A 50,774-nucleotide genomic window follows, 5' to 3' on the forward strand; every position below is an offset into this window, starting at 1 on the left:
TAAACTATCCATTTCTCTCTTCCCACGATTGTATGAGCCCCTTTTCTACTCCATAATGGTGCCTCCAACCAATTCCCTAACTGCAGCTATATTGATCTTTCCAAATACAAGTATAATCCTTTTATCTTCCACTTAAAACATTCCACTAGTCCTTGATTACTTTAAGGAAGTAGCTCTCAAACCTTAGATTGCAGCATGATTACCCATACATACATCTTGGTAAAAGACTACTGGGCCAAATTCCCAGTTTCTGATTCAGTTGGTGTGTTGTATTTCTAAGTTCCCAGGTGATGTTGCTGGTCAAGGGACCATAGTTTGTGAACCACTGCTTTAAGAAAAATAAAGCTTTTGGGGCACCTGGGTGGCTCAGTTGGTTAAGCGACTGCCTTCGGCTTGGGTCATGATCCTGGAGTCCCGGGATCGAGTCCCGCATCAGGCTCCCTGCTCGGCAGGGAGTCTGCTTCTCCCTCTGACCCTCCTCCCTCTCATGCTCTCTGTCTCTCATTCTCTCTGTCTCAAATAAATAAATAAAATCTTTAAAAAAAAAAAAAAAAGAAAAATAAAGCTTTAAAGACCCATCAAGATCTGGTCCTAGCTTGTTTGCCTAGCTCCCGACCGAATCATACATCATAGTTCTGATTTGATTTTACAACTGTTTTTGCAATTCCTTAGCTGGTATGCCCGACTCTTTCTGCCCGACCGTAAGCTTCTTGGTGGGAGTGTGTCTCCCGCTTTATTCTTATCCTTGGGCACCCATTTATATTATAATGGGTGCTCAAACAGTATTAAATGAATAAACAGAACCTGTGGTAGATTCCTAGCTCTCAGTTTCAACCACTATCACCTTGAATAACTCTTAACATGCCTGAGCTACACCAGCTCATCTGCAAAGTTGTAATGGTAATTCCTAATTGTATAACCTTTGTGAGGGTTCAAAGATGTTTCAGTTGGCCAGGAGGTGTAGGCAATGAGTAGTGGGTTCTCCAACGGTGGCTACCACTCCATTCTCTTCCCACCTATCCTCCCTCCTCTCTTCCACCAAACACAGACAGTAATCTTTGGCGATCACCTAGCAATTCCACAATTCTCGTTCAAACCAAAATCTTCTTGAGAATTTAATTAACGCAGGCCCACCACTCCCATTCTGTATCCCACAGGTCTGAGACTAAGAAGCTGTAGTGTTCACAAGATCCTCACCGCAGATAAGGAGACCCAGTCTTGGACCAGCTGCGACCCCGAGGTCTGGCGCCCGGTAGACGCTGAGGAAGCCCCTGCTCAGCTGAGCCTCACGACACCCCACTCGGCTTACCTGGACCCGATGCCTCACTCAGCCCCTCTCGGGCCAGGAACGCTGTGTCCCCGGAGCCTGACTCAGGGAAGAACCGAGACGCCCACGTCGCAGAGCGGCGGGCTCTCGCCAGAAGCGCAGCCGTGGCCCTTGCGGCGATTGGCTGTCCCTCCGGAAGTGGGTGGGTGATCGCCTGCACATGCTCAGTGACCCCGAGGGGCCGGGGAGACGCGGGGGCGCTCCGGAGCGTAGCCGCGGCTGTTTCCTTCCTTCGGTCACCAAGCCGCTGTTGTCATCAACTGACCTTGTCGCGGTGGCAACCTTTTACGTAGTCTTACAGTTGTTACTCCTACGCGCAGTTTGAGGATCAAAGTAAGATTGCAGGTTGGGTTTAAAAAGAACACCTTCCTCCTCTCAGACACTGAGGGAAGGGAGCGTCCTGGGTCACTTTGGGATCTAGGTGAGGAGATAGGAAGCTTTGGAAATGAACGAGAAACGGTCACCGCGATGGATCAATTTGCATCTCAGTGGGTTAGTGGGTGGGTCTGCCCCACCCGGTAGAACTATGCCCCGGCTCAACTCGGGCTCACCCGAGGCTCCTCTGTTATGGTGAAATTCAAGGGATGAATTTGAGTTCCTTGGACCAGTCTTTAAGTCTGAAGGAAGAGCCAGTGAGAAGGCTGGTAATTCTAAAGAACCTGGTAAAGGAAGGATCAGCCACCCTTGGCTGGCACCTCAAGGGGAAGTAGGAAGGGGTAATCCCCACGCGCAACGTGGGCCTTGAACTCCTGGCCCAGAGATGCTCTACGGACTGAACCACCCAGGCACCCCTGCCAATGAAGCATTTCAAACCCCTAACATGACATAATAAAATTTGAATTTTAAAAGGATGGTTGGCTACGATTCAGGGACTTAAGAGATCTGGGAAGTGGTGAGTCAACGGTGGGAAGTAAAATACAGGTGTGAATTAGAGATTCCTCACCAGATATTGTTAGTTGTGCTTCCCAAGTCTTTTGAATTGCTGGTGGCAACAGCTTCCCCTCTTTTCCTTTGTTCTTTTACTGTGGGGTGAGTGTATGGTTTTAATTTAAATACCGTGAGATACAAAATTTGTCATTTCCTATCACAGTTCATGACATAAAAAATTACTTATGACAGGAAACCCCATCAGTATGACACTGAAATCCTGAAAGGCTGGCCATGCTTTGTAGGGTGCATCATAATCCAACCAGATGGGGTCAGCCTACCTGCTGTAGGCTAATTAAGGAGTTGACTGTTACGCATTGGATTCTTCTTCTGAACTCATTGCTTTTAAGAATTATTACCATTTGACATCCAACAAGACTAGTTCAGAAGCCGTCTGGCCTTCACCTTAGTCCTCTTGTGTAACAACTGAAACTCTTCCTAGTTTATCAGTGATCTAGTTTCTCAGCCAAGGATTATTTTTCATGTTTGTTACTCTCTGAGATGCTTTGTAATCCTGGTCTCTGGCTGCTCTATCTTGTTTTAGCAAGTTGCTGTTCCTCTCCCTGCCCTTTATGCAAATAAGTAAAGGCCTGCAAGGGCACATGGCAAAGTTTTCATATGTAGTATGAAACATATATATATGTATGTGCATATGTATGGGTACACACACGTGTATTTATGTGCTTCTGCATGTAGAGAGGAAAAAGAGTGATGGTTAAGGTCTGGCTTTGGAACCAGGCTCCCAGGAATTGAAAACCAAGCACTGCTCTGTAAACCTTTGGCAGGTTATCTTTTTGTACCTGGTTTTCATCTAGTAAACAGAAAAAGGGGGTGGGGCAGTAACAATATGTAGAGAAGAAGATGGAGTCACTCATGTCAAGTAGGGGCCTGTGTCAAGCAATGACACAAACAGTTAGGGGTACTGCAGCTACCAGATATCACTGAGACCAGCAGCAGTTGATGACACCCCAGAACTGGTAAGCAGAAGCAAAGGAGGTCTGCAGGGGCCCAAGACTAAATTCCTTCCAAGGGGAGGATTTGGGCAGCAAACTGGTAAACTCTTCAGACATGACCCCTCTCTGTCTGACCACTGAAAAAAGGCAGCTGCCACCAAAGTCTCCGCCCGGCTGATCTTGGAACAGAACTGAGATCCTTCGCTGCTTGAAGAAGCAGTTAAGTGCCCAGAGCTGACTGGGACCAGACCCAGGCCTTACCTCAACTGCGTGCCCACAGACTGACGTCCTGTGTGGTTTGTTAACTTCCTACCTTCTGTGTTATCTTGTTTGTTGTGTGACTTGTGTACAGCTTTGTGTGCCGTGTAAGTAGACAAGTTAATCACATGGTGAAATGTCATTGAGTTTGGAATCCTGAGCCTGCTTTATAATTATGTTAACCCTGCTTTATGACTGAATAAAGCAGACATTATGGAAAGACACAGCTCACGTGTGCGCCTTCACAGCGTGATCATGACACAGTACAACTTGTTGGGAGTACTACACGAGATTTTATGAGCTAAAGCACTGGGGTCTGACCTGGCAAATGTGGTGTTCAAACACACACACGCTAGCTATAAATTCATCTGAAAAGGCTTATTTCTGTTTCCCTGAGAGCAGAAATGAGACTTGGGGGCAGCAGGTATAAGTGGTCCATTTTGTTTTCTATCATTTGTAAAGCTTTTTTTTTTCTTTGACTGAACTAAATGGCTTTATTGGGGAAAGCCTGGATTACAATGCACTTCAGAGTTGGCATTGGCGCCCTTCGTCTTGCCAAAGGTGGCCCCAACATTGACAAAGTGCCAGTCGTACTGCATCCGCCGCTTTGCTTGGCCTGTCTTCTTTTTCTCCTGCTTGGCCACCTTGGGAGTCTGCCCTCTTACTTTCCCAGCATGGGCCACAACTGTGGACTTTACCTCCAAGTGTGGGACTGGCTACTTCCAGGGTGGTCAGAGCCTCCACTCCACACTGACCGAGGGTAGCCTCAGCCTCTAGGGACAGGCCTGCCAGGAGATCGATTTGATCTTCTGGAGTGATACCCTCCAGAGAGGCTACATGAGCCTTAATCTGGGCGACAGTCTCCTGGCCAGTCACCTCCAGGGTGTGTCGCTCTTGGGCGCGGAAAGAGCTGCACGTCCACATGACTGAACTGCGTCAGCCGCAGCCGCTACCTTGAAGATGGAGTTGAGAAAGAGCTGTATCATTTGTAAAGCTTAAAAAACAAAAACAAAAACAAAAAAAACCAAAACAAAACCCCAAACTAAACTAAAATCTATGGGCCTTTTTCCTTTCTAAAGAGAAAAAGCCAAGCCCCTTTGATACAATTAGTTTTAGAATAGTTTGAAATATTCTGCTTAAAGATAAAAGGAAGAATTTTTTTATGCAGGTGCTCTTTTTCCCTTTAAAAAATAGTTAAAGCAAAGAGAGTGATTTCCAAGTTTCCTTAAAAGGAGAGAAGGGAAGTTGAGAAGGAATTAATCCAAACTGTTGAATTAAGTATGAATCACACATACAGACACACAGGCTACGGAAGCTGAAGTAGTAATCACTACAGAGGCGGCAAAAATCTACACACCAGAAAATTTGCTCCAATTTTCAGCTGCAGGTCAGAAAACTATTTTGTATTCCATGTTATTACAAAATATGTGGCTTTGATCATTTAAAACTCCTCTTATATCCTAATACTTAAGAGCACATTTTGGAAGACACTTGGATTTGTATTCCAACTGTATCAGTTTACTAGCTGTGTGATTTTAGTTTACTCTCATTTTCTAAGTTTCAGTTTCCTCATCTAAAAATGGGTGGGCGCCTGTGTGGCTCAGTTAGTTGTCTCCCTTCGGCTCAGATCTCTCCTGCTTGTGCTTTCTCTCTCTGTCACATAAAGAGATAGATAGATAGATGATAGATAGATAAAAATGGGCAAAATAATGCTTAATTCAATAGGTTTATACGGAAACTACTTTGCAAAAGGCTGGGCCCCTTCTTTTCTCCCTCCCTCCCTCCACTCCCTTCCTTTTTAGCAAGTGCACTTTTATTTTTAATTTTTTTAAGGATTTATTTATTTTTAGAGAGAGAAAACGTGCATCAGAGGGGTGGGGCAGAGGAAGAGGGACGGAGAGAGAAGCTTAAATAGATTCCTCACCAAGAGGGGAGCCTGATGGCAGGGCTCAATCCACAATCCTGAGATCACTTCCTGAGCTGAAATCATCAAGAGTCCAATGCTTAACTGACTGAGCCACTGTGGTGCCCCTCAAGTGTACTTTTTAAATTAAACAGTAAACCTAAGTAATATATATATTTTTTTCTTTAGAGAGAGGGGAGGCAAGTAGGAGGTAGAGAGAGAGGGAATCTTATGCAGGCTTCAGGCCCACTGCAGAGCTTGATCTCACGACCCTGAGATCATGACCTGAGCTGAAATCAAGAGTCGTATGCTTAACCAACTGAGCCACCCAGTCGCCCCCCCCAAATAATAATTTTTAAAAAGAGGCTCAGGCACACTAAAAACAGAACTCCAAAAATCACAACATGGACAATAACAATCATCCACAATCTCATTAGAGGGAAGGGTATTTTAACAGAAAACATCCTGCTTTTTTTTTCTTTTAATCATATTGCAAGTTTGGACCTCTTTTATTTTTCAAGACTAATATTATTAAAAGTTCTTACCAAATGCTAAAGAATTAGAAATATTTTTGTTTTGGTTTACTTGTTGTATTTGAACTTTCCATGATACTTATGCCTCAGTTTATACAAGTCATACTTAGTTAAGCATAACTATTTTGAGTTATGAAACACAAAAATTTTATTATCACCTCACTGGAAGAAAAAATAGTATGGAAATTAACATATTAACACATGCTCCTACGCCATGTTACATTAAAAATAGAAAAATTGAGAAATGGATGGGCGCCTGGGTGGCTCAGTTGGTTAAGCGACTGCCTTCGGCTCAGGTCATGATCCCGGAGTCCCGGGATCGAGTCCCGCCTCGGGCTCCCTGCTCGGCGGGGAGTCTGCTTCTCCCTCTGACCCTCCCCCCTCTCGTGTGCTCTCTCTCTCTCATTCTCTCTTTCTCAAATAAATAAATAAAATCTTAAAAAAAAAAAAGAAAAACTGAGAAATGGATACATCCCAAAATAGTCTTTGCTTTTACCCATTACCAAGTTAAAAACTTTTGAGAACATTCTATAGCCACTTACTACATAGCAAGTAACACAAAACAGTTGATACAAGGTATTATGAGAACTTGCAAAAACTTAGTTTTGTAATACTCCCAAACGTGTGGTGAGGAGTGGCATAGGTAGTTCTTGTGGATTCTCAGTGTACAATCAAATAACAAACTTCCAAAAAAAAAAAAACAAAAAAAAAACCCAAACTTCCAGATGAGGTTGAGGATTTTTCAGAACCTCAAATCAACCTCACCACCACTTACCAAGACTCCTTGGAATCCAATTATGATTTTATAGTAGGATGAGAGCTTAGATGTAAGAAGATGCCAAGGCCAGATCCAGTGTTCTTTCCATGAACATTCTGGCCGGGTGGAAGCCAAGAGTGGAAAATGGGATACAGACCTAAAGTTTACAGAGTGAGGTCATTTTGGGAAGTGAGAACAAAGGGAAGACACAAAGCCTGGAACTCAAGACTCCAATATGCTAAAATAAGGTTCTTCTTACTGAACTAGAATTACTCACTGTTTCCCTTTGCTTCAGGCTGTAACATGGCTCAGTTGATCCTGTCTTTATTTAAAAATGTGATATCTTGTTCATCATGCATTTTTGGGTGTTTTTATTTTTCTCAAAAATGGTATTGAACTATTATCTTGTTTAGTGAGGTTTTGAGCACACCCTTAAATTTGGTGTCCACATATTCTAGTCCTGGCCCTGGGAAGGAGTAAAAACAGTGCAGGAATGGACCAAAGACTGCACTGATTTCAGAGTTTGGAACGAACTGAGCCAAGAGACAAGGATCAACACTTACAACTCTTATTTGGTCCACCACTCGCTGTCTGCTCCACTTCACTGACTCACCTCTTGGCCCCAAATTGGGGTGGCACCATTACTTCTGATCCCCTCAACCATCTTGATTAAACTATGTAAAATCTATTTTCCTTTGTGTTCTGAAAATGTTAGAAATTACAAAGAACTTTTAGTAGAAACTTTTATAGAAAAATAATAAAACAAACTCCAAATCACAGGGAAAGTAAAGTTTAAAGTGTTTACAGTACACGTATTTGACACTCCTCTGGTCTCCGCCTCCATTATCATCAGTGAATAAATTCGGCTCCATTGTCACGGATTTGTTCTGGTATGCCACTTTCAGTGTACACGTGACTAGTTGTTGAGCTTTTATAGATTTTGAGAGAATCTTTGCCCTTACTCTGAAAATCCTGAATTAAGTAAAAATCTGCAGTGGCAGGGTATAAACAAAGGATGTATAGTCTTAAATGCCTCAATTAAAAGGAACAAAAAATGAAAATAAAGACAAGTATCAGAAGTGTTTTTACCATGCTGTGCTCAACACTTTGAACATTTCTTTCTTTCTTTTTTTTTTTAAGATTTTATTTATTCATTTGAGACACAGAGATAGAGAGAAAGAGAGCATGAGCAGGGGGAGAGGCAGAGGCAGAGGGAGAAGCAGGCTCCCCGCTGAGCCAGGAGCCCAATGTGGGGCTCGATCCCAGGACCCTGGGATCATGACCCGAGCCGAAGGCAGACACTTAACCATCTGAGCCACGCAGGTGCCCCAACACTTTGAACACTTCTTACACAAAATAAGGACAACTAGACACTTGAATGTTTATTGAAAACTTATTGCAGTTGTATGAGCAGAAATCTACAACCATTTAATTACCTTACAATGGTATGGCTGGTTTTTAACTTTGTGAACTTGAGTCTGAAAAAGTGTTGGCTTGTATTCAATGAGATGTATCTGAACTGTATATTGTTTTTCTTTTTTTGGTATAAAATATATAAACAAGTACATGTTTTAATTATAAATGTAACTAATAATAGCTTCTGTTTCTACTGAAATGCACTTGCGTAAAGGAATTACAATTTGTCCGGAAAATTATTTAGAATTTCCCCAAAGTACCCAATTTAAATGAGGTTACCATATTTCATAAAACATCTTTTGTGTTTAAAGTTAATTACAGTGCTTTATAGAAACACTTTCCATCCCAAGAGACACCATTAATAAACTATGAAAGGGAGACAAACCCTGTGATTTCAGAATTTCTATCTCAAATTCTTTATAGTATACCAATCCGACCTTTTATTTTATCAAAATAAGGGTTAATGGTTTACGGTTTCTTCCACTCTATAATGTTTACAAAGCAAAATTTCTAATCAAGAAAAGAATTTATAAACTTCATACCTGGAATTAACTTGGTCAAATAACAACTTTATGGCAATGAGCTATCTGTCTTTTAATAAATACAAATTAAGAGTGAACTTAACAACTTGGGAAGACCTAACATTGGGAAGGAAATAAAACATTGGCTTCTTATAATTACATGATGAGAGATAGATTCAGAAATGAACATCTTAGTATTTCAAACTTTCTTTTATGACTTTATGGATATTTTTCAAAATAAAAAAATACTTTCATACACATTAAAGCCTATAATATAAAATTGCTAGCAATTAATAGCTTCTTTCTTAGTCTCTCCATATAAATAATCAATGAACCAATTAATGTATCCCTATTCTGTAAAGCCAAATGGTCAAAAGCGTTTGATTAGAGATTTAGCATTTTTGGAAAAAAAAAAAATCACTCAAACATATAAATACTTATTTTAATACTTTTGGAGAATTATAGAACTATGAAAGAAAAATTTTAATTCTTGTACTTTTTATTATTAGAGAGTTCTAACACATTAAAAAGTATTTTTCTTTTTAATTCCTCTAAGAATTGTAATATGCAGAAAAAGATGAGAGATTTTTGTTATGCAAGCAAATAATTGTGCTTCAGACTGGAATTGCTTTTGAATTTATGTTATTTTTCCCTCTAAAGAGAAACCAGGAAGAAGGGAACCCTGTAAAACTAATAAACCATCCCAGGTGTTTTCAAATGATTCCCTTTCATACAGGAACTTGTAAGCAATCACACTATGGTGTGGGTGGGTATCTTTCCTTCACTTCTCTTCTGGCAGACCAGGTGCGGTTATCTAGAGAAGGTCTACACTGGGAAGGCAAAAGGAGAAAGAAACATAATAAGAAATGCTATCCAGCAGACCAATTTACCCATGCTTAATTTTTTTAATAGATAATGAGTTATGAAAATTTACCAAGGTTTTTCAGCACTGAGAGCAATTTTATATTTTCTTACCTTTCAATATAGAAACAGCACCTCTATTTCTTCAAGTCTGAATTTATGTTATTAAAGAGTTTTTTTTCATTTATTTATTTTTCACCTAATAATCTCTGTTTGCTCAGTGACCCACATTAGCAGTCTCGGCTATTTTTCCCAGGATCCTGGGATTGAGCCCCACTTCAGGCTCCTTGCTCAGCAGGAAGCCTGCTTCTCCCTTTCCCCCTCCCCCTGCTTGTGTTCCCTCTCTGTGTCTCTCTTTGTCAAATAAATAAGTAAAATCTTTTAAAGAAAAAAAAAGAAATCTTTTAATGTTATGAAACTATTTAATAATTAGTACTTAGCAATAGGTTTTAAATATATGGTAGGGCAACATATAACTAATTTTTTAAAGAGAAAAATGGATCTTTTACAGGAAGATAATCATTGGTATCAAGGTTTCCCTAGGCAATTTGTTTTGGCCTCCTTCTGAAGACATGAAGGCAGCCTCTTGGTTCATTTTTGGAAGCTTCCATGTCCTTAACATTTCACTTCCCTGACAGTCACGGTGAGGTGTCAACTACAATGAATTTAGCAGTAAAAAAAAATGCAGGTATGCCTCTTCTAGAAATCACCTCAGACTGCCTAAATTTAGAAGATAAAAATGAGATGGGTTTCTTGCTTGTCAGATTAGCAAAAGTTAAAAACATTGATAACACCCAGTGTTGGCAAGTGTGTGGAATAAGGATTCTCACAACTTGCTATTGGAAATGTAAGGTGGTGTAGCTTTTCTACAGAGCAATTTACTACTAGGTATCCATGTTTAAAATATGCACAGCCCAGAAGCACCCGGCTGGCTCAGTTGGTAAAGCAAACAATTCCTGATCTCTTGGGGGTCATGAGTTCAAGCCCCACGGCGGGCGTAGAGCTTACTTAAAAGACAAAAAAATGCATAGCCTAGAGGGTTCTTAAATGATGGTATAAGGAGCTCTGTGACCCTTCCTTCTAATGAAACAAACTTAGCTGGTGAAAATAAAATTTTTTTAAAAGTTTATTTATTTATTTATAAACTCTACACCCAACGTGGGGCTTGAACTCACAACCCTGAGATCAAGAGTCATATGTTCTTCTGACTGAGCCTGCCAGGTACCCCTGAAGTTTTCTTTAAGAAAGTATTTAAAGGGGTGCCTGGGTGGCTCAGTTGGTTAAGCACTGGACTCTTGATCTCAGCTCAGGTCCTGATCTAGAGTTGTGATTTCAAGCCCCACATTGGGTTCCACATTGAGCACGGAGACTAGTTAAAAAAAAAGTTTTTAAAGTCTCTGGAAATTGTCTGAGGGAATACAGCAAATGGAGAAACATTGATTCAAGTGCTGTAAATGAAATGTTTGTGTGCCCCCATAATTCATATATTGAAACCTAATTGGCAATGTGATGGTATTTGGAGGTGGGGCCTTTGGAAAGTGAGTAAGCCATGAGGGTAGAGCCTTCATGGCTGTGATAAGCGCCCTTATAAAGTAGAATCCAGAGAGCTCCTTAGCCCCTTCCACCATGTGAGAAGACAGATATCTGTGAACCAGCCTCTGGAATGTTGTTCATAAGCCACCTAGTCTATGGTATTTTGTTAAAGTACCCTGAACAGACTAAGACACCAAAAAAATCCACTAATGACAAAAACTGGAAATGGTAAATAAAAAGGCTAATATAATAACTCTACATATAAATATATACTTCTTCTCCCTCCTTCTCTCAGCCTTAAAGGACCTAAAATTGTAGAAAGTAATAATTTTAACAAACTTGTATGTGTAACATGTATAGATGTAATGTGTATAACTATAGTGAAATTAAAAAAAGAGAGAGAATACAGCTATATAGGTATTTCTGTATATCATGGACTTAAAAAGAGTATAATCTGAAGTAGATTCCTATAAATTCATATATTGTTTAAGTCCTAGAGCAACCACTAAGAGAGTAAAATAGCAGATACACGGTTGACCCTTGAACAACATGGGTTTGAATTACATAGGTCCACTTACACACGGATTCTTTTTTGATATGGTACTATAAATGTATTTTCTTTTCCTTATTATTTTCTTTTTTTAAAAAAGATTTTAATTTATTTATGAGAGAGAGACAGAGAGCAGGGTGGGGTGGGGGGAAGAGCAGAGGGAGAGGGATAAGCAGACTCTGCACTGAGTTGTGGATCCTGACGTGGGTCTCAATCTCACGATCATGAGATCATCACCTAAGCCAACACCAAGAGCCAGATGTTCAACCAACTGAGCCACCCAGGTGCCCCTTATGATTTTCTTAATAACATTTGTTTTTATATAGCTTACCTTATTGTAAGAATACAGTATATAATACATATAATATACAAAATATACATTAATCAACTGTGTTTATATTATCAGAAAGGCTTCCCATCAACAGGAGGCTATTAAGTTTTGGGGGAATCAGAAGTTATACAAGAATTTTTGACTACACAGGGGGTCAGTGCTAATAACCTCCATGTTGTTCAAGTGTCAACTGTATATCCAACTATATCAATAATAACAATAAATGTGAATTTGGGTAGCTTGGCTGGCTCAGTTGGTAGAGCATGTGATTCTTGATCTCAGGATCATGAGTTCAAGCCCCATGTTGGGTGTGGCGCCTACTTAAAAAAAAAAAAAGTGAATCACTGAACGATCCATTCCAAAGGCAGATCTTGTCAGACTGAGTAAAACAAAACAAACATGATCCAACTGTATAAAAGACACACATATATTCCAAAGTCAAATAAGTTGTAAGTAAAAGGATAGAAAAAGACATGCAAACAGCAACCATAAGACAGCTGCAGTCAATGTACTAATGACAAATCAAACAGACTCTAAGACAAAAATAGTTACTAGAGAAAAAGACATTTCATAATGATAAAAGGAGTCAACTGAGGAAGATATAAGAATTATGAACATATACGTACCTAACCACAGAGCCCCCAAAATACATGGAAGCAAAACTGACAGAATTAAAAGGAGAAACAGATGATTCAACAATAGGATGAAGTTAGAAATCAACGGCAAATAAATTTGAAAAATTCACAAATATGTGGGAATAAACCACACGCTGCTGAACAACCAATGGATCTAAAAAGAAATCACAAAGGAAGTAAGGAAATACTCTGAGATGAATATGAAAACTTACAGGATGTAGCTAAAGTAATGCTTAGACGGAAATTTATAACTCCAAAAATCTGTATTAAAAGAGAAGACAGATCTCACTCACTATGGTAACATTTCACCTTAACATACTAGAAAAAGAAGAGCAAATGAAACCTAAAGCAAGCAGAAAAAAGTAAGGATTAAAATAGAAATAAATGAAATAGAGAATGGAAAAACTATAAGGAAAAAGAATAAACCCAAAGTTGGTCCCTTGAAGACATCAACAAAATTGATGAATCTTATCTAGACTGACTAAGAATAAAGAAAAATTCAAATTACTAAACTCAGAAATGAAAGTGAAAACATCACTATTGACCTTACAGAAACATTTTTTTTTTTAAAGATTTTATTTATTTATTTGACAGAGAGAGACACAGTGAGAGCGGGAACACAAGCAAGGGGAGTGGGAGAAGGAGAAGCAGGCTTCCCGCTGAGCAGGGAGCCCGATGTGGGGCTCGATCCCAGGACCCTGGGCCCATGACCTGAGCCGAAGGCAGACGCTTAACGACTGAGCCACCCAGGTGCCCCCTTACAGAAACATTTTTAAAAGATTATAAGGAAATACTCTGAAAAACTGTGTACCAAAAAATTAGATAACTTAGATGAAATGAACAAGTTCCTAAATTGATACAAGCTACCAAAATTGCTGAAGAATTAATTTAAACATTTTTTTTTTTTTAAAGTACACTCTACACCCAATGTGGGGCTTGAACTCAAGACCCCGAGATCAAGAGTCACATTTCTACTGACTGAGCCCGCCAGGCGCCCCAGAAATAAAAAATCTGAATAGGCCTATAACAATAAAAATGAATGCATTAGCAATTTAAAAAACTTCCCACAAAGAAAAGCCCTAGGTATGATTTCACTCTTATGTGGAATTTAAGAAATAAAACAGATGAATATAGGGGAAGGGGGGAAAAAAAGCCAAAAACAGAGAGGGAAGAAAACCATGAGAGACTCTTAACTATGGGAAACAAACTGAGGGTTGCTGGAGGGGAGGTGGGTGGGGAATAGGGTAACTGGGTGATGGGCATTAAGGAGGGCACTTGCAGTAATGAGCACTGGGTGTTGTATCCAACTGATGAATCACTGGATTCTACCTCTGAAACTAATAATACAGTATATGTTAATTAAATTAAACTTAAATAAAAAATTTAAGAAAAAAAAAGGGAAAAAAGAAAAGCCCTAGGCCAGATGGCTCCACTGGTGAATGTTACCAAATATTTAATTTTTTTCCCAAATATTTAATATTTTAATGTCACACATGATTTCAATAGACTAAAAGACAAAAATGCATGATAATCTCAACAAATAAAGAGGAAAAAAACCAGTTATAACTCAATACTCCTCTTTCATGATACAAAAACTTTCAACAAACTAGGAATTAAAGGGAACTTCTTCAAGCTAATAAAGGACATAGTCAAAGATCCACAGTTAACATACTTAATGATGAGAGACTGAATGCCTTCCATCAAAATCAAATAAAGACAAAGATGACTATTCTCATCACTTCTATACAACATTGTACTAGAGATTCTAATTAGGGCAATTAGGCAAGGCAAGGAAATAAAAGACCTCCAGATTAGAAAGGAGGAAGTAGGGGCGCCTGGCTGGCTCAGTCAGTAGAGCATGCCACTCTTGATCTTGGGGTTTTGAGTTCAAGCCCCAAGTTGGATGTAGAGATAATGTAAAAATAAAATGTTAAAAAAAAAAAAAGGAAGATGTAGAAGTATCTATTTGCTGATGACATGAGCTTACACATAACAGATCCTAAGGAACCTACTAAAAATTATGAGAATGAGCCCAAAATTTCACCAAGTTTACAATATATAGGATCAATAAACAAAAATCAAATTGTATTTCTATATATTAGCAATGAACAATTAAAAAATGAAATTAAGAAAATTCCATTTACAATGGCATCAAAAGAATAAAATACTTAGGAATAAACTAAACAAAACAAGTGAAGGGGTGCCTGGCTGGCTCAGTCAGGAGAATGTGTGACTCTTGATCTCAGGGTTATGAGTTGGAGCCCCACATTGGGTGTGGAGATTACTAAAAAAAACTAAATAAACTTTAAGAAACAAACTAAGTGTAAAACTCATATTCTAAAAACTACAAAACATGGTTGAAAAAAATTAAAGTAAATTTGACTAGATGGAAATATATCCCATGTTCTTGAGTTGGAAAACTTAATTGTCAAGATGGCAATATTTTCAATATTGATCTATAGATTCAACACAATCCTTTCCAAATCCCAGCTGGCTCTTTGCAGAAATTGACAAGCAGATCTTAAAATTTATACAGAAATTCAAGAGAACCAGAATAACCAAAGAAAACCTTGAAGAACTACAAAGTTGGAGGACTCACGCATCCTTATTTAAAAGCTTGCTCTAGGGGTGCCTGGGTGGCTCAAATGGCTAAGCGTCTGCCTTCGGCTCGGGTTGTGATCTCCAGATCCGGGGATAGAGCCCCATGTTGGGCTCCCAGCTCAGCAGGGAGTCTGCTTCTCCCTTTCCCTCTGCCTCTCCCTCTACCTCTCTCAAATGAATAAATAAAAAGTTTAAAAAATGAAAAAATAAAAATATAAAAGCTTGCTATAGGGCACCTGGGTGGCTCAGTCAGTTAAAGCATCTGCCTCTGGCTCAGGTGGTGTGATCCCAGGGTCCTGAGATCCAGCCCCGTGTTGGGCTCCTTGCTCAGTAGGGAGCCTGCTTCTCCCTCTCCTGCTGCCCCCCACTCATGCTTGCTCTCCCTCTCTCTCTCTAGTGCTCTCTCCCTGTCAAGTAAATAAATAAAATCTTAAAAAAAAAACCAAACTTGCTATAATACTACAATAATCAAGAAAGAACAGTATTAGCATAAGGAATGACATATAGATCAATGAAATAGAATTGAGAGTCCAGAAATAAACCCTTGCATTTATGGTCAATTAATTTTCAACAATAGTGCCCACATAATTAAATGGGGGGAAAAGAATAGTGTTTTCAAACAAATGGTGCTAGAGCTGGATAACCACACAAATAGGAGGTTGGACCTCCCTCTCTCCTCACATCGTATATAAAATTAACTCAAAATGGATCATAGCCAGGGGCTCCAGGCTGCCTCAGTTAGTAGAACATGTGACGCTTGATCTTAGAGTAGTGAGTTCGAGCCCCATGTTGGGGTAAAGTTTACTTAAAAAATAAATAAATAAAAATAAGAATTTTTAAAAAATGGATCAAGCCATAAATATAAGTGATAAAACTACAAAACTTAGAAGAAAACAGAGGTGTAAATTATATTTGTAACCTTGGATTAGTCAGTGTTTTTTTTTAAGATTTATTTATTTACTTATTTATTTGAGAGAGAGAATGAGAGAGAGCATCAGAGGGGGGAGGGTCAGAGGGAGAAACAAACTGCCCACTGAGCAAGGGAGTGGGACTCGAGGGACTCGAGGATCATGACCTGAGCCAAAGGCAGTCACTTAACCAACTGAGCCACCCAGCCGCCCTAGTCAGTGGTTTTAAAACATGATGCCTAAAGCACAAGGCACCAAAGGAAAAATAGACAAATCAGACTCTAACAAAAATAACAATTTTTGTGCTCAAGAATAACACCCAGAAAGTCAAAAGACAACTAAAAGAATGGAAGAAAATAATTGCAAATAAAGTCCTTGTATTCAAAATATAAAGAATTCTTACAACTCACCAGTAAAAAGACAAATAAGACAACTGGAAAATAGGCAAAGAATTTGAAAAGACATTTCTCCAAAGAAGATAGACAAATGGTCAGTAAGTATATGAAAATGTCAACATCATGAGTCATTAGGGAAATGCAAATCAAAATCACAATGAGATACAGTAGTCCCCTCTTATCCCGAGGGATGTATTCCAAGGCCCCCAGTGAATATCTGAAACCATGGATAGTGCCAAGCCCTACATATACTACGTTTTTTCTATTCATACATACCTATGATAAAATTTAACTTATAAATCAGGAACAGTAAGAGATTAACAATAACTAATAACAAAATAGAATAATTATAATAACTATAATAAAAGTTATGTGAATGTGGTCTCTCTTTCAAAATATCTTATTATACTATACTCACCCTTTCCTGTAGTAATGTGAGATGATACAATGTCTGCGTGATGAAATGAAGTGAGGGGAATGACTTAGGCACTGTGATATGGTGTTAGGTAACTACTGACCTTCTGAAGACAGGTCAGGAGGATCATCTGCTTCTGAACCACAGTTCACTGCAGGTAACAGAAATCATGGACAACAACATCATGGATAAGGGGGGTCGGAGGGACCTACTGTACCAACCTCTAAGATGGTTATAATAAAAAGTGTTGGTGAGGATGTGGAGAAATTGGAACCCTTATATACTGCTGGTAGGAATGTAAAATGCTGCAACCACTATGGAAAATAGTTTGGCGGTTCCTCAATAAGTTAAACATAGAATAACCATATAACCCAGCAATTTCACTCTTAGGTATATACCCAAGAGAACTGAAAACATCTGTTCAAACAAAAATTTATAAACTAGGGGCACCTGGCTGGCTCAGTCAGTAGAGCATGCAAGTCTTGATCTTGGGGTCATGAGTTCAAGCCCCATGTTGGGTGTAGAGATTATAAATAAATAAACTTAAAAAAATTATAAACGAATGTTCAGAGAAGAATGATCCCTAATAACCAAATAGTGAAAATAATAATGACTGGATAAACAAAATGTGATTTTTCTATACAGTTTTATTTCGTCATTACAAAAGAATGAAGTACTGATATCTGCTACTATATGGATGGGTCTTGAAAACATTAAGCTAAGTGAAATAAGCAGACCATAAAAGAAAAAAATTTTAAGAAAATTTATATAAAATGTCCAGAATAGGCAAATCTGTAGGGAGAGAAAGTAGTTTAGTAGTTGTCTAGGATCAGAGAGCTGGGGAGAAATGGGGAGTGCCTGCTAATGTGTATGAATACTTCTTTATGGGGTGATAAAAATGGCCTCAAATCAATTATCGTGATGTTGCACAACTACTTAAATATAGTAAAACCCATTAAACTGTACAACTTAAATGAGTAAATTATACATTATGTTAATATCTCAAAAAATTAAAAAATATGCATGTCCTAGTGATTCTACTTTTAGAAATGTTTTGTAAGTAAATGCACAAGTGTTTAAAGATGAGTGCATACATGTTCACTGCACCATTCAAAATAGCATAAATAAATAAATATCCATCAATAGCCAAGTTAAATAAATTAAAGCTGTTCATACAATGAAACTGAAGAGTCATTCAAGATGACTGTCTTCCAGGGTGCCTGTCTGGCTCATTTGGTAGAGCTTGCAACTCTTGATCTTGGGGTTGTTAAGTCTGAGCCCCATACTGGGTGTAGAGATTACTTAAAAAAAGACTACCTCCAGACCTACAGATAAATAAATCTAAGCTTAGCAACCTCAAGAGGCAAGGTAATAAATGCATTACACATGTGTTTAAATTATATGTGTGTATATTTATACATAATTTTTGTATATATAAAAATGTTACTATTAGAGAAAAAAATGAGTACATATAAAGGTGAAAGCTCTAACACAATTTCCCTTTCTTTCTTTCTACGATTTTATTTATTTGAGAGAGAGCGGGGTGGCGGGGGGGGGGAAGAGGGAGAAGTAGGCTCCTCCCTGCACAGGGAACACAATACAGGGCTCGACCCCAGGACCCCAGGACCATGACCTGAGCTGAAGATGATACTTAACCAACTGAGCCACCCAGGTGCCCCATTTTTCTTTTAAGATTTTATTTTTAAGTAATCTCCACACCCAATGTGGGGCTTGAACTCACAGCCCTGAGGTCCAGTCGCATGTTCTACCGACTGAGCCAGCCAGGAGCCCCTACAATTACACTATAATGAAACATGAAACCTAAAGAACTCCAAAGTCCCTTCCCAAAGTTCCTTGGGCCAGGGTAATGAGAGATGTTATATATGGCACACACACAAAAGTGAAGTGACATTTGACCAAAATCTTCTTGATTGAGTAGGAATAAACTAGGTGAAGAGAAGGGCTAGAACATCCTAGATCCTATGTCCAGGGAAATGTGTGAAAGCTCTGAAGTGAAAAAAGGACATACTTGACAAACTCACAGACACAGCCGGTGAGTCAGGTCAGATAAGGTTGGAGAGAGAGAAGTGCTTGATTATGCACTGTTTTGTGGGCTACATTAAGAATTTTATTTTGGGAAGAAAATAAAAGAATTTTATTTTGGGGCACCCAGGCTGGCTCAGTCAGTGGAGCATGAGACTCTTGATCTTGGGGTTGTAAGTTCAAGCCCCGTGCTGGGTGTAGAGATTACCTAAAAATATTAAAAAAAAATTTTTTTTTATAATTTTAATCCTAACAGTAATGAGAAATCACTAAAGGGTCTTGAGTGGTATGAAGCTATAAATATGAAGAATGGATAAAAGAGAAGCAAAAGTAGGTATGAGGAGGCTGGTGTAAGGCAGACAGCAGTGAGGCTTGGGTGGTGTGAACTAGAGATGAAATAAGTCTGGAACAGGGAGACTGAATATACAAATGGACAATGGCCAGACCATAAAACAGAACTCTGACCTGCAAACTCTATAGCAACCAGTCAAGGAAGCCAAACCATAACCTGTGTAGCAATTGGCCTCAAATGGTCAAGATTTGCTCAGTAACTACCAGGTTCTCTAATTTTGCCCCTTCTGTCCTCTGATTCCAATTCAGGACTAAGGAAAGAAAGCCATATATGCACCCCAAACCAATCACATAGGAAGCCCTACTTCTAGGTAGCCCAACTCCAACTTCCCCATACCAACAACTTCCAATCAGATCATACCCCAAAGCTTTCCCTTTTTTCACTACAAAACTTTCCAACTCCCTTGCCTATCTCTTGTCCTCAGCCAAAAACAAATGACAGTAGCTGACTCCCTTGCTCCAGCAAGCTCTGAAAAATAGGCTTTACTTGTTCTCATTTGGATGGTCTTCTCCACCCCCTACCCCCCGCACCCCCGCCCCAGAGTATTATCAGTTAGTGTAAAGAGGTGATTGAGGTCAAAGGAATGGTTGAAACACATTGTGTTTTTTTGTTTTTATTTGACAGAGAGAGACACAGCGAGAGAGGGAACACAAGCAGGGGGAGAGGGAGAAGCAGGCTTCCTGCCGAGCATGGAGCCCGATGCAGGGCTCGATCCAGGACCCTGGGATCATGACCTGAGCCGAAGGCAGACACTTAACGACTGAGCCACCCAGGCGCCCCAACACATTGTGTTTTTTTAACTACACTTCATTTAAAATAAAAAACTAAAATAGGGGTGCCTGGGTGCCTTCGGTTCAGGTCATGATCCCAGAGTCCTGGGATCGAGCCCCACATAAGGCTCCCTGCTCAGCAGGGAGCCTGCTTCTCCCTCTCTGTCTGATCTTCCCCTGCTTGTGCGCGCTCTCTCTCTCAAATAAATAAATCTTAAAAAAAAAAGTAAAACAAATAAAATGCTGAAACCTAAAAAAAAAAGAATGGTTGAAACAGAGTAGAAGATGGTAGAGGAAAACTGTAACTTGCAAGCCTTTTAGGATTAAGCCTGCCTAGGAGCCAGAGGGTTAGCTGAGAATTTAGCAGAAAAGTAGTAGCGTCAGAAATTTAAGGTCAGGGATTTTTGCAGACTGAGTAGTCAGTTGTCCAATTCTGCTGAGAAATAAAAAGAATAAAAAAACCTTAATTTAGAAAGCTGAAGGTGACTGATGGCTATTTTATTTTATTTTAAAGATTTATTTATTTACTTCAGAGAGAGACAATCTCGAGCAAGACTCTGTGCGGAGTTCGGAGGCTGAAGGCGGGGCTCGATCCCAGGACCCTGAGATCCTGACCTGAGCAGAAATCAAGAGTCAGCCAGTCAGCCACTTCACCGACTGAGCTGCCCAGGTACCCCCATGGCTATTTTAAAAGAAGGTATAAGACAGATTAGAGTGGATTGAGGTGTGAATGGAAAATAATGGATCAGACAGGATGCCTGGCTGGGTCAGTCAATAAGAGCATACAACTCTTGATCTCGGGTCGTGATGAAGGATAGTTGGAAGGCAGGCAGGCCAGCAGTGACAAGGCTCTCCCCAACCCTAAAAGGAAACCACCCTTAAAAGGATTTTACACCACCCTGGAAGGAGCCCTCCACCCTTTCCCATGTGACAAAAACCTGGTTGGACGACGCAGCCAAGGAGCCCATAAAAACCTTTAGACTTAGAAATTCTGCTGGCAACTCTCTCGGGTCCCCTCCCTTCTCAGGAGCTTTGTACTACCACTTTACTATCACTCAACAAACTTGCTTTGCTGCCTACCAGTCCATCTGGTCTACCTCTTCATTCTTCGAAGCGGCATGACCAAGAGCCGTGCACCATGAACACTGACAGAAAAAAAGTGAGTTCGAGCATCGTGTTAGGTGTAGCGTTTACTTAAAAAAAAAAAAAAAAAAGGTAACAAAAATATTAAGAAAGAAAAAAGAAAATGTGGATCAAAAATGAGGAGTACAAAAGACTGGCTTGAGACCATTCACTGAGAAGTGCGTGGGTGTGTGTGTTGTTTTAGTATGTAGTCTTATCAGCATTTATTTTATTTTTTTTAAGGATTTTATTTATTTATTTGTGAGAGAGAGAGTGCAAGCACAAGCAGGGGAAGCGGCGGGCAGAGGGAGAAGCAGGCTCCCTGCTCAGTCCCATGCGGACTTGATCCCAGGACCTGAGCCAAAGGCAAACGCTTAACCGATTGAGCCACCCTAGGCCTCACTCTTATCAATGTTTAAACCTGTATGTTGATACATAATCCATAGAGAAAGGAGAAGGAAGAAAATGTTTTAAGTGGCAGTTTCAGATTCCTGACAAAGTGGGAAGGGATGGGCAGGACCTACAACACAAATGAAGGAATGGCCATGCTTTCCATGGCAGCAGGAGGGCAGAAGAAGATGGGGGTGAGCAGGGTGGGAAGTGGATTAGATGGGATTCTAGTTTGGTGCTGGGAAGTTGAGGGATACACCCTTTGATGACTTCTCTTTTCTTTTTTTAAGATTTTATTTATTTATTTGACATTGAGAGACACAGCGAGAGAGGGAACACAAGCAGGGGGAGTGGGAGAGGGAGAAGCAGGCTTCCTGCGGAGCAGGGAGCCCGATGTGGGACTCGATCCCGGGACCCTGGATCATGACCTGAGCCGAAGGCAGATGCTTAATGACTGAGCCACCCAGACACCCCGGTGACTTCTCTTTTCTTTGTAATATAAGAGGCAAGGCCATCTGCTGAAAATGCAAAGGAGAAAGGCCTAAAACTAGAGGTGAGTAGAACTTGCTTGCTGGATGGTGAGTGGGAGATGATGAATTTAAAAGTGGTTCCAGTCTGACTTCTGTATTCTCCAGCAGCAGGAACATGCCTGGATGAAGACTTCAGGATTCTTCCAGAACAATGTGATGAAGACAGAGCAACAGGGTGACCTACAATGTTGGCAGCAATTATGGAAATAATGAATTATAAAATCTTAGTGGGAGGAAGTAAAGACTCGCGAGGACCAGTGGGTCTGGAGAAGCATGGTCAGCCCTTTGGAAGGCCTGATGAATTTGGATTAGCCGCTACTCAAGAGTTCAGTTTGTCAGTTAATGTTAGGAAATAAAGCTTAAAATGTGTGTTAGGGTCTCATTGTAGTAAGTCTTAAATGCTAAGATAATAACTCAAAGATTCACTTCATTTCTGTTAGCAACATTTCTGGAATGCCTGCTATATTCGGGACACTTTCATCGGCTAACGATGCAAAGATCAATACAACCCACTGCTGAGAGGTTCGCTAAGCCACTCCATGGTACTGCTGCCTCTGGATCCATTTTGTGTGGCCAAGTGGCCTGCAGGGGCCTTGCATGACACCAGCCCCTCCGGCAAGCTCCTGTGGTGAGCAGCCGCAGAGCCACCCACAAAGAAGCAAAGAAATATAAGTTCTCGGTATCACTTCCCCAACAGCCCTTGTGATCAAATCTCCCTTGCCTTCCAGGGCCTGTATATATTACGTACCCCTTAGATAAGAACCCTTGTGGGGCAACCCCCCCACCCCCCACCTCTTTTGGTTTGAATTGACCGGATCAGACCCCAGCCCAGGAACCCCAAAGCACTCCACCCAGTCCCTAATAAAGGCATGTGCCTCTCTAGGTCTGCATTCTCCCTTGACCTCCCCAGGTGGCCCCTCCAGGCATGCCCTGTTCTTCCTCCAGGACCTATGAGTAATACATTTCTCTATTACAGTTTACTTATTGGCCAGCTTTTGAACTAAGGCTCACCAGGCTCATTGTTCTGTACTAGGTGCTCCACTTAACAAATGTTAATGTAACAAAGCAGAACACCCACCCTCTGCCTTCAGGGAATTTACAGCATGCTGGGAAGGGAGGAGTACAGCCAGTTAAGGTGCTACAATGCAGTGAGTCAAGTTCTTTGTGACAGATTATACAAACAGGTTGAGAGAAAATGTAGACATCTAATACAATTGGTAGGGGTATCAAACTCTGGGACGGTTTCTTGAAGGATGAATTAATAGCGAGGAAAAGAGTCAGGTAAGGACACTGCAGGCAGAAGTATACTTTGAGGAACAGCAAGAGGTGAAGAATAGACTAACTTTAAAGTGATGTTAATAATAGTAAAGAGCTACTATCGATTTAGCAGTTACCATGTGCTAGGTAGGATATGACAAAGTTAATACCATTACTAGCTCCATCTTACAGGTCTGGAAGTGGAGGGGTTCTTAAGGAGGACGAGTGACTTACCAAGGACCACCAGTGAGTGAGCTTGTGGTCAGAGCTCGAATCCACAATGGCTGGTGTTAATTCTTTCTTATCCCCTCTAGGAGAGGGAAGGGGAGAAGAGGTAGCAGATGATGCTGGAGAGGCATATTTTGTAAGGTCTTGTTTCTTAAGTTATGGGAGTTCTCACTGTCCCAAAGGCTACAGGGACAGTTAAGAATTTTAATCAAGATGTGACATGGTCGGATTTACAGTTTAGGAAGAATCGCATGATAAAAAAAAAAAAAAAAGGCTTTTCCCGAACTGGAACTGGAGGCTGGAGTGATCAGTTAAGGAGCTGAAGTCCTGCTGGAGAGCTATAACAGGTACTAAGAGAATGAAATGATAGGCCTGGGAAACCAACTAGAACTGAGTATTAGAGCCCCGGCAGCTCAGAAATTTACACTGAGGGACACCTGGGTGGCTCAGTGGGTTAAGTGTCTGCCTCCAGCTCAGGTCATGATCCCAGGGTGCTGGGATCGAGTCCCGCACTGGGCTTCCTGCTTAGCGGGGAGTCTGCTTCTCCCTCTCCCCCTGCTTGTGCTCTCTCTCTCTCTCTCAAATAAATAAATAAAACCTTTAAAAAAATTTTTAAAAATTTACATTGTGAAGGTAAAATGTGTATTTCTTAGCACAGTTTGATACGTAGTAAACATATAATATATGATAGCTCTACAGTTATTCTCCAAATTCTGAGAACACAGGAGACATATCTGAGCGGGAGGAATTGAAGAGTTTACTTTTAAGTGTGCATTCATTCACTCATCAAATATTCTGTGGAGCTTACCACAGTCACTGGGCATATAGTTGTGATCAAAGCAAAGTCTGTTCTTACAGAACTTACATTCTAATGAAGAGGGGCAGATACTAAACAATAACAAGGTAAATATGTTATATCAGATGGCAGGTGTCATGGAGAAAAATAAACCAGGAAAAGGGAAATAGGAGGTATCCCAGGTAGGATGAGGTACTTTTTTTTACATGAGTTTATTTTTGTATTGCTTATTTATTTTTTTAATTTTTAAAAATGTTCTAAAGATTTATTTATTTGTTTGGGAGACAGAGAAAGAGAGAGCCGGCAGGGGGAAGAGGGGCAGAGGGAGAGAGAAACTTAAGCAGACTCACACAGAGCACAGAGCCCGATGTGGGGCTCAATCTCACGACCCTAAGATCACGACCTGAGCAGAAATCAAGAGTTAGGCGCTTAACTGACTGTGCCACCTAGGCACCCTGGTATTGAACTTGAAGTGACTCAGAACAGCTAAGGTGATTCAAAGGAGGCAAGTGGACATCCCGTACAGGTACCGAAAGGAGTAGTGATTCATCTCTGAGATAAATAATCTAAAGGGAGCATGGTATCATCACCAAAACCAAGGAAAATCTATTCACTGTTTGACCCATAGCAAGATAACAGACCAGAATCAAAATGTGTTCACTGGATTGAGAAGTCACTGGAGATCTTTCCCAGAACGCAGTGGGGAGCAGACAGTAAGAAAGGAAACAGGCACCTTTTCAAGAAATTTGACTATGCAGAGAAGAACATGGGCTAGTCCCTAGAGAGCACTATGGGGTCAGTGGTGAACGTGTTTTCCTCTTTTTAAAAGATGAAACAGATCAGTTGTGACATATTGAACAATGTGAGGAAGAAAGGGAGTGATTGTTAGATCAAGGTTCTTGAGGTGCAGAGAGATTAACCACGCCCAGGAGAGGAATCTCTTAAAAGACTACAAAGGGAAAATATAAGTATAGCATATGTAAATGTAGTTTGAGTGAGTCTGATTTTAAAGCTTGATGATCTCCATTTTCTCTGGGAAGAGAAATTATCTCTTGTCGTGAGTGGGAAAAGGTTAAGAAGTTCGAGGAAACTGGAGGTCATTAGAGGTTTAAATGTAGGTGAATGGGGATCAGAGGTGCCTAAAAGTAAGTAGAAGAGTTTTTCCCAGGGGCACCTGGCTGGCTCAGTCGGAAGAGCATGGGACTCTTGATCTTGAGGTTGTGAGTTCAAGCCCCACACTGAGTGTAGAGGTTACTAAAAAAAAAATAAATAAAAAAACTTGAGAGTTTTTCTCAGAAAGTCCTGCTAATGTTGAAGATAAAATGCTCCACAAAAGTAGAGATTCTGTGCTTTAGAGAGTTGGCTTTCACAGTTCAGCCAGAGGCAGCATGGAATGAGAAGGGCCGAGACAATAAATAGGACAATTACAGAAAGAATTGGCAGGCAGGGCTAGAGGACTGGTCAAAAGAGTCAGAAGCCCACAACTTCGAGGGGGTAAGAATAAGGCAGAGAATAGAGAACATATAAGTACTTAACGTTCTGAATGGTAATCAAGAGTGTCAAGAGAAGATTAGCTGGTCTCAATTTGAACTAATGTATTAAAATGTACCTTTACCAGGGTGCCTGGGTGGCTCAGTCAGTTAAGCATCTGACTCTTGGTTTCGGCTCAGGTCGGGATCTCAGGGTCATGAGATCAAACCCCTCACCCGCCCTGCCTTGGTGCTCAGTGTGGAGTCGCTTGAGATTCTTTCCCCCTCCCTCCTCCTCAGGCCTCCTTCCCCACCCTCCCACCCCTGTTCATGAGCTCTTTTGCTAAAATAAACAAAATCTTTTTTAAAAATTAAAAAAAAAAATAAATCTACTTTACCAGAAACCTTTTAATAGCCATTGCCTCTGGGAAATGAAAAGGGGCCAAAGGTTAGACTGGGAGACTTTTTACTTTTTACATTTTTTCATACTGTTAGGAAAAGATTTTACACCATGAACATATGTCACAATCATTAAAAAGCTAGAGAGGGGTGCCTGGCTGGCTCAGTTGGTGGAGCACATGACTCTTGATCTCATGAGTTCAAGCCCCATGTTGGGTGTAGAGATAACTTAAACAAAAAAAAAATGAGAGTATGTTTTAACAGGTTATGTAGTTATCTGGAGTATGTATGTATGTATGTATGTATTTATTTATTTTAAAGATTTTATTTATTTATTTGAGACAGAGAGAGAGAGAACACGAGCTGGGGTTAAGAGCAGAGGGAAAGGGAGGAGCAGATCCCAAGACCCTGGGATCATGACCTGAGCTGTAGGTAGATCCTTAACCAAATGAGCTGCCCAGGTGCCCCTAGAGTACATATTTATAAAGAAAAGCATTGATACAGTGAGATTTTATGGCTGAAAGAGGAAAATTAGAATCTAAGGATCCTACCTCATTTTCCACTCTAAAACTCTCAAATTAGCCTGTAAACTTGGATTTCCTGACACCCTCTCTCTTGTTTTCCTCCACTCTAATTCACTTAGGGCTCAACGTGATGCCAACATATTTCAGCAAGAGAAAACAGTTATCAAGAGAATGAATTTTAGGGGCGCCTGGGTGGCTCAGTTGGTTAAACGTCTGCCTTTGGCTCCAGTCCTGATCCCGGGGTCCTGGGATTGAGCCCACATCGGGCTCCACGCTCAGCGGGGAGCCTGCTTCTCCCTCTCCCTCTGCCTGCCACTCTGCCTACTTGTGCTCTCTCTCTCTGTCAAATAAATCACTAAAATCTTTAAGAAAAAAAGAGAGAGAATGAAATTTACACAGCATAGATTTCTCTAACTCAGTTGTACAGGTTGGGAAATGTCACTGAGGATCATGGAGGAGGACTCTAGGAGCTGGTAAAAGTTACATAGTAATGATAACAGGGCATTCTTATTAAGGGAGCTAAAAGTCTAAGCTATTTGGAAGGTTAATCTGGACAATTTCCAAAGTCAACTGTTTACCTTATCTATCCTTTTCCAGTTTTACATGACCCTAGCTGAATCAAATAATCATGTGTGATTTTTATCTAAAACATGCAGAAAACAGGGGCGCCTGGCTGGCTCAGTCAGTAGAGCATGTGACTCTTGATCTTGGGGTCGTGAGTTCAAGCCCCACGCTGGGCGTAAACCTTACATAAAAAACACTTAATAAATAAACAAACAAACATAAAACATGCAAAATACAGAGGCGGATAAATGAAAGGGGGATTCTGCCTTAGAGTTTCACTACCTAGGTCTATAGTGATTTAGCCAGCCGCCAAGTTGTTGTGTTGCAGGACATACAAAAAAGTGTGCAAGTATTTAGGACAATGAGGATTATGCTTTCACATCTGAAGGTAGCATTTGTTATTAGAGCACTCGTTGAGCAAGATCTTGGAAAATTATCTTAATATTTATTCCACACAGTTCTTATGCTATCACTGGATTTCAAAATGGGAGTTTTATATATTCTTTGAAGAACCTATTAACTGGAATGCAGGACTAGGCTAAACAGAGATGAGAAAATCGATGCTGTAAAGCTGAGCAGGCCTTTACAGCAATCAGCCAAATTTTGTAAAGGATTGCTTTTATTAAATGGTTTACGAGGCTTTTATTTAGATTTTCCTTTGGTTTACAAATCTGGTTTATAGATCAAAGTTTTCCTTAACTTTGCCAATTCAAATTTCACTACTCTATCTTGTTTACTTGCGACCCTAGTTTTTAGGGCAGGTGGTTTGCGGAGAGAGCTGATACCACCGGTGGCTACCTGAGGGCTTTGCTTTGCTTTACGTAAGGTATCTTTCTCGGTATATGCAGGAATTCCCTTGCTACTGCCAACTGCCCCCTCTCCTCTTTGTTATTTGTGGAGGCGTGCTGGGAAAGTCTTGAACTTCTCCACTCCTCCGAAGCACAGATTTTACCGCTATTTATATGTGGGACTGAAATGCATTATTGACATATGCCAAAGGATTTTTTAGCATCGAAAACGTTTCAGCCCCTGTTAATTGGCTTCTCAGGAATTTCTTACTGTATTTTTCTGGATTTTTCCACCAAACCTATTTTTCTTATTTTGATAGCAAAGGGTAATTTGTTACAGATACAGGTGTAGAGAACTTGGCTTTTTGTCTTAGCCCTCTTGATAAATGATTCCTGAATTGCTCCTTCATTTAATGTCCCACTATGGGACTTTCACCAGGTTTGAAAAGCATGTATTCAACAAGAGGCGTGGCAACCATTCTCCTTGAATGAATGGTGCCATAAACACAAGAGTCTACAGACCAACTGAATAAGCTAATTCAGCAATTGCCTATGTATGCTAACCAGCTGAGGGATATTTCAATGGCATTTTTTTATTTTCTTTTTTTTTTTTTTTTTTTAAGATTTTATTTATTTGAGAGAGAGAGAGCACATGAGAGGGGTGAGGTCAGAGGGAGAAGCAGACTCCCTGCTGAGCAGGGAGCCCGATGCGGGACTCCATCCTGGGACTCCAGGATCATGACCTGAGCCGAAGGCAGTCGCTTAACCAACTGAGCCACCCAGGCGCCCTCAATGGCATTTTTTTAAAGGATGATATATTTTATAAGAATTAAAGAGCTTAAAATAATTACAATGGAATGCCAAGTCACTTATTTTTTAGTATGAAGAAATACACACTTGGGCAGCGTTTGAAGTTAATTGGTTCAAGCAGTATTACTGGTAGTGGTAGTGGATAAAATCATTGGCCTTTCAATATGTAAATAAAAAAAAGAGAGAGAGAGAGGAAAGGAGCAAAATTCTATTTAGAATTTATCCTTAAAGATGCAACAACCATCAAGACCAATTCTATGAGTAAGGCTGGAAAACTGCCATGGTATTAATATTAAATTGTTTTTATACATTAAAAGAAATATTGTCAAGAAAAACTATTTTAATAAATTATTTAAATACAGAGAATGGTACATCATTTATATGGTGTCATTGAGCAAATATGTCCAAATGCTTTCAAGGACACAGTGGTCTTAGTGGGAAATGTGCTTGTTCTGGATAGCATACAGAGCTATTCAGTGTTTTTCAAAACACATGTTTAAAGATACTGTTTTGTTTGTCAGTATGCATCCCTTGAACTGGTATCACCTTAAAGGTATTATCATATTACAAAATATAAATGGACCTTCTTTGATATATCTCATCTGGAACATTGCCTAGATGTAGTAAAACAATTTTCTATCAGAAATACCTCAGGGGAAAGGCACCCGTGAATGGAGAGGCACACATCTTCTCTGAATGCAGTTGTGTCTGTGCAATTTTCTTCTCATTGCCAAATTAGCTGAGAAAAAAAAAGGGAAATATTAGGAGCATTTTTCAGAAAATGAACTGTTGTTTAATTGGGAGAATGTGAAGGGACATTTTGCATCCAAACTATGTTGTGATTATTTGCTACCTGTTCAGATGTGATTGTGACATAAAAATTAATGTGATGCAAAAACACGAAATATATTCCTAACAGCTCATGTTTATAGCAGGATCTATTAGTAGTAACCTCCTCCTTCCACATGACTTCTTCCTAAATGCTCTTGGACCTTTCATCTTACGTAATGAATCAATCACAGATATTTTATAAGAACATTGTCCAAGGTGTTCTGTAGTTCAGAAAAGTTTGATTAGCAATTGCTATAAACTGTAAGAAGGGGTCAGCTGTTTTCTGAATTGCTGATTTGCACATTCTCTCTTATTTATGTACAAGGACAAACTGGGGGACGTCATTTGAAATAACCTCAGTGATCAAACTTCTGATTAACTAAAAGGGAGAGACTGAATTTTTAACCAGTTATGCACCCTTTTCTGCTCCAAATGGAGAAGTATATCACCAACTGAATAATATAATGTATTTGGAATAAATATTACCACCTTTCTATTTAAATGTGGGTTTGCCTTTTCCTGAGTCAGAAAACCTAATTTTTTTTACTTGCCAGTGCTTTGAAATCTTAGATATCTGGTTTTGAAGTAAAAGCACATTAGAATGACTGCTTACTAATTCTTGTTGGTTAAGAACAACACAACACAGATCATCTTTGAAAAATGTGTCAAACCAATTAATATTATCTTGACCATAAATACTTTTGACATTTTTGGCTGTATTAGCACAATAATACTAAAAATTGCATTTTTAAAGTAAGACATGTAATTATATAACTAGAAATAACAGCTTTCATAACTGTTTTAAGATTTCATCTGCATTTTGTCACATGATTTTTCTGTTGTTAATTCAAATTGTTAACATTGCCCCACTCCAGCCAGCAACATGTTCTTCTAATCAACCGCTTTGGATTTTGGATTTGTATTTTGGATATCCGTAAAAGTTTGTTGACCTCTGTAATGAATAGACCAAACAGTTCCATTTCTTTTTTACTTATAAGGGCAACGTATCTAAAATAGCTAAGGAATCAATTTTCTTTGAATTTAGGAAAAACAGTGGCAAAATATTTATCATCATTTAAAAACCCACCTACTTTTTAAAACATTCAAATAATAGACCTAACAGGAGAGATAACATACTCCTGAAATCCTACACGCTTACCAATACCTCTGAACACACCTAAGTGATTTTGAGCAGGACCATGATCATGCTCCCCACCCAAGGGCCCAAACAGGCAGAACCAAGTTACTCGGTACACATGTATCAAAGTCCTACCTGGTCTCTGTCCGTTGATAAGAAGAAGACCCATCGCGAAAAGCAGAAACGCAAAAAGAAATTGTTGCAACCTCATTTTTCTGCCGCACTAAAGCAGAGCAACAGATCTCAACGTAAACCAGTCTTGGAATAGTCTGTGCGGTGTCTGCGTGTCTCCGCTCACATTCTACTGACGAACCTCAGACAACTGCCAGAAAGGTTAATGATCACATCAGACAAGGTTACTGGTGCTGTGGTCGAGCCTCCCTCGGTCGCAAACCCCTCCTCCCCTCCTCCCCCTCCCCCACCCCCGGCACTCCCCTTTATTTCCATAAGCAAATATTGGTGAAATAAACCATTCAAGCGTGCGGTAACTTAGTGGCAGTCTACTGGGGAAGCGCCTAGGAGAGACTGACTTAAATTCAATCTGGAGGTGGAGAGATATGTAAAACAAGGCAGGCAGGGCTCGGCCCCCTCCCCTCACCATTTGCATCTGTTTAAACTTTGCATTGCCCATATTGGTCCCACATGCAGAAACCAATGGAAATGACAGGAAGTCTCTCTTTTGTCCTCTTCAGAAGGAATTCTGCAGCTCTGACTTAAGACTCCCAAATACTTTGTGGCAGAACATGTGCTGAAATGCTTTCTCTTTACCAAACCCACTGCCAAGTGGTGCCTATTTATTCCAGATCTCTAAATTGCTTAATCTCTGCGGGTTTCTATCAATATCAACATTCCTGGGGGTTTAGAGTGTTCTGAAACTTTCAGAAATGTTTATATTTTTATTCGCAAAGTGCAATTTAAAAAGTAATGGGGATCACTTTCATCTGCAATACCATCCAGGATTTTTTAAAAAGGAAGTTCAGGAAAGCCACAAACTCATGAAATCTGTGTTCTGTTAAAAAAAAAGTATGTGTAGTGGAATACCGGGCTAACATATCACAGACACAGAAATGAGACGTGGAGAAAAGAGTTCTCAGTTCATCTCCCACTGAATTTGGAAGACGCGGGAACAGCCTAGTGTTGTCGCTCGCACACCTGCACTGAGCTCTTTTATAAGCATTTCCTTGTCATATGTAGCTGTTATAAATGGAAATCGCTCTACTTACTATAAAGTGAACCAAAAGGATAGTATAGATACACTCTGGAATACAAGTGGAACCAAAATACCAAATCTAAAGCGTGCGCAACTTGTTATAAGTGGCAAGGCATTCCAGTGCATTTTCTTTCTCTAGGTTCAGGTAGTTGATACACAGCCTTGGGCTTTCGGAGATTTGAAATCAATGCATAATTCGTCCTAATGTTACAAGTCACTCTGTAAAATTCCTTGCCTGCCTAGTTATGCATCCACTTTATAACAGGCAATAGCATACAGAGATTCTTCAAATCACTTAAAATCCAAAGACTATTTGCCCATTGGGTGACTGGAAACATAGTGTTAAAGGGTACTACATTCCTGTGCTGTATGTGTAGATCGCTCCACAAAATCAATGGAATACAGGAGTTTGGACTCATGACATAAAAATGCATCGGGAAGGGGTGCCAAGATGGCTCAGTCGGTTAAGCATCTGCCTTCAGCTCAGGTCATGATCCCAGGGTCCTGGGATCCATCCCTGCATCTGGCTCCCTGTTCAGCGGGGAGCCTGCTTCTCCCCCTCTCTCTCTCTTTCTCAAGTAAATAAAATCCTAAAAAAAAAAATGCATTGGGGAGTCTGGCTGACTCAGTCAGAAGAGCTGTGACTCTTGATCTTGGGATCATGAGCTCGAGCCCCACACTGTGTGTGGAGATTACTTGAAAATAAATAAACTTTTAAAAAGTAGTAAAAAATAAAAAATAAAAGTGCATCATGAATAACAAAGGGTTTGTTCAAATTGTCACTTCCCCTTCAAACTTCTAGTGTAGCATATTAGAAAACAACAAGCTAACAAAATGGAGTGTTAAATCAAGCAAACCAACAGGAGACCAATATAGATTTTGACAATATAAGTTCAGGCCACCTTTAAGTATATTCAAAGGTAGAATAGTGAGTTTTCTTTAGGATAAAATAGTGACTACCACAGACTGCATATATCGATTAAAATTGTTTATATTTCATTACCAGATGATAAACAATGAACTCCTAGAATATGGCCAACAAAAGCCACGCACTGTGGAAGATATAGTTATATGACATCTCCATCCATCAGGATACAATGAAGTGTTGTATTTCTCATATAGCTACTTTGGGGCGTCAGGCTGGCTCAAGTAGATAGAGCATGGGACTCTTGATCTCAGGGTTGTAAGGTCAAGCCCCATACTGTGTGTAGAGATTACTTAAAAAAAAAAAACAACTCTGTCATGTAACTATTTTGAACATCAATTTTCTTATTTTAAAAAATTTATATAAAATACCAGGTTTTCTACCTGTAAGAGTTATAAGATAATGTATTACATTTACAAAACTTAAGACATTATTTATTTATATATTTAAATAGTATTCTTTCCAAAACAACTTAAGGAAGAAGATGATGGTGGTGATGGTTATATTTAAGCAGTTGTTTTGGGTTATGCAGCAATAAAGTGTTATAAAGTCGATGGGCAAACTGAAATGCTAGACATTGAAGGACAATGACATGTGACCCAGCATTTTTAAGGAATGTGGGTCACCAATGGTGGTAAATCATTCATGTTAGTATTGAATAACCAGACATGGAGAAATCTCAGTAGCAAAATGATTAGTGAAAACAATGCAAATGGCTCTGCAAACAGTGCTTGTAGCTGGCAACTAGATGAAAAGGATGAATCATCTTTGTTTATGTGAACAGAAACCCCACTTCCACCCCACCTACAGCACAGGTTAGGCTCCTTTGAGTGAGCAAAGCACTGTCCTTCTGGGCCAGGTACCAGACTAAGTGCATTACTTATATTACTTTACTTAGTCCTCCCCGAAACACTTTGAAGTACTACTCCCTGTTTATTGGATGAGAAAATTATCAACTAAAGAGGATGTGGTCTCCAAGGCTACACAATTGGGAAGAGGAATAGAAGGAATTCAAAGTTCATGAACTGAGCTCTCAGCCATTTTGCTTTCTTCCCCCCTTAGGCCCAAAGCCTGGTTCTTATGTTAATGGCCTCTTGAAGACATTACAAAAGTAAGGATAAGTTAGGAACATACTTCTTGTACTGGATTGAATAGTGTCCCCCCAAAATTCATGCCAACCTGGAATCTCAGAATGTGACCTTGTTTGGAAAGAGGGTCTTTGCACATGTAAGTAGTTAAGACTGAGATCGTACTGGAGTGGGCTCTAAATCCAACATGACTGGAGTCCTTATAAGAAAAAGGAGAGACGACAGGAACACACAGGGACACACAGGGAGAAGGCCATGTTGCAGCAGAGGCAGAGATTGGATTTATGTTGCTATAAGCCTAGGAACACCAAGGATTGCCAGCAACCACCAAAAGTTAGGAGAGAGGCATAGAACATATTCTCCCTCTGATCCCCCAAGAAGGAATCAAATGTGCTGACACTTCGGTTTTGGACTTCTGGCTCTTGAATGGTGAGATAATAAATTTCTATTGTTTTGAGCCATCCAGTTGGTGGTACTTTGTTATAGATGCCTTAGGGAACCAGGGTGCCTGGGTGGCTCAGTCGGTTAAGTGGTCGACTCTTGATTTCGGCTCAGGTCAGGATCACAGGCTCCTGAGATGGAGCCCAGCTTTGGGCTCCACGTTCAGTGGGGAGTCTGCTCAAGTTTCTCTCTTTCTCCCTCTACCCCTCCCCCCCACTCTCTTTCTGTCTCTCTAAAATAAATATATAAATCTTAAAAAAAAAAAGAACTATAGAAGCCCTAGGAAACCAATACACTTATCTATATTCATATATTCTATGAGCAGATGTATGGTCTGTATGATTCCACCAAAAACATACTTATTTTTATAGTGGCATGCTATGTATGCCAAGTATTTAACAAAAGTTATTTTTTTTAGACATCATACTCTGATGATTTACGTTTCATCTCCATTTTACAGATGAGAAAACAAACTCAGAATTCAGTGATCTGCTCCAGATCAAATTAAATAGCTAATAGCAAAGCCAAGGTGAGGCCTGTGTCTATCTAGTCCTGGATCTCTCACTCCTTTGATTTTGATCCTGTGCCTTCATGTGTCCTAAGAGTTCCTGCCCCCTCTATCTTGCCTTCTTTTCCACTTGCATCTTCATATTTCCTTCTCTCTCTCTTTCTCTCCCTACGAATTTATGTTACTCTCTCTAACATAAAAATTCTCTCCCTGCCCAATTTCATTCATCTCCCATTCAGCCAGAAGTCTGAAATAAAGAATCCACCCTGATTGTTCTACTCTCTCACCACCTTCTCATTGTACATCTTCCTGATATCAGACTCCAATTTTCACCACAGCACTGCAACTTGTGTGTTTCACGTAAAATCATTCAACTTTCAAATAGGGCTTTTTCTGTGAAAACTTTCATCCACCCAAATTAGGATGGATTACTCTGTGCTAGCATTTTCCTCTTTCCTTATTTTTCTCATGCTGTAGGTGTCTTTTCTTTGGAAAGACCAGCTCTGTGCATCCCGGTGTAACTTAATTGAAGTCCTACTCATTGTGTAGGGTTTAATTCAATTATTCAAGATCAGTCCAACAAATATTTTTTTATTAATTAAATTACCACTAGGTTCTGGGCTCCAGTTCTAGATATGAGGGATAAAATGAAGAATCAGACATAGTCCCCACTCTTAAATTTAATGCTTATTAAATTTTATCTAATTTCATTTAACTTTTAAAAATAAATTCATTAGGTCTCCTCCGTAAGCATTTTCTGATTCCTGCCAACTGAAAGTGATTTCAGTTCTCTTCTGGGGATCTGGAAAATTTCCTTTAGTTATCATAGCCTTTTCACCACCATAGCACTTAATGCCTCCCTTGTGGGCCATAGTACATTCATCCTGGTCTGACAGTTTCTTGAAGACATATGAATGTCTGCAGAAATAAAAACTCCTTGAGTGGAGAGACTTGTTTTTTCACCTTTTGATGTCTTCTCCAGAACCTAGAAATATTAAATATAGAAGTCATGAGATATTAAAAAAATAAATAAAGGGGTGAGAATTTAAAACCAGTATGGCTCCAGAGTGAATACTGGAATAAAGAACATGAAAATGTGAAAAATATCCACCTGGAAAAGGTGAAAAGAAAAAGAAATGAAACAAGTTCAGGAATTAATTAGAGCAATACTAGAATGGTAGTTTATGGAGATTGATCTAGATAAAGATAGAACAAGGTGTCTTTCAAGTCTGAAAAGCTGTGTTCTGTAACTATAGTCCTATAACCTATAGAGTGTTAACTCCTTGAGGGTAGGAAATTTTGTCTGTTTTCTTCATTGCTGTGTCTTCATTATATAGCTTATTGTTTTTTTTTTTTCTTTTTTTAAAAGTAGGCTCCGCACTCAACTTGGGTGGGGCTTGAACTCACCGCCAGAGGATCAAGAGTTGCGTGCTCGGCCTACTGAGCCAACCAGGCACCCCATTTAACTTATTGTTAAATAAATGAATTAGTAAAATTCCTCTCTAAGTGTCCTAGTGTAGTAAAGCAGATCTTAATAGTATCAGCGTCTGCTCTTGATTCCTGGTTAACCACCTGTCTCTCTTTGTGGTGGAATTAGCTCCTGCCCACGGATGGAAACATTTAAAACCAATCCTGGTGGAGACAGACTATGGCTTCAATGAGAGTTTATCTTCCCACGAGTGTTTCCTCTTGGATTCCTGGTTGCTTGGATGGTGTTGACTACTTTTCCTAATACCTTGCCTAGATTTCAGCTATTTCATCCTAGTTTTCCTTTTTTTCCACTTCTCTGCTTTCTGATTCTTGCTGGATTTTGGACCAATTTGTTGATTGACATCTGGTTTTGCTATACATTTTTCTTTTGACCTTAAGTTCCATTTTAACCACTTCTGAGTCTAGATCAATCCCACCATGCTTTTTGTTTTCATTCCCCACATTTGTTCTCCTGGGCCTCCCTTAATTATTTACTGCCATTCTTGGGCCCCAAATTAACAGTGAAGAGGAGTTAACAACCAAAATTATAGAAAAACAAAATCATATATTAAATAAAAAAATTTTCATTTGAAAATTTGTGTGACCAAAATTGGCATTCTCCCTACTTAGAGGAAATGGTGAATTAAACATGTTGAACATATCAAATGTATTAATTTAGAATATCGAGTGTGGCAAAACATGTATTCAGTACAATGCTCACTCAAACATTTTCCCAGGATCTTCTTGGGCATATGTGTTGCTTGAAAAAACATTACTGATCATAAATGCTGCATCAAGCTAATATCTGAGCCAAAATATATATTTTCACAAGAAACCATAAGTTCAAAAAAAAACAAAAACAAAAACATAACCAGAAACAAAAAAAACCACACACACTTTTGAGAGTACAGATATCTTCCTAATCCTCATATGCCTGGCAAACCAGAAAAAAGTAACATGGTCATGGATGTAGAAGACTCTCAATTATATCATGTACAAAAGTAATAGAGGTGGCAACATGTCTGGAACATCCAGATAGCCCCCTACATTATTATGGTGATTCTTATTTACTGGGTTAAAGTGGTTGACCAAATGGCATCCAGAGGACATTTGTTATTATGGTACATAATAAAGGATATTGGTGATCTTTACATATTTTTCTTTTTTTTTTAAATTTTTTTTTAAAGATTTTATTTATTTATTTGAGAGAGAGAATGAGATAGAGCACATGAGAGGGGGGAGGGTCAGAGGGAGAAGCAGACCCCCCGCCGAGCAAGGAGCCCGATATGGGACTCGATCCCGGGACTCCAGGATCATGACCTGAGCCACAGGCAGTCGCTTAACCAACTGAGCCACCCAGGCGCCCTTTACATATTTTTCTGACGAAAACCAAATTAGGTAAAAATTATTTAATTGACATAGAAGAGATCCCACTTAGTAGAATTTCTTTCTTAAAAAAAAATAAGTAAGGGGTGCCTGGGTGGCTCAGTCAGGTAAGCGTCAGAGTTTGGCTCAGGTCATGATCTTGGGGTCCTGGGATCAAGCCCCACATCCGGCTCCAGCTCAGTGGGGTGTCTGCTTCTCCCTCTCCCTCTGATCCTCCTCCCTCTCTCTCTCTCTAATAAATAAATACAATCTTAACAAAAAAGAAATTAAAAAAATAAATAAAAAAGTAAGACATTTTGGGCTTATCTTCTCTACCCCTACTTTTAACCTTGCTTATATGCTCATTTTTATAAAAAATGTCTCAGGAATTTTCATAGTAACTCCTAAGCAACAGTTACTGTTTATTGGATGCATTATATATATGATATAAAACTGCTAGTAAACCTTGTGTTAGAATTCTTTAAGGGTGTATTTAAGACTTTGAGATTATGGAATTTTGAAAGTTTTTTGAACCCTAAAGCTTGAGTGGTTTAAAGTGCAACATTAAACTGACAGATTAGAAACTTGGCTTGTGATAATTTTGCTCAACACCAAAAAAATGAAGATAGTTTGGTGTCATGGAAATAGCATGACCGTGGGAGACAGGCAACTTGAAGTTTTAGTCCTGGTTCCTGTCACTAAGTCATATGGTTTTGGCCAAGTTTTATGTCAGATCCTTCATTTAAAAAGTGCGGCATTTAGACTTTAAATTGACAGAATCTTAAGTTCTCTGAAACCCCAGCTTTTGGCTCTACTTTAATTTCCTTTGGCTGAAAATTTAAGAGGGTTCATTAATTTATTTAATAAACATAAAATGAACACTTCACATATGCAGCGATTTTGTTGCAGTTTATGAGAAAGAAAAAATGTAAGCCCAGAGCATCCATGTCTCAAATAGAACAGTAGGGTGGTATCATACTAATTGATGTGTGGTTGACAAAGTACAGAAATTTTTGTTGATCAATTTCCAAGTATTTTATCCTTTCAACCCTGACCCTTATTTCACTCCCTAGGAGTATGCTGCAAAATATCATTTTTCTTTCTCAGAGAATCCAGTCCAATTAATGTTATCCCAGGATGCTCAGCCCAGTTGTTTAGCACTGCCACACTTTGCCTGACTGTCTTCCCGATAACCCGTCCAGAATAATTTCCAGCTCCCTTACTACGCGAAGTGCCCACATGGGCTATTTGATAAGAATGTTGGATACGGTTCTCTGTCGTGCCTCTTGCCCTGACTGGAATGGGTATTTTATTGTTTATATTATGTTGTGACTTCTGCATTCCCCAAACTTGGCACCTGAACTGGAAATGTTTGTGATCAATCACTCAATTACTGTGACCGTTTTAGATTTGTTGAGCCCATATTACCCCCCCCCACACCAATATGTAAACCAGTTTATGTGCTTTTGAAGTTTGATAAAAGTCCTGGAAAGAGATCTAGGAGGAATGTTAGAAATGAAGTCCAAAAAAAGGAAAGAAAGAAAGAAATGAAGTCCAATCTGCTCTCTTTCTCTCAGTGAGAAAACTGGCATCCGATGGCTTGCCGAAACCAAAGCAAGTTAATGACAGAACAAACATGCCCCGGTTACGGTTCTTGTTAGAAGCAAGTTTAACGGGAAAGATCCTTTCTGTATCCCCTGCTATATGCCAAGCATTGTAGGAACTTTACTTGAATTAACTGACTTAATCTTCATAACAACCCTCTTCTGCTCAACGTAGGTATAGAGGAATGAGATGGTTTTCCAAGGTTATACAGAGAGTCAACAACACACCTAGCATTTCCAGGCAGGGACACCACAGAGTTGCTGTTCTCAGTTGCTAACTACTTCTCCACAGATGCAGGAGTAAAACAATCCTTATCATATGTTAAACTTGGTGAAGTTTCCCTAAGTATTTACAGTGAAAATAATTTTGTATTTTTAATAAAGCTTTATTTGCATGTTATGTCTTATTAACGCACTTGTCTTCCAGTGAACAAATCATCCTGGATTTCTGACTCTGCTAAACTCCTGGTCAAATGTTATTTTTAGAAATATAATGGTTAGAGAGTTATAGAATATGTAGGCATGTACTTAAAGAAATTTAATTATTTAGGTTAGGCTAGTACTTTCTCATGAATACTTTAAAACATCCAATTCCTCTATAAGACAAGCACAAAAAGCTGTTACAGGATGAATACAAATTCTCTATAAAAGACTGGTATACTAACTTGGTAAGAAGTAAACTAGATGAATAATTATAGGTGTGTCCTTTTATTTCTGCACCCTTTCTTACTGAGATCAGAACTCCACTGTGAAGTTAACTACTTTTTAAAATCTTGTAAGCCAGCACATACGGATCCAATTACTTAATTGTCTGCAGAGTTGTAATGACAGTCACTTCTACTGATTTCAGCCAGTCTGCCAAATCTCTAGAAACAAACTGAGGAATGGCTTCTCTAACTTGACCCTTTGTCCTTTTTGGAAGAAGCCAATCAGCAGCAGATGCAGTTTGTGTGTGTTGTGTGTGTGTGAAGGAAAAATGTTTATGGCAATCTGGTCATTTGAAAAGGAAAAGACTAAAGTGTGAAGTAAAAGGGAAGAATGGGAAGATGTAACGAGAGAAAGAGCAGAGGCACCAGGACAAAGAGGAGGCTAAAAGGAGAGAGCTTGACTGTGAAGGAATTTCGGTTCAGTCTGTATTTGTTTAGTTCTAGGAAAATCTGTTTTGCAAATGTAGTTACCATACAACATGATTGCTCTTGGTAAAATGTAACCCAAAAGCCATAGCAAGTTAAATGGATTTAAGGATGTTATGGAGCTGGAGTTACAATCTCATGGAAACAATTTTAAGTTTTTAAATTACTTTGCTAGTCATCTAATCACACCTCAACAAGAGAGGCAGAGAGGGTTGTTAACATATCAATGTTTCCTCCTGATTGTAGCAGAGGACAATGGAGTGTTATTTTCTTTAAAACCTCGCTTAAAAAAAATAAAATTGACAAAGGTGATTGACCTCTTCACTTTGTTTTCTGCTGAATCCCTGTTCTGTTTCTCAGATTCCTTTTTAGTTTCATTTTTTTTTAATCATTTCATTTCAATCAATAAAATGGGGGGGGAATCTCAAGGCAGAATTACTAAAGAGTTGGCTTTCTCTTCTATCTTTCTGGAGACCATTTACTTTTAATGATTTCTCAATGCTACCTACAGATTAAAAATGAAGTATGGATAACACTAGGTGTGGTTTGCATAAACTATCTCTCAAACTGTCATGAAGATCTGTGTTAGCAAATTTTGTCCTGCGCTTACAGTCCCACTATGGTGGATTAGTGAAAGGTAATACGTTTTTTATTCCCACACCAATGATTTTTCCTTCTTCCACCTGGGAGTGAGTGTTGATCAGATTCTAGCCAGCCCCTCTTGAATACACGTAGAGACCTAATATTTTCAACATAAATAGCATTACTAAGTGGTGTTATTCAAATACATAATAGATAGGATGCACTGATGCATAAATAAGAACGCCAACATGACTTCATGGTCTAACTTCAGCTAAAGACTTAACAGCAAATATGCTTTCTAAAGATTTTTATTTTTAAGTAATCTCTACACTCAAAGTGAGGCTCGAACTTACAACCCCAAGATCAAGAGTCCCATGCCTTGGGATGCCTGGGTGGCTCAGGGGGTTAAGCATCTGCCTTTGGCTCAGGTCTTTGCACCTGCTGTCTCCCTTTCTCAGCAATCTCTTCTTCAGAACTTCACATGGATAGTGATGGGGTTTAAGACATTATACCCCAAAATATGTCACCTGGCATACCAAATATCTTAAGCTGAAGGAGTTTGAGAAAATAGCGAAGAAGGAAGTTCACTCTGACCGTTCCCTCTTCCCGTACCTCATGAAATAGGTGATAAAGAGCTTATGTGAGAGGTGCCCTTCCTATACCTAGAGGAAAGGTGCATCCTTATCTCCTAAGTCAGTGGGGCCCCAAGAAAAATCTGAACAAATAGGCCTTCCTAAAATTTCCCCCAGTTTAAACGTAGCTCATACTCTACCCTGTCACATATCTACCTGACTGTCCACTCTTCATCAAACCTAACATAGAAGTACCTGTTTCTTTGGTTCTTCATTTTCTTCAGAAGGCTCCCATGTCATGTAAAACTTACATTAAATAAATTTACATGCTTTTCTCCTGTTACTCTGTCACTTCAATGTTCAGACCCAGCCAGGGACACTAAGAGGGTCAAGGAAAACTTTTTCCTTCTGTAAAATAGCTTTTCCTTGTGCTCTCTGCCACTCCCTTTACTTATATTCTCTCATATTGTCCTGTTTTCTTATCTTTGGCACATTTAATGCAATCTTAAATTTATTTATTCATTCGATGGTCTCTCCCCACTAGAATATAAATTCTTTGAAAGTAGGGATCTTGTCTTCTGTGCTCATTCTATCCGTAGACCTTAGAGGAATGTGTGGTACATAGTAAGTACTCAATATGTACTTGATGGCTAAGGAATGCAAAGACATTCTCTACAGGAGTCCTGCCATCTGCTATTCTGTGTTTACCCTGTCAGTCAGACTTGAACACCCAAGCTTTACCACAGGAACTCCAAAGTGCATTTTTGTTGTGGAGAAGAGGAATTTGAAGACTTTGTTGTCACCGCAGGAAACCCCTTGACTTTTGCTTTAATACTGCATGATAATACCTTCACCTGTGTTCATAAATGTTAACCTTTGTAAGTCCCAAACACCTAACTCCAAGTAGCAAAATAGAAAAAAGTGATGCATGCACTTTATACATGCACTGTCTGCACTATATACAAGGGAACTGATTTATTTTTAGTAATCATAAAGCAAAGAAGGGTTGAAAAATAAAGAACAAACAGAATGTAATTTAACATTTCTTCAAAGAATAGCTGACTTTTGAAGGCCTTTATCAGATTGGGAAATGATATTTTCCAGAATAGATTCCATCTTCTTTGTATGTGCTTTTATATTCTGACCACCCATGCTACAAACCATGTTTATGACTCAACTGCATTAAGTTCAGGGGAAAATGTTTATATTGTAATGTAGTTGGGAAGTTATTTTTCTTACTTTGTGAAAGCATCTAATTTGCACGGCTTCCAGACTAAGGTAAGGGTTAAATCCCGCAAGAGTACTCTGTCACTGTCCACACAGAAGAGAAAATACAGCCCAGAGCTGCCTCATTGTACGCTGAAGACCTGTCTGGTGGATCACAAAATGCCAGACAAAGGGAGTCATTCAAATATACTGTCCACTCCCTTTGTGTCCAGAGAAGCCGAAAACAACCCCCAAGTGACAAAGGTCAGCTCTGGATTAATGACTGGTACATTTAATTTATGCAAATGTATAAAGCTTCAATCTATGTACTCTACAAGTTAGATTAATAGTACCCATTTCAGGGATTTTTGTAAACCCTGAGAAACTAAAACACTTAGGTCTGAAGGAATCGATTACTTTGGTTTCAAAACCATGTCCAGGCTTTCCGATAATAAACCACAGAAGGAGTATCGAAAAGGCCCTTTCATATTATTTTTATTTCCTCTGAAATCTTAGGGTTTAAACACAAGGAAGTATTTGAACTTAATTATTATTTTATCATGTTGGCAAAACTGCTGGTCTCATTCTCCGTGAAAGTTGCCTGCGCTAACAGAAGGGTCGCATATGGGACATATGACAGTAACTTACCTCACTAGCTTGGCACTATGAGTCCTGATCAATAACATCTAAACCTCCTTCGTTATGATTTTGGAATTTTGAGTCCTTGATCTTTATGTACCCTTGTCAAATTTAATAAGGCTTAGAGTATAGAAAAAGTGCAAGGAGCAAGAAAAAAAGGACTCATAATATTACCACTTAGAGGCAGTTGCTATTCATATTTTGGAGTATTCCTTTTTTTGAAAAAAAATTTTTCCCCTATTCTGCTCATTCTCATGTTGCCCTGTATCCTAATGAAAATGTCACTTTACACATTTGATGACTAATTTGTTCTCATTCTGTACTTTAGAGTAATAGCATGGGAATGCTTCTCTGGCTAAATTTTGTCCTGTAATGAATGGCCCTAAAAAAATTGTGCCTGGTTTCTAGATGTTTTCCCTTTTTTTTTTTTTAAATGAGAGCTCAGAATAACTTATAAATAAATAAATGATTCATAGAGAAAATAAATATTCTGCTATGAAATTGCATTATTCCAAATTAGGGTAATATGTGATATTTACTTATAGAGAAACAAAAATTTAGGAAAGATTCCCCTCAATTAATGGAGTTCCTTTTGGAAGGCATCCAGATTTTGAGTAGAAAGTACAGTCAAAGGGGGCATCTGGGTGGCTTAGTTGGTTAAGTGGCTGCCTTTGGCTCAGGTCATGATCTCAGGGTCCTGGGATCGAGCCCTGCATGGGGCTCCCTGCTCAGCAGGGAGTCTTCTTCTTCCTGCTCCTCCCCCCTGCTCATGTGCGCACATGCTCTCTCTTTCAGATAAATAAATAAATTCTTGAAAAAAATTTTTAAAAAAGACAGTAAAGGAATAAAGAGAGGACTGTTAATGGTTTCCAGTTAATTAAAATTGGTGCTCAGACTCATAGAAGACCAGCATTCGACTTCTCACTAGTTTCCATTTGTGTATAAAAAATAAAGTTCTGAATTAAATCTTAAATCATGAAACAAGAACCTACTAGACTGACTTTATTTAACTCCACAACATTGCTCAATTGCAAAGCTGTTTCTATTTTTCTTTGTCCTAGCATAAGATAAATGTGTTTTTTTGGTGTAGCTGGTGTTAGTTTCATTCTCATTAAAAGAGATCTTATCAGAATATATTGACTATATACACATATATTTTTTAAAGATTTTATTTATTTATTTGACAGAGAGAGAGAGAGAGCAGGAGAGCACAAGCCGGGGGAGCAGCAGAGGGACAGGGAGAAGGAGAGGGAGAAGCAAACTCCCCACCGAGCAAGGAGCCCGATGTGGGGCTCAATCCCAGGACCTTGGGATCATGGCCTGAGCCGATGGCAGATGCTAAACGGACTGGGCCACCCAGGTGCCCCTATATTGACTATATATTGAGATGGACAAGTCAAAAGTACTTAGTGTGTGTGGTGGGTGGGGCATGCGAGGGATGAATTCAGACTTAACTGAATTGCTGGCCTTCTTCTCTGACCATTACTCTTCCCAGCCATTTCTTTCTATGGAATTTACATGTGAAAAGTAATTTTCATATAAACTTAGAAAATTAAAAAAATATATATATTTTTGAAGATTTTATTTTAATTTAATTTTCTTAGGGATTGAGAGAGAGGGAAGGGGAAGGGCAGAGGGAGAGGGGGAGAGAGAGAATCCTAAACGGGCTCCATGCTAGGGCACGGAGCCCGATTCGGGGCTTAATCTCATGATCCTGAGATCATGACCTGAGCCAAAATCAAGAGTTTGATGCTTAACTGACTGAGCCACCCAGGCGCCCCTGAAGATTTTAAGTATCTCTACACCCAATGTGGGGCTTGAACTCACAATCTGAGATCAAGAGAGTCACATGCTCTACCAACTGAGCCAGCCAGGCACCCTATAAACTTAGAGAATTTTTAGAAAAGATTTTATTTATTTATTTGAGCGAGAGCGAGAGAGATCACAGAGGTTGAGGGAGAGGGAGAAGCAGACTCACTGCTGAGGGGAGAGCCTGACTCGGGGCTCAATCCCAGGACCCTGAGATCACAACCCAAGCCCAAGGCAGACACTTAACTGCCTAAGCCACCCAGTCATCCCATCTTAGAGAATTTTAAAATGATAGGGTGCTTATCACGTTTTAGGCCTAATATGGATCGTATAGATGCAAGAGGAAAAAGAGTTAATCTTATTTCCATTATTTTAAGGGACAGGGAGGAGGTATAGTCAAGACATTCATGCAGGTTTTTTTTTTTTTTTTAATCTTCCCAGAGAGCTCCACCCCCCCACCCCACCCCCCCACCCCTAGGTGGGGGGAGTTATAGTTACATATAAGGCAAAGAACTAGCTTCCAAAATGTTTATATTGATGTCCTTATTACTTTTTCAGTATTTTCATGGATTGTACTTAAACATATAGGTCTATAATTTCTCTTTAAAATGCTCTTCTAGTCAGTGTAATTGAGTAAAGCATTTTGAAATAAACTTGGCTATTGTCACAAAACGGTCAACAAACATTAACTTTAAAAAAACAGCACAACAAACAACTTTGCACCTCTCTTAACTACTTGAAGTGCTTGTTAAGACCACCTGTACTATTCTGGTCTCAGGTACTTTCAAGAAGCTCAACTCTTTTTTTTTTCCTTTAAAGAGTCTTCACCTCCTCCAAACCATCTGTAATAGCTGTCCTCGGTGGGCACCATAGTTCCCCAATGCTGAGCTGTGGTGTAGAAAATGTTTTATTGGCATCATTTACAGTGACATTTTGTGCATGTGACAGGACACATCATCTGCATATTTCACATGAAAGTGATGGGACGCCGGGGTGACTCGGTCGGTTAAGCATCTGCCTTCGGCTTGGGTCATGATCGTGGGGTCCTGGGATCAAGTCCCGCATCGGGCTACTTGCTTAGCGGGGAGCCTGCTTCTCCCACTACCCCTCCTCCACTTGTGCTCTCTCTCTGACAAATAAATAAAACCTTTAAAAAAAGGGACACCTGGGTGGCTCAGTCGTTAGGTGTGTCTGCCTTTGGCTCAGGTCATGATCCCAGGGTCCTGGGATCGAGCCCTGCATTGAGCTCCCTGCTCAGCGGGAAGCCTGCTTCTCCCTCTCCCACTGCCCCTGTTTGTGTTCCTGCTCTCGCTGTGTCTCTCTCTGTCAAATAAATAAAATCTTAAAAAAAAAAAGAAAATGAAATGTGTTTTTTAAAAGAATGTGAATAACGTCTCATGTATTTTACTATTTCCTTCTCTTTTCATTTATTTTAATTTTTTGATATCCCATTTTATTTCAATAGAGACAGTATAATATAATAGTTAAGAGCCTCATAATCTTCCATTAGAAAAACTGGGTGCAAATTTTAGCTCATGTTAACTGTGTGTTTAAGATTTCTTCTCTGGTAATAGAGACCAAGTCTAGTAGGAAAGGGGTGAAGAATAAATGAAAATGCAGGTCAAGCACTCAGTACAGGGCCTAGCAAACAAAATGCCAGCTTTTATTATTTCTTTTTTTTCCCTTTTTAAGCCATCTCTACACCCAGCGTGGAGCTTGAACTCACGACCCCAAGATCAAGAGTCGTGTGCTCTACTGACTGAGCCAGCTGGGAGCCCTGACTTTCACTACTAATGGCCATTCTACTACACTTTAAATTACATTTAGGTTGAGACAACAATGGCTGGCAAATGACATTCAGTGTGAACACAATCTTGCAAAATGTCCAGTTCTTTCATTCTTGATAACATGATCCACTAATCCCTTCTCCTGCTGCCTGATTCGCCTGTCAGGGTAGGAGATGTGTGAGAAGGAATAGAAGATTTTGTTTGTAACTTTTTTTAAAAAAGATTTTATTTACATATTTGACAGAGAGACAGAGAGAGAGCACAAGCAGGGGGAGCGGCAGGCAGAGGGAGAGGGAGAAGCAGGCTCCCGCTGAGCGGGGAGCCCAATGCGGGACTTGATCCCAGGACCCTGGGAACATGACCTGAGCCAAAGGCAGATGCTCAACCAACTGAGCCACCCAGGAGCCCCTAACTTTTTATTTTTAAATTTTTTTAGTAATCTCTACACCCACCCTGGGGCTCGAACTCACGACCCCAAGATCAAGAGTCACATGCTCTTCTGAGTGAGCCAGCCCGGCGCCCCAGGAACAGAAGATTTTTATTTTTTAGTTTAAAATTAAAAAAAAATTTTAAGTAGGCTCCACGCCCAATGTGGGGCTTGAACTCACAACCCTGAGATCAACAGTCACATGCTCTACTGACTGAGCCAGCCAGGCGCCCCAAAGGGTTGACAATAAAAAGAAGGAACAAAATAGCATCTTTTTTATCCAGTGGCAGAAGCTAGGGGGACATGGCATCACATACTGAATTGCGTAACATTAAGCTTTTCATGATTCCCGGGATCCTTAACCATCTTGGTACTTCGACTGCAGTGTAATAATTATCTTTCCAGAGCTCTGACTTTAATCCTCTACCAGAAATGCACTCTGTATTGGAGTTTAGTCATGTCTCTTTGAAACTCAGCAGTGCGGTTTCCATTTCCTTAATGCCCTGCTCCGTGAAACACCCATGTTCTCTTGCTCCTTCTCATAGTGATGGATGTTTATGTCCGTGTTTTCCATTTAGCAGGGATTTTGATTCAACCGCAACAAGTAATATGTCAGCGCCTACATTTCCTGCAGCCCCTCTCAGATTGCTCTTCCTAGTGGTGAATGGTGCCCAGGGTAGAAATATCCAGAGCCTTGCCGCTTTCGAAAAGAATTAGAGTACTACCTAAAGAGTCAAGGTGGCGCAAGCACAGGGTTGACAATCAAAATTTGGTAATGTCTCAGTTCTGTCACTTACTTCCTGAGACAGACCTAGCATCATTTTCCTGTATGACTTGAGAAAGTCATGAAATCTCTTTGAGCTCCACTTTTATTACCTGCTAAATGGGTATATTATTCACCCGTCTTCTCTTGAAGGATCATTGTGAAATACTGAAAAATGAGAAAATTGATTTAGCAGAACTCGGTTGCATGTCTATTACATGGCATATATATTTTAAATGGTTTATTTATTTGAGAGAGAGCGTGCACCCATGAGCAGTGGGGGAGGGGCAGAGGGAGAAGCAGGCTCCCCACTGAGCAGGGAGTCCGCAGGGCGTCATCCCAGCACCCTGGGATCATGACCCCAGCTGAAGGCAGACACTTAAGTGACTGAGCCACCCAGGCGCCCTTACATGTCCTGTATTAAGACAATTTATACAAAGGGATCCCATAAACTGTAAATAATCATAGGTATTAGCTAGTACTTTTTTTTTATGCATTAATAAGATGTGGAGAAGTAACAGCTGTGTGTGAGAATAGAATTTGAGTCTTAAACGCAAGGAAGGAGTGTGGCGGGGCAGAGGAGGAAGTACCCTTTGTATTCAGCTTGCTGGGCTGGCTGGAAGGGGTTGTCACGAAGGCCCAGTTGGTTACAAGGTATTGGGGATGCTCCCTCCTCTCTTGCAGATGCAGCCCAAGTTCCTGCTTCCAAGGAGTTGCTGGTGATATAAATTCCAGGGCACAAAAACCCCACACTTTTCATAATGGGTTTCAGGCCCATTACTGGTAATAATTTAAAATTGTTAGAATTCATGGCTGAAGGGAGATGTTTCTGCTTTTCATTAAATGTCACTGAACAGGTGCTGAGCTCTGCAGTCTTTAATGACTTCCAGGCTCTGCTAAGGCATATTCAAAAGTAAAATATTTGAATTCCTCCTAACTTTTAATAGTCACATTAGTGGGAGAGTTAAAATGAGCACATATTTCACAACCTCTATTTTGCATCATTTGGTTTAGATTTCAATAACAATATTCCCTTCTTCTGGTGGAATATTGAGTAAAGAGAAATGGCTGGAAAAAAACACAAATCTGTCTCTATTGCATATGTGGTTGCACAAAGATTCCGGGAACATCACGCCTTCTTTTTCTACTGCACCAAGATGAATAAAGGAAGACTGCTCTGCTGGGGCATGTTTGAAGCAGATAGATTTGTGCCTAGGAGATGGGAGGTAATTACCAGACAGATGAGTTGCACATCCGGTAGATGCACGGGGTGGGGGGGGTTAAACTAAATATTTCAGGCTGCTATTTGGTCTGTTTGCTCATGTTTATATGAGGCTAACAACTTCCACAACTGCCTTTCAAGCAGTTGCTCCCAGGTGTCTTCTGTTTAGCTCTGCAGCTCATTTGAATTACTTTATGAGGGATATTTAGAAAACAGAGGGAGCCGGGTGAGGAAGGGTGATTTGGGCTTCTCGTGGCTTCCGGAGAATTCTGTGCTTCTGCTGTTCTTCGCAGCAGCCGTGGTGCAAAGTTTGCTATGGGCAAAAGTGATTTTCACTTGTGATTTCTGTAGGTTATTACAGGCTTACTAGAAATTTTACAGGAATCGAGAACTTAGTCCCTGAAAGAGCTTCGATTTTGAAGACTAGTAGTCTTATTTATTTATTTATTTATCCTTAGAATTTTAATGAGACAACTAAAAACTTCTGCAAACTAGCTGTATCCAATATTTGAAGCAATGATGTTTGTGGATAAAAATGAGAATGTTTCAATTCTTAGGCCGCGTATGGTAAACCGTGTGGATGGGAGTAGTATTGATGTCTGCAAAAATATTTTGAAATGTCTCAGCAAAATATATAGAGATGGATAAAGGACATTCATTAAATTATTGTTGAATCTAATTGTTTGGTAAATGTATTTCATTTACTGTTCTTCCAACTTTTTTGTGTGTAAATTTTCATAATAAAAAATTGAAAAAACTTCTACTTGATAATCACAAAAATGCTAAGATTCAACTGATGAATTTCGAAAATATTTGCTAAATATATGTCCTATAAGTTATTATCCTTAAAATATAAATCACTTATGAATCAAGAACAAAGGTGAACACTCCAATAAAAATAGACAAAGGAACCGAACAGTCAAGTCACAAAAGGAAAACAAGCATGGACAATAAATAAATAGAAAACTGAATATTTATATAATTGTATATTGATCTCACTATCAATAAAAATATAATTTAAAGCAGATAAAATAATTATAATAACTATAAGGAGGTTACTCTAAGTCAGGCACTAGTCAAGCATATTTCTTTTCCTTCCTCCCTCCCTCCCTCCCTCCCTCCCTCCCTCCCTCCCTTCCTTCCTTCCTTCCTTCCTTCCTTCCTTCCTTCCTTCCTTCCTTCCTTCCT

General features: G+C 39.7%; 1 protein-coding gene and 1 long non-coding RNA gene across 2 annotated transcripts; one reads left to right on the top strand and one right to left on the bottom strand.

Moving 5' to 3' along the window:
- Nucleotides 1-9,150: 9,150 nt before the first annotated feature.
- Nucleotides 9,151-31,164, bottom strand: APELA (apelin receptor early endogenous ligand). The gene is made up of 3 exons (XM_035022773.1): nucleotides 30,971-31,164; nucleotides 29,516-29,605; nucleotides 9,151-9,425 (listed from the first exon to the last, which is right to left on the bottom strand). The coding sequence occupies exons 1-2, from the start codon at nucleotides 31,044-31,046 to the stop codon at nucleotides 29,517-29,519; spliced, it is 165 nt and encodes a 54-aa protein (XP_034878664.1). The 5' UTR covers nucleotides 31,047-31,164; the 3' UTR covers nucleotides 9,151-9,425; nucleotide 29,516.
- LOC118022184 lies at nucleotides 20,644-22,786 on the top strand. The gene is made up of 3 exons (XR_004682401.1): nucleotides 20,644-20,659; nucleotides 22,005-22,054; nucleotides 22,140-22,786. It is a non-coding gene; the product is annotated as an uncharacterized LOC118022184 (long non-coding RNA).
- Nucleotides 31,165-50,774: the final 19,610 nt, after the last annotated feature.

This window comes from Mirounga leonina, unplaced genomic scaffold, assembly GCF_011800145.1.
Source record: "Mirounga leonina isolate KUSES-001 unplaced genomic scaffold, KU_Mleo_1.0 Mir_176, whole genome shotgun sequence".
NCBI lineage: Eukaryota > Metazoa > Chordata > Mammalia > Carnivora > Phocidae > Mirounga > Mirounga leonina.

Coding starts and splice junctions, on each gene's coding strand:
- APELA (XM_035022773.1), bottom strand. CDS start 31,046: ATGAGGTTGCAACAATTTCTTTTTGCGTTTCTGCTTTTCGCGATGGGT. Junction 29,606..30,970: donor TATCAACGGACAGAGACCAG/GTAGGACTTTGA, acceptor TTTTTTTCTCAG/CTAATTTGGCAATGAGAAGA.